Raw genomic sequence first — 68,749 nt, 5'->3', positions numbered from 1 at the left:
CCCCCAGAACGTAGCAGACAGGGTGTGTCTGGAAAGTCCCGCCTAGCTTGGTTTGGCTATTGTTTGCAAGCTAGCTAGCTACTGTACCACTATTAGGTGGACAATAGAACGCACCAATGCTGGGTAAAGCTGAGCAACGGCAAAATAACTGTATATCAGGCTTGGGCGAGGTAATAGTTCGGTGTTTGTATCAGGACAGACGCACTTATTTTGGGCAAAGCTGCAGCTGCTTGCAGCTGATGAGCAGGCAGCTGGAGTGGGGTTCTATTCGGAGCAGTATTTCTATTGGGTCAGTATTTTAAGTTAAAATTAAAAATCCGGCCATGTCATGGTCTGCCCGGGACTCCTGCGGACACCCGTGCCAAATATGAATGTTGTCAGGCCGACGGTGTGTGGGAAAAATCCGGATAGAGGAGGGGACGGTCAGCAGATAGGCCGGCCGAGGGGAGCTGTTTTATGTTAGACACAATATCATCGATATATAATAGAAATTATTTAAAAAGTGTATCAGTGTACAATAGGGCCCTTCGATATTTTCTTGGTGTACATAAATATGCCCCAATTCTATCTGTTGTAGGAGACACAGGGTGGGAGCCCTGTGAGGTTCGATGGAAAGTTAGTACAGTCATGTTATGGAATAGATTATTAGATATGAATACCAGTAGATTAACTAAAAAAATATTTAATTGGGACATACAACAAAAAGGACCTTGGGCAGCAGAAATGTGTGACTTGTTGTGTAGTAATGGTTTTGAAGAAGTACTCTATAACTTTGAAAAAATTGATATTGGAACAGTAAAGAGGGTTTTGCTTGAAAATGCCAAACACAAATGGGCAACGGAGATATGGAGTAAACCAAAGCTACGCACCTATCGTGAGATAAAGTATGATTACTTTTCAGAAAATTATGTTTTATTCAATCTGACAAAGAAAAAGAGATCACTCTGTGCCCAGATCAGAGGAGGTATACTGCCACTCCACATTGAAACTGGAAGGTATGTAGGGCTGGGAGAGGAAGATCGAACTTGCCCAATGTGTGACCTTGAGGTGGTTGAAAATGAATATCATTTTGTTTTTTATTGTCCTTTCTATGGGGAGATACGTGATGGGTTGTTTAATAGCATAAAAACAGAGGTTGATCTGCTGAATATGGATGACTCCAAGAGACTGAACTGGCTGTTTGAGAATGAAACATTTAAGTTAGCAAAATATCTAGATAAGGCTTGGAACGCAAGGAAGAGAGCATTGTACCAATAGAGATTCAGGGTTAACTGTCTGTATGTATGTATCTATATATCATATAATTTATTTATTAATCTCTTTTTTTGTTCATTTGAGCTTGACCAGCGACACTGGAAACATATTTTGCATGTAAATAGATGACGTATGTATAGAAGTAAGTCGTAAAGGTGTCTTATAATCCCATATGGGATGGGCCGACAGTAGGCATGACACTTAAATAAAAAATTAATTAATTAATTCATTAATTCATTCATTCATTCATTCATCATCAAACTCTTGACCCTAAACATGTGTGTATCGTGCATCTAGGATGACTCAGCCTATTAAATAAGAATAGAATAGATGGATTTACAGTCCAGTCCTACGTAGTCTGAGCACAACTCCTCAATCTCTGATCCAAGATGGCCTCCTGTCCACCCTGTCTCCTTCTCGCTGTCCTGCCAGTCCAGACGGGAGCTATGACGACGCTCTCCCTGCCCAGGACAAACCTCCAATCACAAGACGCGCTGGCTGACCTCTGCTGGTCTCCCTCTCTCTCTCTCTCTCTCGCCCTCCCTCTCGGAGACAGGCAGACGGACGGGCGGGCGGATGGATGGGCTCAGTGCCTATATATAACCTGTCTATATTTACCCTGCTAGTCTCAGCCAGCAAGTTCGCAGGACCAACAGGGTGGGTGTGTCTCCATGGCTGAAAGTATTGGGGGGGGGGGCTAAATCAAGGCCAGAGCTGGAGCCATACTCCAAATCTCTTTGGCCATTCTGGCTCCAACGGTACCATGACAAATTCAGGATGTACTCTTCATGGAAAGTGAACGCCTTTTACCGGTCGCCTTTGGTGTCAAAATGTGAACCATTGAAATCATAAGTCACTGCCAAAATTCAAGTAGGTCAGTCTGGGGAAGGGTGATCTGGACATGCCCTGGTTCTCCCGGCTCTGATGGAGACTTCATCAGCCACCAAAAGGCCACCTTCCTGGTTTCTCAATGCTGATTAACACTGCTAAGTTCTAACCTCGCCGTTCTTTATGCAGCTGTAGATTGGGCCATCTTTTTATCCAGACTACACTAACACCTCTCCCCAATATGATCCTCACGAACCTGAATGAAAGCGTGATGCTGAGTCACTGTACATTAAGGCTTTCCTTTTCCCTCAGACAGACTCATTACCATACCAAAGGCCTGTTTCTAGTGTCCACTGTCCAGATACCTTCTCCCCTTTCTTTACAGCATCACCCACATATGCAAGATTACTCAGTCATTGGCATACTGCAGTACTAGCCAGAGCTGAGCCAGAACTGAGCCAGAACTGAGCCAGAACTGAGCCCCGAAATACAATATCATAACAGCTGGAACTCCACGAAGTATTGCAACGTTCCTCTCGCCTACTCCTTAGCGGAGAAACAGGAGTAGGTCTAATAATATAACAAAACACCCTGCCCTCTGTCAGAGTGACCAGAGAGACGTCGGCGAGCTCCACAAACAACCGACAACTCTGCCCATGTCGCAGGCTCTCCAGTCAGGACTAGGGAAACACTTAAAGAGGCTACTATACTTGACACTCGTTTAATCAAGCTCTCTGTCTTTTACAGAGAAGGAGAGAGAGAATAATTACTTCCAAGTTAAAACAACACGAAGCCCGCCGGCGATCACGGTGGGTCGATCGTTAACGTAGGGTTACGTAACAGAGACAACGTGTTTTTTAGGTTTCAGGAAACTCTCGATTGGAACTACAAAGGAAGCAGCTCTTTGAAGAGCACAGAGGGTGTGTTTTGATTAGCTAATAAAAGCCCTGGTTGTTGCTCTGAAGGATGAGACAGTTTTGGTTAGTGAAATATAGTCTTGGTTTGGATGCAGACCTTTCACTGAGGGAGTGGTTCTTGACTTTCCAAAACTTCAACAGTGTCATTGATTGTAATGGCGAATTAACTACAACTTCACAACAACCACGGCCTGGGTCTTATCCCTTTATCCAAATCTAGTGGTCTGCTGGGCCCAAAGACATGGCAGACACACAACACACACACACAACACAACACACACACACACACAACACACAGATACACAGACACATACACAGCCCAATCACTCTTCTACCTTCCGTAGAGGAAATAGTCTAGAGTGTGGAATGATGGTGCGTCGTCTGAGAAGTGGAGGAAGAGGAGGAGAAAGAGGTCAGGGAAACCAGGGAAACCACAGAAACCCAAAGTGAGGAGAACAAAGCGTCGGTGGGATCCAGCCTGAACCCACAGGCATTCTGGGACATCTGACCCATATTTTATGTTTTACTGACCTGGCTGCTCCAGCCAATCAGAGTGCTCTGCCATCATTCCATAATATTACAGTAGGAACACAAACATTGAGAGGGAGAGAGAGAAGAGGAGGGGGGTGAGCAGAAGTTATTAGTTATCATCGGTTTCCAGCACCACTTAAGTGCCAGGACAGCTGATTTGGTTCTGTAACTGACTATCTATCTGTTCATAGGGGCAACATCAGTCAGTCCTCTGATGTCAACCAAATTGCAACCCAAAACTGAGCCTGCCTCATGTGTCCATGTCAGGGTTATAATCATAAGCATATTTCTTCAGATGGCAATTTTTCATTTGTTTTGTGGCTTGGAGATGGACTGTGAAAGTGCTACTGGCCCAGAGGTACTCTGTACTTTACACTGTTTGGGAGATCCTTGTGCCTGCCTGGTAAACTGGGCTTGGCAATGCTGGTTGTTGTACACGTCAGTGCATCACAATTTAGCCAAATCAATATTAGTCAATGTTGATGAAACAAGGGGACTTATTACACAAACACGCGCACGCACGCACGCGCGACCTCACTCTCTCCTGAGCTGTCAGTTGTAAATGAATGGGGCCGTGCACGCATCCGCTCCAGATATATCGGGCAGAGCTAAGCCTGGCCAGCCGCCCACCTGTCACCGGGACACGAAAAGCGAGCCTGCGACATGTCATACAGCTTGACAGGCCACTTCTGTAGCTAAGTATGACTCAGATACAAAGAGGGGAAAAACTGACACAAAACACAACCAGAGCGTCCAAATCTACCTGCAGTTAAAGTTGTCAGTGGCCTAGATAGATGTAATTGCAGCGTGCGCAATTGGTCTTGACAGATTGATGTTTGGCTTTCAAAGGCCCGAATCACACTTTTTTTTACAGAGAAAGTTTTTAAATATAGCCTATTGTATCTAGGGATATTTAGCCTTTAGGCTTCAATGAAGATCTGTCTCTAATTCATACCTTGTGTGGGGCTTTAAGAAGCCGGTGGACGCCTGCGATCTGATTAATAAGTGGGATATCTTCTCGGAAGGTGAACACCGGGGGTCGCGTCGGCTCCGGGAAATTGGTGCTGTTAAAAGGATCGGTGTCATCTAAAAACTGAACCTTGCAAACAAACGTGGCCATGATGTATCCATGCAAATGCCTCCGTTGAGGGGGGAACCCGGTTTAATAATTAGACCCGCGTCGCTTAGTGCTCCCCTCCTTGCTCCGGTAACAACAACAAAACCTGGAGGTTGTCAAGTGTGCGCAGACGCTCGCCAACGCTATCCTCTTCTCCCTCGGACGTCTTATGAAGTATTTTTGGAATGGCAAAAATCAATTGTTAGCCTATGCGTTGTCAGTGAGAATCTCCTGTTATTCGGCTTGGTTATTCGGGACTGTCCCGCTCTCGTCGCTGCGTTGATGTCTCTTTGCAAGGCAGGTGGCCTATGACACACAGGAGCCAGGCAAGGTGCTTGGAGGCCGAGTGACCGATCAGCCTGAGACAGCCGGTTTACGTTCTGAGAGAGACCAATCTATTCCCCTGTCTCTCCCTCCCGGCTTTAGTCCAGACTCTGACACCGCTCAACAGTGGAGTACCAACTCAGTCTGATGGCAATCACAGGGCGACCCCGTGTGGCGCAACTTTTCAATGCACCTGATAGTGAGCCTGCATGGGCATGTGTTTATACGCGCCAATACAGAGGATGTGTAGCATTCTTGTCAACAGGGTATCAAGTGATTCGGATTTTAATTCCACACATCGTTTGGATGACACAAGCTGTTATCGGAATATGGTGCACCAACATTTACTATAGGCTAGTTTCATTGAAACCTGTATCATTGATTGCTCATCTGAAACACTTCTGAACACAGTGGGGCAGTAGATTCCCAAATACCACTTTTAGACCAGATTAAATGTCCAATGGAATAATTTGATAGGTAGGCCTTTAGCTGTAGGCCTAGCTGCAACACAAAAAAAGTGTAATATTCATGAGATATTTTAGTAAAGCACACCTTTATCAGGATCTACACCTTTTGATCTTTTTCAGAAAGCAGGCACATTTTCATCAGAAATCTTCAGAAAATGTATCTATTTGCCTTCATTACTCATCGTTATTACACCTCTTGAATGAAAATATCCGGAGCCAGTCAAAGGTCAGAATACACAATTTAAAAATGTATTCCTGGGCCGCCAGACCCCTATCCCTACTTTTGGATTCCCACAGGGTGACCCAAAAGAAAACTTGCCAAGGGCAACTTTAAAGCTGCAATCATTGATTTTATTTACCGCTAGATGGCAGTAAGAGTCTTGTTTACAAACAAAAGGCTAAAGCAGGCGACTGTGGCTCAGGAGGTAGAGCGGGTCGTCCAATGATCGCAGGGTCGGCGGTTCAAATCCCGGCTCCTCCTATCCACATGTCAAAGTATCCTTGGGCAAGACACTGAACCTGGAATTGCTCCCAATGAGCAGGCTAGCACCTCGCATGGCAGCTGCCGCCATTGGTGTGTGAATGTATGGATGAATGAGAGGCCACTGTAAAGTGCTTTGGAAAAAAGTGCTATTTAAGTGCAATCTATTTACATTTATCATTTTCCATATAATATGTTTAAGGTACGTGGGCGGAGCAAAGGCATCCAATCCCAAAATTCCTCTTTACTACTCCAGCCCCCACCTCCAACTCCTCCCTGATGATTTTGTCAACTTCTTTGGCAAGAAAGTTAACAATAATAGATCCTCTTTCCCCCAACTCCCGGTCAATGCGCCATGCACCAACCTCACCTCCCCACCCTCTCTTCACTCTCTGCTACCCCCCTCCACCCCACGTCCTACCTTACCCTACTTTTCTCCCCTCTCCGCCAATGAGGTCCTCAACCCTGTAACATCTAACCGCCCCACCACGTGCTCCCTAGACCCTGTTCCCTCCACTCTCCTTCAGTCTGTTGCACCTGAACTCCTTCCCTTCCTGACCCACCTCATCAAACGCATCACTTGTCACTCATCACTTTCAAGACTGCCAGAGTCATCCCCCTCCTGAAGGAACCATCTCTCGACCCCTCTGACGTCAAAAACAAACCAGTTTCCCTTCTATCCTTTCTATTGAAAACACTTGAGTGTGCTATCAGCCTCCTGGACCCCCATCAGTCTGGGTTCAAGGCTGGCCACTTGGCAGACTGCCCTCCTTGGTGTGATGGAGTCACTCCATGCCGCGAGGGCAAAGTCTCTCTCTTCTGTCCTGATACTCCTAGACCTGTCAGCAGCATTTGGCACGGTAGACCACCAGATCCCTCTCTCCACAGTCGAGGAGAAAGGCATCACTGGCTCTGCACTTTCACTGTTAGCATCCTACACCTGACGGGCTGCTCCTACCAGATGACATGGAGAGGGTTGATGTCGGAACCACGTAGTCTGACTACAGGGGTTCCACAAGTGTCTGTCCTGGGTCCTCTCCTTTTTCCCTGCTTCACTACATCTCTGGGTTCTGTCATTCACTCACATGGCTTATCCTATCATTGCTATGCCGATGACACCCAACTGGTCCTGCCATTTCCCCCTTTTGACACACAAGTGGAGTGTAGCTGGGTGGTTGGCATCTCGGAGTGGAAGGCGACACACCACCTCAAGCTCAACCTGGACAAGACTGAGCTGCTGTTTCTCCCAGGGAAGGGCTGCCCACATCAGGACCTGGCCATCACCATTGAAGACACAGTGGTGACGCCGACTCAGACTGCGAGGAATCTGGGAATGACCCTGGATGACCGACTGTCGTTCTCCACACATATAATATCCATCACACGCTCTTGTTGATTCCTGCACTACATCAGGAGGATTTTCCCCTTCCTCACTGATGAAACCGCACAGGTGCTCATCCAGGCTCTTGTCATCTCTCGCCTGGACTACTGCAACTCCCTCCTCGCTGGGGCCCTGGCATCGTCTATTAAACCCCTGGAACTTGTCCAGAAAGCTGCAGCTCACACAGTGTCCCCCCCCCTATACACCCACACCCCCTTCAGACCACTACGCTCTGCTACCTCAGGGCGACTGGTAGCCCCAACACTCCGAGGCCCCTGCAGTCGATCGACACAGTCACAGCTCGTCTCTGTCCTGGCCCCGCAGTGGTGGAATGAACTGCCCACCAGTGTGAGGACAACAGAGTCGCTGCCCATCTTTCACCGCAGGCTCAAAACTCATCACTTCAAAAAGTACTACCACGATCCTCCCGAGCATCGAGCAACGAGCATCTATTGTATTTTTAGATTGCTATTCTTCATCACTAGATTATGCTTCTAGTCACTTGTTTTAGAAAGGAAATGCACTTGTGAGTTCTGACAAGTAGCAGTACAGGGCTTTTCCTACGTTAAATGCAATTATTGTAAGTCACTTTGGATAAAAGTGTCAGCTAAATGACTGTAATGTTATGTAATGTAATGCATAATCTTGGGGCCAGCAGCAACATTTGACTGTGACTGTACACCATATGTTTACATGTGACAAATAAAAGGAATCTTGAATCGGATATCAGGTGGTTTTAATTAGTTTTGACAATATGAATAAAATAAATGATTGCAGATTTAATTATTCTATTAGTTATTGTACAGCAGTACAAATTTGTACACTCATATATCCAAGTTAAAGCTGCAATTATTGATTTTATTTACTGATAGATGGCAGTAAGAGACGCGTTGAAAAGCTATGTTCAAGGCATGGGGGCGGAGCAAAGGCACGGACCAGCTATTGACAACACAGGCAGAAATGCTGGAATAACAGATGTGGCGACCGGGAGGGATGAGTCATTGAAATAGGATGCTATTAGGACACTATGGCTCAATGACACAATCTGATATCAGGTGGTTTTAATTAGTTTTGACAATGTGAATAAAATCAATGGTTGCAGCTGTGAATGTTGTGGCATAGCCCTGGATCATGAGGTTGTCTATTTTTGTATCATTGGCCACCATGTTGCTCTTCTTTCTGACTGATGCATAATGTGAAGCAGGGACAAAAGTTCTCATTTCACTTCCACAGCGAGAAGCCATTGTTAAGGTTGTCAGCTTGGATTTTAAGGACACCCATTATCTTTAAGCATCTTCCTTCTTATATTACAGTATCTACTTCAATCCTATTCATTCTTTTTGTACCTACTGGGTCAGATAAGAGTCTGACAATGAACAGTACAGTAAGAAGGAGATTTGCACAGCTACTGTAAGGACAAAGCTGCTGTAGTGTGGTGTACCTTGGTGTATTTGTGCAAACATAGTCTATCTAAATTGTCTTGTAAAGAGATCTCAACTCATCTCTCTATAATGACAGAATTGGACCGACTGGTGACCGATGTCCACAATTATCTTGACAACCGACCAATGAATCAACTTCATGTTTATGCTCTTCAGCACCCCTCCAGCCAATCAGAATCGAGTATTCACCCAGACCATGGTATAACTCCAGTTCCGAGTTCCATTCCGAGTGTGCAGTGTTGCCTGTGAAGTTGTTTGGATCAGTGGTTCTCGACCGGCATTGTAAGTCTATGTGTATAGGTCACAGATTTAATCACTGATATTTAGATAGATAGATAGATAGATAGATAGATGGATAGACAGACAGACAGACAGACAGACACTGTCCTCTAGTTAATTATCTGGATACGTCTTATACTTAATACATATCAAGTCTTTAATCCCAGTACAGTGAAAAGGCTTGTTCTATTTTAAATTACTGCATGAAACATTGCATTTTGATTATTATATTTATATTTATAATTTCACTTTCAAATAAGTTGCTTCACAACATCAACATGTAGACAGTCTCTCCAATGTTACATTTTTAACTTCAGGAAAGTTGAGTTAGGATCAGTGATGCATGCCTGTCATGAATGATTCACAAGTACAGTTCCAATTTGTGGAGCTGCATAAATGAGTCTGGTTGTGAAAATGTTGTGTATGAAATTGTATTTACTTTACAGATTGATAAAGCTTAGAGGGGGCTAGGGTAATAGGTCAAGTATGTTTTATGTTGCTCCCCCTCCCATTTCTTACCTACAGGGTCCTGATACTCTGGCTGTAAAAAGCTTGTAAAACGTGAACTACTGATCTCTAGATTAGACTGTGGCAGCTCCACAGGCACGTTCAAGAAAAACACCAGATCTTGTGAACAGAAGACTGAGACACACAGCCAGCCACCATGAGACTGGTACTACCCAACCCAGGTCTGGATGAGCGGATCCCCTCCCATGAGGAGCTTGAGAGGATGGAGAAGGAGGAGGCCGGGGACAGGCCCAAATGGGGCAACAAAGCTCAGTACATACTCACCTGCGTCGGCTTCTGTGTGGGGTTTGGTAACGTCTGGCGCTTCCCCTACCTGTGCCAAAACCATGGAGGAGGTAGGCTCAATTGTGCATAATATGATATGTGACAGCCACTGTTGTTTTGGTCCTTATGTAGGCAGTCCTCAATTCTTTTTTTCTTTTTTTTTCTGTTTTCCTTTTTTTCATATTGCGAAAATTGAAGTTGCGAGGAATCCACTCCATATAACAAACAACTGTTCTAGGATCACTATATGGTTATATATTGTCATCAGTTAATGTCCTGTGAGATGTGAACAGCTCTGAATCTTTGAGGCACTTTTTCTATGCTTAGTGATTTCAGCTGTACCAACATTCACAGAAGCATATCTTCTTCAAATATTTCAGATTTCAATACATTAGACATCATTTGAAAGGTTAAAATTTACACTTTCATAATCTGTAAAAAACGGAATGAACTTGCCCTACTTAAGGACCAAACCACCAGTGGTTGTCACATCTGCTAGGTAAGGATTAAATAAATCAAGCCTGAATGGTTACTGCACAACAGTGTAATGATTCAACACATTCAAATCTATATACTTGCAATTATTAGGTATTAAGGACGTACTCTAGAAATTGTGCTTTTGATTTAATTGAGGAAGAGATGCACTTAAGCAAGGAGTGGTTTTAGAAATAGTGTTTTTCCTTCACTGTGCCTCCACTGTGCCTATAATAATTCAAATCTGTCTTTAAAACTGTGTCTGTAGCCAAATTAGTTGAACATATAAATCCTCATCGGCATTAACAGGTAACCAGTCTTTGTCTCTAAGTGACATTTTATATGATGTACACATTGTAAGTACATCATCAGAGCAAGAGGAGGCAGGGAGAGTGCACTGTAACACCACACTACAAACCACCCTAATGATTTTATCTTACCACTTAAGGTATAGGATAAACATTTACAGCTTATTAAATCCCCCCTGTAGAACATAAAGGTACTTTCTGATTACATGTAAGTATATTTACAAGGCTTAAAGGTATACTTCACTGCAGTACCTGAGGAAAATAGGTTTTGTTCCGTTTGTTATTTAAGGGATATTGAAAATGAATTTCACTTTATGTTTTATTGTACTTTATATGATGACCTGAGGGTCCCATTATTTGCTTATCCGTTATTTTATTGGCTATGCAAAAACAAAAAACAAAGCTATTCAGGGTAGATGATGGCAAGAAGTTAGAATGGCTATTTAGAGTTGAAGTATTTAAGACAGCTAAGTTAATCTCTAAGGAATGGAATAGGAGGCAATCCATTCTTTTTAATTTTTATTTAATTGCATAATTGAGTGCATGGGGGCATGTATATGTTTGGATGTATGTATTGTAGTTCTATGTATTGTATTTGTATTGTATGTATACTGTATGTCCTTGTCTGTGTGTGTATGTGTGTATCCGCATATGTATAACATATACATACACATGTGGATACACACATACACACACAAACCGACACATATACATACAGTACAAAATACATACACATAAACAGGCACATATACATACAGTACAAGTACAAATATTATTTGTACTTGTACTGTATGTATATGTGCCTGTTTATGTGTATGTATTTTGTACTGTATGTATATGTGTCGGTTTGTGTGTGTATGTGTGTATCCACATGTGTATACAGTAGTAGGCCTATGTATATCTGTATTTGTACTGTATATATATATATATATATATATATATATATGTGTGTGTGTTTGTTTGTGTAAGTGTGTATTTGTACTGTATGTTCCTGTTTGTGTGTGTGCACATACTGTATGTTATTCATGTTGTCTTTGGAGGAATGTAGAGCTGTACCTGTATTTGTTTGTCTTTCTCTTGCTTCTGTTCTCTTCTGTTGCTTACTTTGGTTGTTATGTGTCTTTTGAATAGTGTCTTGTAAGCCCATATGGGCTGGGTTTTTTGAAGCATGACACTTTAATAAAATATATCAATCAATCAATCAATCAATCAATCATATACTTAGTGGGATTTTCCTAAAAAACTAAAGTATTAAGAAATACAAAAATAATCCCTCTCAGTGATCACTTAGGCCTCACTAGATTGTGTGATGGTGTGTTTATCTGCAGAGGCCCCTCCGTCTGGCTGTATGTTGTTGTTGTTGTTCTTTCGATCGGGACGTTTCTGGGCGTCAACCTTTGGGCTGTGGGGGTGGGGTGGGGGTACCCCTCAACCAATAACAGCGTGGGTGGTTGGCTCTTTGCACAAGCTCCACTACTTCCTGAAATTCTGCAGGCATCTTTATTTCCTGTCCTATACTATTGGGTGGAAGTGATTAATCAGGTGTGCGGCACACCTGATCACACCTGATTAATCACTTCCATCCAATAGTATAGGACAGGAAATAAATATGCCTGTAGAGTTTCAGGAAGTAGTGGAGCTTGTGCAAAGAGCTCATCCAACTGAATCCAAGTGATAAGCCAAGCATGGTGGAGGCAGAACCTAAAATTAAAAAAATACACAGAGGAAAAACGCCAAGCTGACAAAGCTCGCTCAAAAACGAGAGTGAATCTGGGGTTGGTATTCACCCGCTGGCGAACACTGAAGCAGTGGATGGGGATGAAGAGTGACGCAGAGTTGGCTTGTTTTCTGTTAGACAGGTAAGTAGCTTAGCCTAGGCTACTAGCTAAATGCAGAAGGTACGGGTGCGTGTCCACCGGCAAGCTGTATTTTAGAACTGGCGCTGTTTTCTCATTGGTTACAATGAGTAATGAGCTCTAGGGCGCTAAAGAGACGAGAGTTGTGCTCCAAGGAGTAGGGTGTATCTGCAGAGCCACAGAGCGGGGTCTACAGCTTGATGTGGGGTCTATAGCTCCATGTGGCTAGTGCGTAGGACCGAATTTGGGTTGCCAGGTTCTGTTAAAGAAGAACCACATATGTGGTGCCGACCCAACAAACTGGAAAGATGAAGTGAATCACAGGTACTCTCACTTGTTCAGTCCTTGGCGAGGAACAGGAGGACACGTTCAGCTCTAAGGATGAGCCACAAGGTGTCTGTCTGGATACATGACATCAGTGGTGGTCCACCCGTCACCTCTGACATGTCACTTTACCATGACTGCACAGCAACCTGGCACACAACATACTTTTGCACATTCCACAGGGTGTTCACACATAATTTTGCCTTCACTCTAAAGGAAATACGTCTCACTTAAAGTACCAGTACCAGTCTTATATACAGAGTGCAGTGATGCTCTGCTACAGTACAGTATATCATTGTAAAGCCATTGACCCCTCATGATCATGGGGTACAAATTACCTTAGTACATACCATATAGTATGCCAGATGTAGCATGCTACATCAAAATTGTGCCTGCTACATCTGGCGTAGGCCTACTATATAGTAGTACTACATATTCACGAAATTACCCCAAAAATGTAGCAGGCATCGAGAGGACTATTCTGGAAACAAGATGGCAATTTGAGTTAAACGTCACAGCACGTCACCGTACAGTTTCCGGTTTGTCAAAATTGGTGGAAGTTGAGGCCACAGTAATTCGCCAAACTAGCTTAAAGGTTCGTGGACATTGTAGCTAAATCTGTCGGAGGAAAAAGTATTTTTTAGCAGATGTCTTAGCTATATCAAGATTAAGCTAACCATTGCCATCTGTGTGCTTATCGGTGTCATATTTATTCAGTTGAGTAATTTACGATCGAGCTAGCTAACTACCTTTAGCTCAATTGGCTCAATTGCTGGTTAGCGATGAGAGGCGGAGTCCCAGCCCAGTTGATAGCCCTCCTGGTCAGTGGACTGTACCAGACACCTACGTTAATTCTGAATCAAATAACGTTATCAAACAAGCTTGGGAACTAGCTGGCTAGCATCATTTAAGCATAACAATCCAACGGCTAACTCCCCAAAAAGAACCCCTCCACTGCACAAGCTTCTCACCAGCCCCGATAGTAATAAGATGCACAAGCTACTGACTGCAACGTTAGCCCTGCTGAGTGTTGCAGCTGGTGCTAAACGAGGCAAAGGAAGAACATTTTGTGTATTATTATCACAGCCATTCCACACTTTGGATTATACAGAAAGGAGAAGATCGAGCCTATTGGATGACCTCCAATGCCTGGCTAGCTTGTTGTAAGTTTAACATGAGCCAGAGCCCGTCACTTTCACTGGATGACTCCAGTAGTATGCTACATTTATCTTGCATACTAAACATGTTTCTGTGGAGTAGTATATACTAAATAGCATGTAGTATGCGAGTTGCAGTATGTACTATATAGTATGTAGCATGTAGTATGGACATTCAGACACGGCCTCTGTCCACGCTCTCGTAACGTCATTACTACTATTCTGATACGACAGCGCACTAGCCACATCGAGCTGTAGACACAACATCGAGCTGTAGACGCCACATCGAGCTGTAGACGCCACATCGAGCTGTAGACGCCACATCGAGCTGTAGACCCCACATCGAGCTGTAGACCCCACTCTGCAGCTCTGCAGATATCCCCTGTTGGGAGGATTCCAAGCGCTTTTTAGTATTATTGCCCCATCAGCTCTAGGCTTTTTTGCAGTTGAAAAAAGTGGAACTTTTTGGGCTAGAGCACAGGCTGTAAAGGGCTGTTCTGATGACTAGGACGGTTGGTTTTGCGCAAAACCAACCGTTAGCACTAGCTATCATTAGCTAGCTATCTTAACTTGGCTGCAGTCTGCAGTCTGCAAAAACATGACACTCGTTGCTAACATAGCTGTAAAACATTGGTAGCCTAGCCAGCTCTGAACTCCAGCTCTAGTGTGCTCTAAGCAGCTGTAAGCTGGCGCTTTCAGCTAAAAAGATAGCTAAATGTAGCTTTCGTTAGCTGGCTGGTTAACACAGAAAACTGTCTCACTTGGCAACCGCGGTCAGGGGGAGGAGCGGGGAAGGAGCGGGGAGGTGGGGCAAAGTTTGAATGTTGTGTTTACAAAACGCAACTGACGAATCCCACTAAGTATACCTTTAATAGAATAATTTTGAACTTCTTCCTTCTAGTTAGGCTACTGTTCCACTTGAGTTACCTGAAGTTTGGCCTATAAAAGGCCAGAAGGGAGCAGCATAGCTATAAATGTTCTGTTTCCTTACTGAAACTGATATCCCTCATTGCTTCCTTCCTTCCATTAAAGGGAATGTGTTTATTCAGTGCCCGATAGTGCTGAACTAGCTTGTGATATTAGGTGGCTAAGAAGTGAATAGTCTTATACAAAAATAGTGGTTCAAAGGATGGTCAGCAGGTAGTAAGTTAGTATCATCCACACTAACATACAGTCTGAGAATTACAGTTTTTACCCATAAAGGTGTCCTATTATGCTAATTTCCAACAATTTAATGTCTTTGGGCTACCCAAAACATACCTTTGAGTATTTTTGCTGAAAATACCACTCAGAATAAACGTTTTAGCATGCCTCTATACCCCTCCGTTGACCACGAGATCAGATTGAGCGGGTTTTTTTTCATATGAAAATTAGTTTAGCTAAGAGTAAGTCGGCAGGCAAGAGAATGAGGGCTGTTGACGGCACTATGCTACCTCAAATATATCTGGCTAGCCTGGACCATCCACACTCGATGCCACTGTGACAAATTTCATTGTCCTCTCTCCCTGAATAAACATGATAGCGTTGGTACCCATGTTATTATCTCCACGGTTGCATGTTGTTACCTCTAGCTACTGTCGTGTAAAATAATTTACTATGTCTTAGGTCAAATTCCAAGAAATAAATCTAAGTTCAGACTAGTTTCAGAGTCCAAAATAAATTCAGAGTCCGAGAAGAAAAACAAGTTTGAGGCACCAGGAATCCAATGCGATGACTTTATTGCTACTTCAGAAACAAAATAGCAGTAAAGCCGGTGCTTCCCTCGAGAGAGAACACACCGTCCTTTGTGTTATGGCTTATATAGTCTTGTCACCAACCCCCCCCCCTTTCTTGACCACATCCCACTTTCCAAACATCACTGCTTTGCCACCAATCAAATGGTGTCTAATTTGCTGGCTTAGAATTGCTGGCAATCTTAGAATTGCTAGCCTCAGCAACCTTTAAAACTGCTGACCTAAGTAGGGGAACTCCATTTTCTACAGATCCGTTCCCTGTGGCTACACCTGGTGGTGACTTTTTATATTACTGTTGGGCAGTTTATTGTTGGTCTCATCTAATATCACTCATGAGCAGATTAGCATTTAAAGTTCTGGTTATGTAAAACAAGTTATACCATAGGATGATTATGATTACAATATTATGACATGATTAAAATGCAGGGGAGCTAAATCAAATTAAATCACTTCACTACATTCGCTAGCTAGACACCACAAGGCTATATAGGCCGAGGGGATTGCAATAATGTCCACTTCTTAACATTTTATCATTTGTAATGACCGCTCGATGACTAGAAGTCTACCAATTTCATTCCAGTAAAGTTACTCTAACATATGATGAGATGAGCTTCTGGGTTGAGGCAAAAGGGGAGTTTGTTATTGTTAGCTAGCGTTAGTACTATATGCAAACAATTTTAGCGGGAACGTTGCCATCAAAAATAACATTTTTCCACCCCGCTCTGCTGTCCTTTGAGCTTGGGAGACGATCTGTGCTGCTTAGTACATCCAAGAACTGAGCATTTTCCATGCGAAGACATTATGCTAGCTAGTGGGGTCCCCGAACATGACGTGACACGAGAGATTTGAATGGCTTGCAGGGACTGACTATTTTTCAAATGTTTTCATTTCGGTTGACCACAACAAAATGACTGTTGTTTTACTTCATACTTTGTATGTTAGTAGGCCCATCAGAGACCCAAATGTACATGTAAAAGCAATGAAAAAGTTTGTTTTGCAAACGGACCCATTTAAATTGTCTTCCTTTGAACAAAATTGTGAAGCACGAGGCAAATCCTCTATCGACAAGCAAGTAAGGGCACTTCTTTAATCGACAACATAAACCTACAATGTTCAGCAATTACTTAATTGACACTCCCCCTCTCACTAGTGTGGATAAAAAAAGGCTCTGCTGTCTGTTTTATCAGCTGTTAAGATCTCCTGTAGTAGAACAGAGTGGACTTTCAGCTTGAGCTGTTCCCAAAATCCCCACATGTGGGAGGATAGATAAGGAGTCTATAGATGGAGAAGAGCTCTCGGTACTTAAAATTAGATAAGAAGCTATTTCCAGGACCATATTAAATGCTTATCTATGTGTATATGAAACATTATGTCTTCTTGGGTGATAAGAAATATTTATCCCTTGGGTCGTGGGTCTTTTCGCAGGTCTATGACAAGAATGGTACAGTATGATGATGACTCCTTCAATTATATGGCACATGTAGGCTAATATCATTTTACATAAATATTTGCCATGAAGAATTATCCCACTGTGATTCATCACTCCCTGGTTATAAAAACGATAGGCTACTGACCTTGAGGTAGATTGACACACCCAATACAGTCACGTGGCAATGATAACATACTTAAAAAGTAGATTAAATCTGGACAATAAATTCAAAACAAATTATTAGCAGTATTATGATTCTGGAACATGTCCATAAAAGTGCAGTATACTGTAGCAGCTGAGGCAATGCAGCAAGTTTCCAAACTGTACTGTACATCAAAAAAGAGAAAGAAGATGAGATATCTCATGAGGGACAGTACTGTTTGCGCTAGAACTTTGCACCATTTGCTGTCTCGCATGGGCATCTTCATTTGTGTATACCCAGGAGCGTTCATGATCCCATTCCTGATCCTGGTGGTTCTGGAGGGATTACCACTGCTGTACCTGGAGTTTGCCATCGGCCAGCGCCTCAGGAAGGGCAGCGTGAACGTCTGGAGGTCCATCAACCCCTACCTGGGTGGTGTTGGTGAGGACATGGCAACTCATCTCTAACTGACTGACAATTTACAGATGTGCCAATGAAGGAATGAATGTGTGTACTGTACATGAAATCTTGTGCCCTCAGGTATTGCTTCATTGCTGGTCTCCTTCTTGGTGGGCATGTACTACAACACCATCCTCGCCTGGGTGATGTGGTATTTATTCAACTCATTCCAGAGCCCCTTGCCCTGGAGCCAGTGCCCCCTCGAAGCCAACCTAACAGGCATGTATTCAGTTAGCTTTGATTTCTCCTGGTAGACACTGTTAAACGCTCTGATTTGACAGTATATGTTCACAATGGGAAATATCAAACAGAGTAATGCATCCTTGATTTGAGCCTTTGAATGTTTGATTGTCTCCCCCTGCAGATCTGGTGTCAGAATGCAAGATGAGCTCCCCAGTGGACTACTTCTGGTACAGGGAGACTCTGAACACGTCCACAGCCATAGACGAGTCTGGAGGACTACAGTGGTGGATGGTTCTGTGTCTCTTCTGTGCCTGGACGCTGCTGTACATCTGCTGCATCAGGGGGATCGAGACCACCGGCAAGGTGGGATACTTGATGATTACAAAGGCTTCCAATGAGTAGTCTGCTCATTGTTACAAAAAATTAATCAAACGTATTCTCAATTTTATCAACAATTTGGAGGGTGTTCTGCTTTCTTTTTTCAGGCTGTGTACATCACTTCCACCTTGCCTTACGTTGTACTCTTCATCTTCCTGATTAGAGGGCTGACTCTCAAAGGCTCTTTAAAAGGAATAAAGTTCCTCTTTACACCAAAGGTGAGCGTTTGTGTTTCCGTCCAGGTCTGAAGTCAGGCTCCAAAGTTCAGAATACTACAATTCATTATTGATGATTAAATGGTGGAACCCACGTTTTACACTGGCTAGCTGCCAACTAGATTTAAGCATTGGTGATGGTCTCCTCTCTAGCTGGATGAGTTGATGAACCCTGCCACATGGCTGGATGCAGGCGCACAGGTGTTCTACTCCTTTGGGTTAGCCTTTGGAAGTCACATCTCCTTCTCGAGCTACAACCCTATCCAGTAAGTAGCCATCTGATTGGAGATCTAATTGCAGGATACGCAATGTCATAGACAGAGCATCCAGTCTGGTGGATATGCTGTTTAATAAACTTGAGATGAGGCACTGAATCTTTTCATCGATCATTCCACTAAGAGTATGCACCAATATTTGGTTCTCCAGCAACAACTGTGAGCAGGATGCTATCATCATCACCATCATCAACGGTTGCACCTCTGTCTACGCCTCTACCGTTGTCTACTCCATCATTGGCTTCAGGGCCACCAAGAGATATGATGATTGCATGGAGGGGTATGTGTCTTCAGTCTGGAAATGTGTGTCGCTTCATCCTGCGTACATTAGAGATTGTGTGCACTGAGTATCCATTCGTATGTTTTTTTTTTCTTTCCCCAGAAACATACTGGCACTGATCAATGCTTTTAATCTACCTGAGGGACACATCACAGATGTTAACTATAATGAGAGGCTAGATAGTCTGAACAGTACTTTCCCAGCGATGATTCAGGGTCTGGACCTCAAGACCTGTGACCTGGACAGCTTCCTCAATGATGTATCTACACATACATGCCACCAGACATCCAAACCTATCTCCATTTTAACGGCCACCATTGTTGTTCCAGAACAATTAGACCATTGGAATGAAACATTTAGGTCCAAAATGGAGGATAGTTCCTTGAAGTCTGTACTGTATGTCGTATCCTCAATTCTATTGCCTCTGACAATGATGATGATGTTCCTGCAGGGTGTGGAGGGGACAGGTCTGGCCTTCATCGTGTTTACAGAGGCCATCACCCAGATGCCCGTCTCTCCTCTCTGGGCCATCCTCTTCTTCATCATGCTCTTCTGTCTGGGGCTGTCCACCATGTTTGGAAGTATAGAAGGGACAGTGGTTCCACTGCAAGATCTCAATGTCTTCCCTAAGCGTTGGCCCAAAGAAGCTATTACTGGTAATTAAACACAGCTTACTGTGATTACAAAATACATTGGTGGGAAAACATATGAAACTTCTTGTGTTGTGTTTCAGGTATTGTTTGTCTGGTTTCTTTCATCATGGCGTTCATGTTTGCCCAGCGGTCTGGTAACTACTGGCTAGCTCTGTTTGACAGCTTTGCAGGCTCTATCCCTCTCCTGGTCATCGCCTTCTGTGAGATGATGGCCATAGCTTACCTATACGGCATGGACAGGTTAGTGACATAATGTTGTTTGTCCAATCCCTAACCAGGGATTGCTTGTCAAGGACATTCATAATCTGAGGTAAAACTTTTCCCATCACAGGTTTAACAAGGATATTGAGTTCATGATTGGACACAAGCCCAACATCTTCTGGCAGATCACCTGGAGGGTGGTCAGTCCCCTGATCATCTTTGTCATCTTCATCTTTTACTTTATAACTCAAGTGAGCTCGACGCTTACCTACATTGCCTGGGATCCTAGCTCAGTACGTATGATGGAAGCATAGTTACATGTGTCACCTAACTGATTAAGTTCCATTGATACCACAACATTAAGTCATTGTACTGAGTTACATTTATGGAAGCACTCATTGTTGTTTCTGGTCTGGTCTTTCATGATTGTAGGAGAACTTCCCTCAGCTGGTGGCATTGCAGTATCCAGATTGGGTCTACGCCATCATCTTCATCTTGGCTGGGATTCCGAGCCTGCTGCTCCCTGGTGTGGCCATGTACAGGCTATTCCAAAGATGCTTCTGGAAGAAAGACATCTATAGGCCTACAACTGTGGTCAACACTGTGTCTGCTACAGTAGACATGCACAACTTGAAAAAGTTATAGAATACTGTTACTTTACAGCTATCAAGGGGATCTTTAAGAATAAATAATTGTTTGTGATATGACTACAACACTTTGACGGACATCCACTATTTTTCTAAAGTGGGACACAATGTGTTGTTGCAAAAAAACTAGTGCAATGAAATGTGTTTGTATTAGTACTAGTAGTATACTGTATATATGACTTGAAATTTGAAGATAAGATCATTTCTGATACTGCATCACTGAGCAATAGTGTAACCTGTCTAATGAGGTGCAGAATGGACAGATTAACATGTTCTTGAACTTTTATTCTTGTTTTAACTTAACCTTTGTGATAAAGTGAGATCCTTTGTGATAACCAATGTTTATGCATGTTGCTCTATAGGCTTAGGACCTCTGGACCATTGACACAGGTTTACTTCGGTAAATTTCACATACAAATAAAAACATTATCAACTGAGAAAGGAATAGAATCTTTGAAATGTGTACAGGATGGACATCTACTGTACAGTGCAAAAATAAACAAATACAATTAATATCAACAACTGTGTGTGTATCATATGTATCTCCTGTGCCTGGAGATTATAAGTCAATAAAGAAGTACATATAAGTTAGTTAGTAAGTCAGTATTTGGTTAATTATTGTCTGATGTGTAGTCTGTGTGAGGCTGTAACACCAAGGCAGTGCAGGTAAGGCTCCCCACTTTTTGGTTTTGTTTGTTTATCTGGATCTCTTTTAGCTCTATTGGGCTATTGAGTCCATAGCATAAAAACATTTAATACAGATAATAGAAACATAATGCAGTCTATGATTATACAATTATAAGCATAGATTCAACACATTCACACACATTGATGACATAAACACACAACACAACCTGATCTATGTATACATGCTATACCACGCAACCATTGATTACAATACATCCACACCAATATACCATATATAAGAAATAAGTAATAATCATATTCATCTTCAATTCAATTCAGGCTGCTTAAAATAGCATAGCAGTACAGTACATGGTCAATACAAATACAAATATACTGTATACAGTAGGCTACATAGAACACAGTTTCCTATGTCAAATGTATCATGACCAATACCAGAACCTTACAGAATTACCTAATTACCTATACTCACAGTTACAATTACACCTTACATGATCATAGTGAGCACAGATTTACTTCCAATGTGCTTTATATTTTGTTTGAATTGGTACTTTGGTAAGCTCCTTAAGGATCTGTCAAACCATTCCACAACTTGACAGCACAATAAGAATACATTATTTTACCAGTTACAAGCCTAGTCCTAGGTAATACATAATCAATTGTGTTAGCTGCCCTTGTGTTAACAGAATGTCTGTCTTTCATTTGCTGAACCTGATTTTCAACAATGTTGACCTCTTTTTAGCCTCAGTGGGCGACCATGCCAGGATTGTATGTCATTCTTCAACAGGGGTATCTCTTGGACAACTGAGAATAATTCTTGCAGCCTTATTTTGTGCAATTTGGAGCCTACAGATTTCTCTGACTCCAGCATACCCCAAAAGGCAGCACAGTAATTCACAAGACTCCCAATTAGAGCATGTGTCACTTGTCTTAGTATTTCATGGGTAATATTTAGCTACTCTACTAACCATGCCAGCAATCCTAACCAGTTTCGTACCCCCACTATCACTGCTCTTCAAATTCAAACCAGTGGTAAATTGATCAGCATCTTTTCTCTCACTTTTTAAGGTTTTACAAGTTTCCTAAAGATAAACTGCAATGACAAACTACAATAGCTGCAATTAAGTGTACCAGTACAGTAGTACAGTATATGTTCTCAAGGACAGAAGAAGGTATGTGTACACATACAGATAAGAGATGACAGGAAGTAATGTGTCACCACATGTCAGTGTTTCCATGTATTCACGATTTAATAATAATCATAATAATCATAATTCAATTTATTTATAGCACTTTTCATTGTGAGGCAATCTTACATTCTTTGAATGTTTGTTTAGGAACTGGTGAATGAATAGCCTTGTACAACCAAAAACAGAATGTGAGCTTACGACATCAAGGATCTTTGTTCAAGGATCTTTTATTTGTCATACTGTATGTACAAGTTACGGGTATCATTGACAACACGTGCAGGAATACTGACAGGAGTCTAAGCAGCATTGCTTTAGTATTACTCCTGTAGCTGTTCACAACATCTACTGTCATGGATCTAGAGGGGATATCAACTCATGAAGCCCTGAGTGGGCTCTCTAGTCACATGACCTGGGCCAAGGGGCCTTATTGACCTTCTTAGAAACAATGTGTCTAGAAACTTATATATAACTATTATCAAGATGGTTGCACCTTTTGTCACCTAAAGCTGCTGACAACACATAATACCTCACAGGTTTAGATGGATACACAGATAACTCCAAGTCAATGTGCCAAAGGTCATAAGTATCCTTTTGGCCCCACTTGAAGGCACACACCCTGGGGCTAAAGGACAGAGTGGGCTGAGCACACTCAGATGTGAATCAGTAATAAGTAATAGCAGAGGTTATTGTTCTATGAGAGGATTTCCATTTACCTACTGTAGATAGGCCACCTTATAATGCACTGTTGGTGAGGACTGTTATTTCTACAAAACCAGGTTAAAGACTGACACAGAGAGTCAGCCACTATGAAACTGAAGCTGCCCAACCCAGGTCTGGATGAGCGGATCCCCTCCCATGAGGAGCTGGAGAGGATGGAGAAGGAGGATGCCGGGGACAGGCCCAAATGGGACAACAAAGCCCAGTACATGCTCACCTGTGTGGGCTTCTGTGTGGGGCTGGGTAACGTCTGGCGCTTCCCCTACCTGTGCCAAAGCCATGGAGGAGGTAAGCTGGGGAAGGAGGATGTCAGTTCACTTTTAGAAAGTTCCACTGATGGTTAAATCTATCAAAAAGGAGCAAATCACTGTAATGGTCAATCTGAGGACAGACAGTTACTGTATCAAGATCATTTATCTGTAGGAGCTGGGCTAAACCAGATTGCAGAGGACAGTCTTTTAGCTACAGTCTTATCTGTACAGAAGATTATTCACAATTATCAAGTAGGTAATCTACAAACCTCATTTACGCTGTGTCAGCGTTGTCTTATCAACTGGATTGGACGCTATCTTTGTAAAATCAGTTCGCTAAATAGTATTTGAAAGTCCTTTTCTGCGATTATAGCTTCTTGCTTTATCTTAGACCATGGCAATCACATGAGGAAAGAAATATGGCAAAAAAACATATATTTTAGGAAGAATGGATGTTCCGCACACTGTAGCTCCATTTAACATGCTTTAATCTGTGACGTTTCGAGCCACTGCTCTTATCTGTGACGTTTCGAGCCAGATTAAAGCATGTTAAATGGAGCTACAGTATGCGGATCATCCATTCTTCCTATAGTGTACTTGTTTTTGATCCAGCACCTGCCTAAAAAGGTTTCAGTTGATGTGCATGCCATATTTATATTCTAAAAAAAAACATATATTTGCCTCTTTTGTTTGTGACACTTTTTTTTGTACTTAAAAAGTGCTTAAAATGTTAATATAATCAGAACTGCTAGCAGCAGTGAGCGGGCCCTCGCACCCCTCACGTGTCGGGTGTGGCGCCGTTAAAGGGTGTACTATTTCAGTGTCCAGTAATGAGAGAAACGTCTTGTCATCAGTAGGTGGCACTCTAAGTGTGACTCAATACCGATGCATAGATGTGTTCAGGACGGTACCTTGATGAAGCGTGAGAAATGTTGTGTAAATCGGACAATGTACAGTATGTAGGAGTTATGATGACTTCCTGCTTGACCAGTAGGCGGCGCTATAAGTATGACTCAATATTGACCTACAGATGTGTTCAGGACGCGACCTTCATCAACCCTGAGCAATTTGGTCTAAATCGGATAATGTATGTAGAAGTTATGAGGACTTCCTGTTTTATGGCGAAACGTCAAAATTCGCTGCGGCAAGGGTGTTTAGTAAACGTAATTTTTTGGGGATAACTTTTAATCAGAAAGGTCTTCAGATGAAGCAGACCGAGTGTGAAGTCGATCGGATGAAATCTGTAGGAGGAGTTCGTTAAAGTACCAGGGATGGAAATATCAAAAACGAGCAAAATGGCAGACTTCCTGTTGGACTTAGGGTATGGCTCCAAGAGACTTTTTTGTGTGTGTTAATAAATTAGCTATCTCTATCAACTTTCGTTTGCCTACGAAAAACTGGAAGGTGGGGCTCGCCATTTGAAACTTTCCAGGGGGCGCTCTGGAGCCGTTTTGCCACGCCCATTTCCGGCACCCATGAAATATCTTCTTTTTTTTTTTACCAGGACTGACGTATCTGCCAAGTCTCAAGCATTTTCATGGATGTTTAGGCCGCCAAAAAGGCATTTGTGGTTTCACCAGTAGGTGGCGCTATAAGTTGGACTCAATACCGATGCATAGATGTGTTCAGGATGCGATCTTCATGAAGCGTGAGCAATTAGGTGCAAATTGGATAATGTATGTAGGAGTTATGAGGACTTCCTGTTTTATGGCGAAATGTCAGAATTTGGTGGGGTGCCACGGCAAGGGTGTTTGGTGAAAACTCAATTTATTTTGATAACTTTTGATCACAAAGGTCTTAAGATGAAGCTGACCGAATATGAAGTTGATTGGATGAAATCTGTAGGAGGAGTTCGTTAAAGTATGAGGCATGGAAATGGTAAAAACAAGGGAAAAATGGCACATTAAGAGCAAAATGGCTGACTTCCTGTTGGATGTTGGGTATAGCTCCCAGAGACATTTAAGTGTGTCTCGATGAACTACATATGCCCACTGAAATTCGTTTGCCTACATCAAACTGAAAGGTAGGGCTCGCCATTTTAAATTTTCCAGGGGGGCGCTCTGGAGCCGTTTTGCCACACCCATTTCCGGCACCCATGAAATATCTTCTTTTTTTTTTTACCAGGACTGACTTATCTGCCAAGTTTCAAGCGTTTTCATGGATGTTTAGGCCGCCAAACAGGCATTTGTGGTTTCACCAGTAGGTGGCACTATAAGTTGGACTCAATACTGATGCATAGATGTGTTCAGGATGTGATCTTCATGAAGCGTGAGCAATTAGGTGCAAATTGGATAATGTATGTAGGAGTTATGAGGACTTCCTGTTTTATGGCGAAATGTCAGAATTTGGTGGGGCGCCACGGCAAGGGTGTTTGGTGAAAACTCAATTTATTTTGATAACTTTTGATCACAAGGGTCTTAAGATGAAGCTGACCGAATATGAAGTTGATTGGATGAAATCTGTAGGAGGAGTTCGTTAAAGTATGAGGCATGGAAATGGTAAAAACAAGGAAAAAATGGCACATTAAGAGCAAAATGGCTGACTTCCTGTTGGATGTTGGGTATAGCTCCCAGAGACATTTAAGTGTGTCTCGATGAACTACATATGCCCACCGAATTTTGTTCTCCTACATCAAACTGAAAGGTGGGGCTCGCCATTTAAAATTTTCCAGGGGGGCGCTCTTGAGCCGTTTTGCCACGCCCATTTCCGTCACCCATGAAATATCAAATTTTTCACTGGGACTGACGTATCCGCAAAGTTCATCGATGTTTAGGCTGCCAAAAAGGCATTTGTTTGGGGAGAAGAATAAGAAGGCTGAGAAGGAGAAGGAGAATAATCCTTACAATTTCACTAGGGCCTCGCACCACCAGTGCTCGGGCCCTAACTAACAGAAATACTTTGGAAGGAACACAGTCTATCTAAGCCTGTTGCTGCCCTCCCGTGGCCGAAAATGGTAAAAAATCTGCAGTCATAGTGTGTTTGTTTTGATGTTCTGGATCTGCAAAACACACTGTATTTCCTTAAAGATAAACAAAACATTTTGTTCCCATGGGATCTCTCCCATCTGAAAAAACGTAACATTTACCTGCTAAATACATGCAAAATATAGCCTAATATATAATGGGTAATTACTGAGACACCTATACTGTAGATATAATTTAAAAACAGGAGTATTTCAAATGTTCACTTACTGCACATAAATTCAATAACTGACATAGCACCACCAGGTAACCACATTTTTACATAGCTTCTAGAACATCCAGTGAAAAATCTTCCCCACTGGGGCTTCAACCCCTGACTTTGGGCATGGGAGGCAAACCCCCTATCCACTAAACTACTAAGGATCTCAAAAGTGTGTGGTCTCATGGTGTATTTATTTTGGTGTTCTGGAACTACTGCCTCTTATGGTGGCAACATAGAACTGCAGGTCAACAACACGATGGAGGGAAAGAACGAGGGAGGGAGAGGCAACCGGACAAATGCTATCTATGGTGCGCTGGCTTCCAGCCACGCACAAAAATAGATGAAAACTGTGTGGTGTACTCAGAGTTTCAACTCTGAAATAGCTGCTGAAACAGTGTATTATGTCTATGTCATCAAACCAGCAGGTTCAGAAATGTCCCCTTTAAATCTGTATTAGTTGTACTGTAGCTAGTTAGAGTTTATTCATCATACGACCTCTCTTGTGTTCCCAGGAGCGTTCATGATCCCATTCCTGATCCTGCTGGTTCTGGAGGGAATTCCTCTGCTGCACCTGGAGTTTGCCATCGGCCAGCGCCTCAGGAAGGGCAGTGTGGGAGTCTGGAGGTCCATCAACCCCCACCTCACTGGTATAGGTGGGTCTGGATTTTTAAATTAGAAATGAATCTCCACTAATGTGCATTGAGTATGTATCTCTTGAAAATAAAATAATCTTTATGTTTGTGAGACAGGTATCGCTTCAACGATGGTCTCATTCTTGGTGGGAATGTACTACAACACCATCATGGCTTGGATCATGTGGTACCTCTTCAACTCCTTCCAGAGCCCCTTGCCATGGAGCCAGTGTCCCCTAAATGCCAATAAAACAGGTATTTACTTTCACTTTAACTTGAGCATAGAAATGTGAAGGGCTTACAGTATAGTTCATGCTAAATTGTAATGCTAATCTCTGTCACCCTCTGCAGGTCTGGTGTCAGAGTGTGAGCGCAGCAGCACAGTGGACTACTTCTGGTACAGGGACACTCTGAACACGTCCACCGCCATAGATGAGTCCGGAGGACTACAGTGGTGGATGGTTCTAGCTCTGGTCTCTGCCTGGACTGTCCTCTATGTTTGCTGCATCAGGGGGATTGAGACCTCCGGCAAGGTAAAAGCTTCAAACTCTTCCTCTACAGGTCAAATCCCAGAAGAAAGAGGTCAGGTTTTTGCATTTGTTGTGTGTAAAGAGTCTATTCCAGGGCATATATTTATTTAACTCTAATTTATGTTCTGTACGAGCATACCAACTCTCTCCCTCTCTCTCTCTCATACAGGCTGTGTACATCACCTCCACTCTTCCCTACCTGGTCCTCACCATCTTCCTGATCAGAGGGCTCACCCTCAAAGGATCTACAAGTGGAATCGTGTATCTCTTCACGCCAGATGTATGCACTGACTAAACTCTAAACTACTGTGTCAATCAAAAGCGTTTTCATTTTTATATTAATGTACTGTACAATTCAATTGTTCTGTCAATTTCCTGTTCCTGCAGGTGAATGAGTTGATGAACCCCACCACATGGCTGGACGCAGGCGCACAGGTGTTCTACTCCTTCTCGTTAGCCTTTGGAGGTCTCATCTCCTTCTCCAGCTACAACTCTATCCAGTAAGTGACTGGCTCAGCACCAGGGTCGCCGAAATTATGCTACTCTATCATGTTCTAATTTTGTTCCATGCTCTCCACAAATGTCTGGATTGACAACTTCAGTCATTTTCTGTTTTTTCAGCAACAACTGTGAGCAAGATGCGGTCATTATCTCTATAATCAACGGGGCGACGTCAGTCTACTCTGCTACAGTCATCTACTCCATCATTGGCTTCAGGGCAACACAGAAATATGACGACTGTATGGCAGGGTGGGTACTTTGGACCTTTCTCTTTATCAGTCCTGGGTCATGCAGGCATGGCAGATTTTCAGCCAAGATGTGGATAAGACAAGGCCAAGGCAATTTATTTCCTCCAAAGTGTAATTTTGCAATATTCATATTGATGGAATATGAATCACTTTTTGTATTTTTTTGTGATACATTTGCATTACAAAGTCAAAAGTGCAATACTGGAGCTCATTTGGGTCATTCATCTTCGCTCATTTTCCCCCACAGTCAGGTTGGTCACATTTCCATAATGTTTTCTTTGCAGTAACATCATGTCCCTGACGGATGCATTCGATCTGCCTGAGAACAGCATCACAAATAGCAACTACAACGAATCATACACCCACCTCAACAGCATCTATCCTGCCATCATCCAAGGCCTGGATCTGAGCTCCTGTGACTTGCAAGCGTTCCTCAGCCAGGTATTACGGCCACAGTGTCATTACCTAACATGTCTCTGTCTTATCAGCTGATGTTGAGTCTGTGTACCTGCAGGGTGTGGAGGGGACGGGTCTGGCCTTCATCGTGTTCACAGAGGCCATCATCAAGATGCCCGGCTCGCCTGTCTGGGCCATCCTCTTCTTCATCATGCTCTTCTGTCTGGGGCTGTCCACCATGTTCGGGAACATCGAAGGAGTGGTGGTACCCCTTCAAGATCTCAATCTTCTGCCCAAGAGATGGCCCAAAGAGGTCTTCACAGGTGAGAGGAACTTCTTCTCTAATGGTGAGAGGAACATGATCTCTAATGAATGTAAGCAAGCTGTTCCAGCAATCTCCATGAGATTGAGATGTGCTCTACGTCCCATTTAATAATCATCAGGGCAGCTGTACTCTGTCTTGATTAGGTTGAGCCATATAGAGAATATTAACCATTTTGTTTTTTTCATTTCAGGTCTAACTTGTGCAATCTCCTTTGCCTTTGGCCTCATATTCGCCCAGCGGTCTGGTAACTACTGGTTAGCTCTTTTTGACAATTTCGCAGGATCCATCCCTCTCCTGATCATTGCCTTCTGCGAGATGGTGTCCGTCATTTACATCTATGGAGTGGACAGGTGAGTTCACAAGTAATGACGATGGTAACAACGTCAACAGAGCCAGGGCCCTTTATCAGAACAATAAAAGTGAGACACGTTTTGAGTCTATCTCATTAATGTTATCTCTAAGTAAGTAAGATACAGTCTTCTGACACCAGCACGCGCCACTCTGCTCATTCATTCCCATAGGTTTAACAAGGACATCGAGTTCATGATTGGACACAAACCCAACCTCTTCTGGCAGGTCACCTGGAGGGTGGTCAGTCCTCTGATCATGCTGGTCATCTTTGTGTTTTACTTAGTCACCCAGATCAACAAGACTCTCACCTACCTGGTGTGGGATCAAGAGGCGGTAAGTTCTTTCCATAATACTGTACGCTTTGTCTGAAATCAAATATGGAAGTGAAATACAGGTATACCGCAAATTCAAGGTGGGAGAGGAGGAGTCATAGTCCTTTTCAGTATTTTTTGCCTCACTTTGAATTTTCACTTTTGTTCCTCAATCCTTGCTCTACCCATAGGAGGAATTCCCCACGCTAGCACCACGTCCATATCCTGACTGGATCTATGTCATCATCTTCATCCTGGCCGGGGTACCCAGCCTGGCCATCCCTGCAGTGGCCATCTTTAAACTAATCCAGAACCGCTGCTGTAAGAAGAGCAAAAGCGACAGGGCTGACACAGTCAACTCCATCTCATCCAAAATACAGTTGGACTATAAAAACTAAGGAACCTTTACCTCAGTTCTCTTCTTAAAGTCTAGTAAAGGGACATAGTTATTTAAGATATGGACAAATTTTTGGTTTGGTTTGTACTGTCCCTCGAAGATGAAAACCTCTGGACATGAAAGTATATTTCATTCTAGACAAGTCTTTTGGCAACAAAATACTTCAAGTCAAAAAACCTTAACCCTCACCCCCTGCCCCACTGCCAAAACAGAACTGCTTTGACCTCTGAAGCTCTCAAAAAATGTTGATGCAAAATAAGTCTGATGTAAAAAGTAGGCTAGATGAAATGTTAATTTCAGTATACAGAAAGTGATAATGTAAGAGAGTGAATTAAAAGTTATTTTATGTTGTGCACTAATATGTTTGGTTTTGTATGCAGCACTTTGCAAAATACTATGCAAAATGTTCAACTTAGCATGGAAAGAACAGCATTCTGTATTTCAAAATTATAACATAATTGTCACATTAGAGATTCTAAGTATGTGAACAGGTAGGACACCTGGAGCCTATTAGCCAGAACTACCCCTATACTGTGTAGCAAACCTTGTATGAACTTGAGAGTAGCCAGTGTGAACTGTCCCCTTTACAAGACCCCCCCCCCCCCCACCACCACACACGCACAGGAAACATCAGTGCAGGTCATTCCAGGTACCCTTGCCCCTGACAGTAACTCAATGCTGTCATTCCCTCAGACCATGCTCTCTTGTCAGTGTGTTAAATTAATTATTATCAAGTGTACTGTCCTGTCTTGCTTTACGGAATGCACTTGAAGCTCCGCCAGCTAACGTCTTTCAGTGGGGAGAAACAAGACAGGGGAGGAGCGGGCGTGTATTAGCGGGGAGATATAGGGGGTTGTTAGTGTGTAAAAGATAAAAAGAATGATAAATACATTGGCCTTCACCATGTGCACCTACAGTATATATACACACACAGTGCACAGAAGCACAACACACACATGCCTATATATACTCAGTTGCTTACTAACTGGATCCTCTCAGTCACGCTGCAGTGACCGCCACGGTGAGTTTGAGCTGTGGTGAGAGAGACTGACACCCGTCTAGCGCGTATCCTTTCCAGGTGAAGAGGACCCAAGCCCGCCACCATGAGACTGGTGTTGCCAAACCCGGGTCTGGATGATCGGATCCCCTCACATCAGGACCTGGACAATCTAGAGCTAAAAGAGGCCGGGCTCAGGCCCAAATGGGACAACAAAACCCAGTACATGCTCACCTGTGTGGGCTTCTGTGTGGGGCTGGGTAACGTCTGGCGCTTCCCCTACCTGTGCCAAAGCCATGGAGGAGGTAGGCTGGGGCTGGGAGAGCGATGGGAGGTGGAGATGAGGGGGCGGGGGGTACCATTTACTTTGTGATTCTTCCCTTGGCCATTAAAACAGGATGTAGTTGCCTTCTGTAGTGTCGTACAAGGTTCTTGGGGGTGTTCTCAACCATTCCTTCATATTGTTTTAGTTCCTTCAGATTCTGAGGTTCACATTTGTGGATTTTTAAGTTCAAACAACAAACTGGATTCAGGTCTGGGTACTGAGATGTCCACTTCAGGACATTGATACTGTGCTCTGTCAACCATTTCTTAGTTGCTTTGGATGTATGTTTGGGATTGTTGTCCTTTTGGAAGGTCCATCTGGCCAAAGGATAGCTTCCTGGCAGAGGGAACAAGATTTTTGGACAAAAATGTCTGGAGTTCCTGGTTCCATATGTATTTTAAGGGCCCCATGGCCTGTGATTCAAAACAATCCAAAAGTAGTACAGATACATAAATCCATAAATATATGGTTTCATCTGACCACAAGACACGGCTATGATAGTTCAGTTGTAGTTTGACGAATTCAAGGTGCCTTTTTTGGTTAATGGTATTCAAAAGAGGATTCCTTCTTGCAACTCTGCCATGAAGGCCATTGTCATATACTGTAGGTGCAGTTGAATGGTAGCTTTGGACATTAACCCCAATATGCCAGGTTGTTTTGAAGATCTTGCATTGTTCCCTTTGGATTTCTTCCGCTTTCTCTTTAACTACTTGTCTCAGTAGGCCTACTTTATACGTGGGGCCAAGATAGAGTTGCGTCTTCTACTCTACCTGGCAGTATAGCAATTGTTTCAGTGGCCTTACATTTCTTAATAATTGACACAACACAGTGGAAAGCGGTATCGGAAAGCAGATGTTTTCAGGGAGCTTTTCATCATGATGGCTGAACACAATATTTCAAATGTGTGCTTCCTCATTTTTATACCCTAGGCAAACAGGAAACCATTTTAGGGCACTATATAATTCACTAAGCCTTCCAATGATCTTCAAATAAGTTGTATATTTATAAATATTTGTTTTTGTTGGATTGTATTGAAAAAAATGGCTATGGATGTGAATATTGTGATCTGGGTGTTTTCTGGAAGAAAATATAATTAATAAAACAATAGTATGATAAGTTTGGAATTTTCAGCATTTTGTTTTCACAAGAAATATACTTCAATACTTGTATATATATATTTATTTTCCATCTTCATCAAGGGTGTGAATAAAAAGTATTAGGTTAATACTTATAGTGTATAAGTACAATGTATAATTTCAACAATCAATCCTGTCTATACATTGCTCACAAACTGCCCAGTCTGTCTGAGTACATGAGTGAGACAATAAAACTCTGAACTTTGTACTCTGAACTTGAACATTACTCACTCATTCTGGATAGACTGGGCAGTTCGTCTCAAGCTATAGGAGAGGAGACGTGGAAATGAATGACGCCCACACAAACACCCATATTTAACAACAGTGATAACTTAGATATAACCTAGCTCATATAACCTCATTCAAATAATCAAACCCTGTGGTGAGTTTAGCCCCGAGAAAACATTTCAAAACTTTTAATGAAACGGGAACACCATGTGTTACGCAAACGTTGCACCTACAGTATGGCGGCTGAGAAGATACGGCGTGGCGTGGTTCATATATCAGTCTGTTGATTGGGTAACACCTCTGACACACCCACCACACAAGACAAAACTTACCTCAAAGCCCGTTCTACACCGTTTCACACTGTTTCTAGGAAACATGTCATTCAACCCGGAAGCCGTAGCAAAGCAGAGCACACCGTTTTCAGATTGAACTCACCCCTACTCTCATGATTGGGATGAGGTGGTATGTATTTTTAAAGGGAACTGAGTGTCATCTACTGGATAAACTAGGCATTGCAATAAGTGTTTGGTTGGCCCACATTCATCATAGTGTGTTGGTTGTATTCCCAGGAGCCTTTATGATCCCGTACCTGATCCTGATAGTTCTGGAGGGAACCCCACTCCTACTGCTGGAGTTTGCTATTGGCCAGCGCCTCAGGAAGGGCAGTGTGGGGGTCTGGAGGGCTATCAACCCTTACCTAACTGGCATCGGTAAGTTCATGAACCACTTCAAACTGAAAGGAAATCATACATATGGCAATTCATATGTTTATTTTATTTACGGTAGAATAGTTGAGGGCTGTGTTAGAATCACTGTTTTCAAGGTCTAGTCTAATAGAATCAAAAGGATGCTGCTCAGGACTGTCTAATGCCTGAGAAACGGACTATTGCGATGTGCTCAGAAGTTTATATGCCCTATGCACAGGTATTGCATCAATGATAGTGTCCTTACTAGTGGCGCTGTACTACAATACTATCATGGCCTGGACCTTGTGGTACCTGTTCAACTCCTTCCAAGACCCCCTGCCTTGGAGTCAATGCCCACTCAGTGAGAACCTGACAGGTAAGAGGACCGATGCACAGATAAAAACACACAGTAAATGCACGCATGCACGGACGCACACACACACACTTGCAAATGTGCTTGTGGCCCACTGTAGGTCAAGTGGCAGAGTGTGCTCAGAGTTCTCCGGTAGACTACTACTGGTACAGAGTGACATTGAACTCATCAGCAGCCATAGAGGAGTCTGGAGGACTACAGTTTTGGATAGTGCTGTCTCTCCTTGCTGCCTGGACAGTGCTCTGCTTGTGCTGCATTAAGGGGATTGAGTCCACAGGAAAGGTTAGTTGTGGCTCCCGGTAACCTATAGATGAACAACATGTATGAGCTAAAATATACATTGTATTGCCAAAGGTCAGCTCAAACTGCTCAAAATCTAGACAAGCAGTTGTGATCAATGGAGGCTTGCGAGAAGTGTTGAGGAGTGAGCTAGACTTGAAGACTTGAATTGTTAAGAAGTGTCAAAGTTCCCATAATCTTTATCAGCCTTTCTCTCTTTAACTTTTGTCTACTAGGCTGTGTATGTCACCTCCACCTTGCCTTATGTGGTCCTCACCATCTTCCTAATCAGAGGGCTCACGCTCAAAGGAGCCTTGAGCGGCATCAAGTTTCTCTTTACACCAGATGTGAGAGGTTGACTCTACAGCGTTCACAAACCATTCACATACCTGATCCATGATGAAATATCACACTTTCTTTCCATTTTATTTGGGTATCACAGGGCACTGATGTGTATTGATGTTCATCCCTTCAGACGAAAGACTTGTTGAATCCTACCACATGGCTGGACGCAGGAGCCCAGGTGTTCTATTCCTTCGGCCTGGCCTGGGGTGGTCTCATCTCCTTCTCCAGCTACAACCCTGTTCAGTAAGTAGTCTATGCTCAGGTCTGGCACAGACCTCTCGGATGATCTAGATTCATCCCAGCCCAACTGGTGTTGACGGACAGTATCTGTCAGTGTTCACAAAGATACAGGACTAGAACTTCTCGGATCTGAAAATTAAACGTGTTCTGACTAGTTATGGATTTGACATCAACAGTTGGAATGATATAGTTTGATATGTTGTTTCATATGTTTTGTCAACTCTTTCTACACAGCAACAACTGTGAACAAGATGCCGTGATCCTTGCAACGGTCACTGGCTGCACCTCTGTCTATGCTGCTACAGTTATCTATTCTATCATTGGCTTCAGGGCCACAGAGAGGTTTGATGACTGCATAAATGGGTAAGTTGGTACTCCAGGCTTACCCACTTCACAACAGCCGAAGGGGGGGGATGTTAGGTTGGCCGGTGTCATGTCGTGAGTGAGTCTGTCAGTCCCCCCGTAGTACCAGAACCCACAACAAAAGGGGCGCCTTTCCAATGCATAAATCCATTGACAAGTACATTTCTACATCCGCAGAGAGTAGAGCTTGAGGTGTTTAGTAGAGCTAGATATGTCTGTATTTCAAGATTAATTGTAGGACTTTAGACCATACAGGTGCATGGACTTGTTTGACCACTAGATGGAGACGTTATTGTACTTATTCACTCTACCACTCTACCATGGTTTGTAGAGAGCTTACTTTGGTAAATCAAAGGCATATTCTAGTGTTAGTGAACATTTTGGTGAGGTTATTTCTCACAGACACAGATTAAGTAGCTACAGTACATAGTTTAGGACCATGAAGCACTTTCAATTGAGAATCTCCATCAACCTGTCTGTCTCGTTTTGTCTGATTTTTTCCTCAGAAATATACTAGCACTGCTGAATACATTTGATTTGCCCGACGGCTCCGTCACAGCGGCCAACTACGTAGATACTCTCACCAGTCTGAACTACACTCAGCCAGATATTCTACAATCATTGGACCTCAAGACATGTAACATGCAGAATTTGCTCAGTGAGGTAGGCTAGCCAGAGTTTGTTCAATCATGCACTACACCCATAAATCTCTACACCCATAAACCCTACATTCCATCATGATTCAGCTTCCAAATATCCAGTACAATCAAACAAATGGTTGTATTAGTTTTTTCTTACTCCTAGTGGAAAGGTCGGAGAGCTTTGTGAGGCCCCCAAATTCCAAGCAATACACAGTATATGCAGTATAATCAGCTGATTTGAGTCTCCATGCATGTGCAGTGCAGCCTGTGAGTATCAGCTGTATGTGTATCTGCAGGGTGTGGAGGGGACGGGTCTGGCCTTCATCGTGTTCACAGAGGCCATCACCAAGATGCCCGTCTCTCCTCTCTGGTCCATCCTGTTCTTCATCATGCTCTTCTGTCTGGGGCTGTCCACCATGTTCGGGAACATCGAAGGAGTGGTTGTACCCCTTCAAGATCTTGGCATCTTCCCCAAACACTGGCGCAAAGAGGTCCTCACAAGTAAGGCTGGGAAAATAAAGGAACTATTGTGGGGCACATTTTTGAAGGGGGGCATTTGCTTTCAGACATACTGCAATTACAAACATAAAATTTGTACCCACACGTGATACATGTGCCATCCACATGAGAGACAGGGACACAGCGATCATGTTTCCTGTTCCTGTGTCATACTGTTTAGAGTTCTGAGTGTGGGAAAACGCAGATGTGTTGGAATAAAGGATGTTTCTTGCTTGTACTGTGGACCCTTGTGTCTCCTCTGCGTTTCAGCTATTGTTTGCTTGGTGGGCTTCGTTCTCTCGCTGCTGTTCGCCCAGAGCACAGGGAACTACTGGCTCACCCTCTTCGACAACTTTGCGGGCTCCATGCCCCTTCTGATCATCTCCTTCTTTGAGATGATCGCTGTGGTTTACATCTACGGATTAGACAGGTACAGTAGCAGAAGACAGCAGGGTTTCAAACTAAAAGTAAGAATGGCTTGCTTGTCAATTTCTAATCTGACCACGCCCATCCAGTCAGTCGTAGTCTCGCAGCTACTGTGGAAGTAAACTCATGCCACGTTCCATTTGTATGAAACGCAGCCGAATTCATCAACGTCAGCTACTGACGCCAATTAAGATGGCTACTCTGCCCATCAACAATAAGTGAAAGCTGTAATAAGACTTTATTAGCAATTCTGTATCATTTGTCTCATTAAATCAGTCGTACACACAATACTGTCCAACGTCTATCAGTGAACAATGTTGCTAGGGGCTAAAGTGGGGGGGTACTTGTGGCTCCGTGAATGAAACTGTTTCATTACCTCAGCCCCAGTGATGGAGGGGTGTAGCATGACCCAACTTAGAACCCATTACATTTTGGAGCGGATCCATATCTCTAGGCTAGCTGTCCATCCATCCATCCATCTTCATCCGCTTATCCGGGGTCGGGTCGCGAAGGCAGCAGTTCCAGCAGGGGGCCCCAGACATCCCTTTCCCTGGCAGCTTCAACCAGTTCTGCCTGGGGAATCTTTAGCCGCTCCCAGGCCAGTGCGGAGATGTAATCCCGCCACCTAGTCCTGGGTCTACCCCGCAGCCTCCTCCCAGCTGGACACGCCTGGAACACCTCCCTAGGGAGGCGCCCAGGAGGCATCCTCACTAGATGCCCAAACCACCTCAACTGGCTCCTTTCGACGCAAAGAAGCAGCGGCTCTACTCCGAGTCTCTCCCGGATGACTGAACTTCACACCCGATCTCTCAGGGAGACCCCAGCCACCCTCCGGAGAAAACTCATTTCGGCCGCTTGTATCCATGATCTCGTTCTTTCGGTCATGACCCATCCTTCATGACCATAGGTGAGGGTGGGGACAAAGATAGACCGGTAGATCGAGAGCTTTGCCTTTTGGCTCAGCTCTCTTTTCATCACAACAGTGCGGTAAAGCGACTGCAGAACCGCACCAGCTGCTCCGATTCTCCGGCTAAGCTCCCTCTCCATGGTTCCCTCGCTTGTGAACAAGACCCCCAGATACTTGAACTCCTTCACTTGGGGTAAGGACTCATTTCCTACTCGGAGCAGACAGACCACTGGTTTCCTGCTGAGAACCATGGCCTCAGACTTAGAAGTGCTGATTTTCATCCCAGACGCTTTACACTCAGTTGCAAACCTATCAAGAGAGTGCTGGAGGTCGCAGGCAGATGATGCCATTAGGACCACATCATCTGCAAATAGCAGCGACTTGATCCCCAGCTCACCGAACTGCAACCCCACCTCCGTGCGGCTAGGCCTCGTTATCCTGTCCATGAAAATCACAAACAGGATTGGTGACAAAGCGCAGCCCTGACGGAGGCCAACCCCGACCGGAAAGGAAGACGAGTTACTGCCGAGGACACGGACACAGCTCTCGCTCTGGGTGTACAGGGATTGGATGGCCCTAAGTAGGGATCCCCTCACCCCATACTCCCGTATAACCCTCCACAAGACCTCTCGAGGGACCCGGTCGTAAGCCTGCCTTCTCCAAGTCCACAAAACACATGTTGACAGGTTGGGCAAACTCCCAAGCCTCCTCCAAGATCCTTGCAAGAGTGAAGAGCTGGTCGGTGGTTCCACGACCAGGACGAAATCCGCATTGTTCCTCTTCGATCTGAGGTTCGACTATCGGCCGGACCCTCCTTTCCAGCACCTTGGAGTACACTTTCCCTGGGAGGCTGAGTAATGTGATGCCTCTATAATTGGCACCCTCTGGTCCCCTTTTTTAAATATTGGGACCACCACCCCAGTCTGCCACTCCTTTGGCACTGACCCAGACTTCCACGCAATGTTAAAGAGGCGTGTCAACCAAGACAGCCCCTCAACACCCAGCGCCTTCAGCATTTCTGGACGGATATCATCAGTCCCTGGGGCTTTGCCACTGTGGAGTTGTTTGACTACCTCAGTGACCTCCTCCAGGGAAATTGACGATGACCCCCCATCATCTTCCGGCTCTGCCTCGATCGTAGAGGGTGGATTAGTCGGGTTCAGGAGTTCCTCAAAGTGCTCCTTCCAACGCTCAACAACCTCCTCAGTTGAGGTCAGCAGTGTCCCTTCCTTGCTGTATACAGCTTGGATGGTTCCCCGATTTCACTTGCTGAGGTGTCTGATGGTCTTCCAGAAACACTTTGGTGCCGACCGAAAGTCCTTCTCCATGGTTTCTCCAAACTCCTCCCACACCCGCTGCTTTGCCTTGGTCACGGCCGAAGCCGCAGCCCTCCGGGCCAGCCGATACCCTGCAACGGCTTCTGGAGTCCCCCGGGCTAACATATCCCGGAAAGCCTCCTTCTTCAGTCGGACGGCTTCCCTGACCACCGCTGTCCACCACGGTGTCCTACGGTTACCGCCCCTTGAGGCACCTATGGCCCTCACGCCGCAGCTCCCAGCCGCAGCTTCAGCAATGGAGGCTTTGAACCCCGACCACTCATGCTCGATGTCCCCAACCTCCACAGGGATGCCAGAGAAGCTCCACCGGAGGTGGCAATTGAAATCTCTCCGGACAGGCTCTTCCTCCAGACGTTTCCAGTTCACCCTCACTACACGCTTGGGTTTTACAGGTCTGTCCAGAGGTTTCCCCCGCCATTGAAACCAGCTCACCACCAGATGGTGATCAGTGGACAGCTCTGCCCCTCTCTTTACCCAAGTGTCCAAAACACATGGCCTCAGATCGGCTGATACGATAACAAAATCTATCATCGATCTTCGGCCTAGGTGTTCTAGGTGTTCTGATGCCAGGTGTACTTGTGGGCATCCTTGTGTTCGAACATGGTGTTTGTTATGGACAAACTGTGACTAGCACAGAAGTCTAACAACAAAACACCACTCGGGTTCAGATCGTGGTGGCCATGCCTCCCAATCACGCCCCTCCAAGTTTCTCCATCATTGCCCACATGTGCATTGAAGTCCCCCAATAGGACAGTGGAGTCCCCTGCAGGAGCCCCAAATAGGACTCCACTCAGGGTCTGCAGGAAGGCTGAGTACTCTGAACTGCTGTGCGGTGCATAAGCACAAACCACAGTGCGGTGCATAAGCACAAACCACAGTCAGAGTCCCCCCCCCCTCCACAGTCCTAAGGCGCAGGGAGGCAACCCTCTCATCCACCGGGGTGAACTCCAGCACAGAGGCGATCAGCTGGGGGCTAGCTAGTATAGCCCCACCTGCCTTACGCCTCATACCGAGAAGAACAGGGTCCAACCCCTATCCAGGAGTTTGGTTCCGGTGCCTGTGCTGTGCATGGAGGTTAGCCCCACCAGGTGTAATTGGTATCGCTCCACCTCCCTCACAAGCTCCGGCTCCTTCCCCCCCAGCGAGGTCACATTCCATGTCCCCAGAGCCAGCCTCTGCTGCTCGGATCCGGTCCGTCGGTGCCCACCGCTTTCACTGCCACCTAGTTGGCAGCGCACCCGACCCTGGCAGTTCCTCCCGCGGGTGGTGGGTCCACAGGAGGAGATGGTGTTTCCACGTAGCTCTTTCTGGCTGGGCCCGGCCGGGCTCCGTGGTAAGCCCGGCCACCAGGCACTCGCAGGCGGGCCCTCCTTCTGGGCCTGGCTCCAGACAAGGGCCCCTGGCTTCCTCCAGGCCAGGTCTCTCTTCCTCTTAGGTCTTGGTTCACCAGGGTTTTTACCTGTAACCCCAGGTAGGGGGGCTAGGGGTACTACCACTTGCCCAAGGTAGACCCCCAGACTAGTGGAGGGAAGGAGGCATCTTACTTCTCCATTCTAGTTTGCACTGGAACTAGCCACTGCCTAGGCTGGCTTTGCCAGACCCAATTCGCAAAAATGCGAATGGTCTGGACAAGCTGAGTTTATTTTCCGGTTCCGGGGCATTATCAACGGTCGCAGACAAAAATGCCTCTGAACGCAATTGGACAGATCTATAACCAATCAGAGCAACAAGACGTGGGTTAGTCCTCCCTCCTAAGCACTGATTGTATTTTATTGTATTGTATTGTATTGCACTGTACTTTAGATTGCTATTCCTGCACTTTGCCTTCAGCACTAGATTATGCTCTTAGTCACTTGTTTTAGAAAGAAGATGCACGTGTGATTTCTGGCAAGTGGTAGTACATTGGCTTTTCCTACGTTAAATGCAATTATTGTTAGTCGCTTTGGATAAAAGCGTCTGCTAAATGACTGTAATATAATGTTGTTGTATCTTTGTATCAAATAGGTACAGTTGTTACTGGGTGTATCCACAAATGAAAACAAAATTAAAGCATAGTCTGCTCCCCGTGTGGGGGTGCTAGAGACACACGGTTTGGACTGGGGTGTGAGGGGGAGAGCCGGCTGTGACCTGAGGGGGGCGCCACAGAGCTGCCCAAACACAGCCACCCATTTACCTCAATTCATTTTTTGGACTTGGGCTCAGGAGCAAAAAATCTCCCCCCCATTCATTGTCAATGGGGGCGATTGAAACGGCCATATCTCGATGTGAGAAGGTCATATAGTCAAAGGGTTTGGACTGGACTAAAGCTCTCGGTCTAATGCAGCAATCCCAAACATGTCTTGCTAGCACAGAGCCACGACATTCATTCATGGGTGGAGTTCTCCGAGCACCATTTCTAGTTATAGTTAAGAATTAAACATGACAGACCAACTTGATTTCAGCAAGCATAATGCATTTTCAATCTACAGTATAAACATCTACACTACTTAGTGGCATTTTGATCATTCTGAGAAATAACATTAATCATCAGTTTTACTACATTATTTATAGACAAGCCCTGCTCTGCTTGATTGCTCACCAACAGTGATCCAATGATGTGCTACATCCTCAGGTTTAATAAGGATTTGGAGTTCATGATTGGACACAGGCCAAACATCTTCTGGCAGATCACCTGGTCTTTCATCAGTCCTCTCATCATCCTGGTCATCTTCCTCTTCTACCTGGCAGCCCTGGTCAGCGCGGAGCTCACCTACCGGTCCTGGGATCCCCAATCGGTACGGACGATCAGTCACTAAACCCTCTGAACATTCACCTGTACTTATAATAGACGGCTAGCTAGTTGGGTTTTGATGTGTGAGAGACAACTGCTACTCTATTCTAAAAACAAAAGGTTTCTTCAGTATAAATAATATTTTCTAACAATAGACCAACCCTCTGAAAAACAACCTAATTTGCTTTAGTGTAGAAGTAGCTCACGAATTGACAATGGATGTTTTTAGATTATGGTTGTTAGCCGTGTCAGTTCCAAACATTACTGGGAACACTTTTCCCCAATAAATCTATTTTTTTCTACATTCGGATAAACAAGAGTGTATGTTCTATCTTGTTAACTTTCCAGGAGAGCTTCCCGCAATTAGACAGCAAGACATTTCCTGACTGGGTCAAGTTCATCATCTTCCTCTTAGCTGGTGTACCAAGTCTCACCATCCCCATCTATGCAGTCTGTAAGATCATCTACGATCGATGCTACAAGAGGAAGAAAAATCAACTCGCAGCAGCAAGATTTTAAGAAGCCCCCTATCCCTAATAGTCCAGGGGCCAATCCAAATGTTGGTACCGGCTTAGGTGACCAAAGAATTCATTTTTTGTCTAACATGTCTCTAGTTTATATTTTGGTATGATAACCCTTCCTAACTACTGTAGCAGCCTAATGATAGTAATTTATAAATATAAACAAACCTGCCCCCATATACAACAACAAAACCCTCATTCTTGTATATATCATTTATTTTGACTTCTGGACAATGTTTCTCTAAACCAATGGTCTTACAGTGATTATGTCTCCAATGTGTTTTATCTTTCACATGTCCTCAAGCATTGGTATAAAGTTACACAGTTAACCCTTTGATGCACAAGCTATGCAAACCCCTAATGTACAGCATGGGTCACAGATTACCACAAATCTTTATTTACATTTTGCCTTTCTTCCTTTATGAACAGGAAACGTTGAAAAGATACACACATCACTTATCGGGGTGCTGGGTTAGGTAATCATAATGAAGAGAGTATGCTCCAGTGTTGACCTTTACTAGAATATACTTTAACACACAACCTGTGGTCATCTATTTTCATGGGTGTGACACACACTGTTTGTTAGATGACCTGACGAAAAGCAGGGGCTCAAAGCGCTGTCCAGTAAAAGTCAACATTGGAGCATAAGAATAGTGCAAACTATTATTTTCATTACTTTATGAATAAATGCAGTTTGTGTTACTACATACATAGGTCAAATTATTTTGTTAAAGGTCCCCTATTCCTTTCTCTGGGGTTCCCAAAACATGTATCTCAATATTTTTTCTAAAAATACTACTTGAAATAAGCAATCTAGCATACCCGTTTAAGTCGTTTCAGTTTCTTAAATGCAGATGAGCTGCTGCTCCCCTGATTTAATATTATGTTTATACATATTTATATTTCTATGTTAAATTGATGACCTCGAGACAGCAAAAACCTTTTATGTGAAACTGATGACCTGATGTGCAATTTGTGACACGCACCTGAACTTGATTGTGTAATTATATAATTTCCATTGTGTGGGGTTCTGAAGTTGACTGCCATGACACGATCAACAAGAGAATTTGATTGAAAAGAAAAGAAAAAGCATTCACAAATATGATGCCTGCTGAGGTGCCTCCAACTGGGCAGATTTTGAAGGCAGCACAGATGTATCCTTCATTGGTCAAAATATCCCACAATCCCATGTGCCCGCTCCACTACTCCGACCAAAAGAGCAATTTTGGAGAGTAATTTTGTCTCCATGACTGTTAATATGTCACTTTATGAAGTTTGAATATGTTTTCAGGCGAGAATGTCACCATGTAGATTCCCAAAATGTATCCAGTTAATCAAAATAACCCATTAATATTTCTGATCTGACATTTGTTTTCCTCTTCTGTAGGCTAAGCTAAACAAGTTGTAAAACGATTTGGGGACCAATATCTTTAGCTAAAGTAACTATCTTACTATATTGTTGTCTTAGCAGTTGTTAAAAGACCAGCGAACTTGTTCCTTCATCTCGATTCATGATGGCTACAGGCAGTCAAACGTAGGCTATTATACAAGCATTTATTTGGGAACAGTTAGCTGACCAGCATAACAACCAGTTTGTCGGCTTTTCGTTTTGCCAACTGATAAGTTCTGTTACACAGGAAACACTTTTTCCAGAATGTGATGATTGACTGCCAGGTATGTAGCAACATGACATCATAACGTCATTACGCATTGCTTCCTTGGAAGTCCTATGGATGAAAATCTAACTGGGTTAAGTTAGAGAATCAAAAGAACACGCGAGTGGTCAATTCAAGCTGGTTTCAAACAGAGACGATAGGTTTATTCTGATGTTACGTTTTGCAAAGCGGACTCTGAAAATAGGAAGTGTTCCGCATCTCGGATAACCCGCTGAGTTCGTGGCTGCTATTTCACACTCGCCCTTGATCAATCCCAATACCGATCTATGGTAATAATGAATCCGAGATGCGGTAGCAGCGGCCAAAGCTCCTGCTGGCGGAGAGTGAAGCTTTTCAACTCGCCTGTTACTGGCTCCCTGGAGGAATTTAGCCTGGCTGCAATAACGTTATCGCGAACGGAATGAATACCATCTACTAGCAAACAAAACATGTTCAGCTATAATTAACCTGTTAAAACTAAGATGCCTGGATAAAAAAAATAATGTCTCCAATGGATATATTTGACAAAAACAGGTTAATATGCAAGCCGGTTTTCATTTCATTGCATTTCACATAAACATGAACTTGTTCGTGGACGCGCGTAGGTCAGAAAAGCACAACTGCGCAAGTACAAAAGTCACCGGAAATAGCCAAAGGACTACAAATTTAGCCAAGATGGCGCGGTTCAATAGGGCTTCACTTTAGATTTCGAATCCTGGGGGCTTGGTAGAGCCCTAGCATTTGGAATACAGCCTGAAACTGCTGCCTGCAGCACTACCAATAATATCCACTGGGTGGCGCTGTTGCGGGCCCTATTTCTGCAGCCCTATTTCTGCAAGCCTGCAGCTGGATACTATTGCCTCTGGCTCGCATGTTGAAGCCTACTCGCGCGTGTGGTGCGGGCCGTTTCCTTGACGAGGGACTTTAAGCAGCGACGGTTTGGAGGACGCGTCTACCTTTGAACTACCTGCGCGTCCCCAACTGTCTACTACGGGAGAATAGCTGACTTGCCGTGCCAGCAGGTAACTATCCGTACTGATCGTATACACAGTCGTTCACATTACATTCTACCGTTAGTAGTTTCATAGATTTTGAGTAGGCTATATTTGTTTAAAAAATAATCGCTAATTTGACTGATTTTCTCGTTTGTAGCCTAGAGACATGTCATCTAATCTGGCAAATATAAATTCAATTGCTGGACCTGTTCATGTCACAAACTCCTGATATGAAATCGTGCTCTAAAGCATATATCAAATGTTCTCTGGCCATTTTAATAGACATTGTAGGCAGCCAATGTTCAGCTTAGTCGTTTTCCGCAACAAGTAGCCGTTGCAGAATTACTTTGTTGCTTTAGCCTAATAGTGATGGATTTCCACCACTCAGGCAACGCATTGGAATGTTCTCGGATGCCGTAGCCGCCCAACCCGTCGCTGCTTATGGTGCATTCGTTTATAACTGGGAGGTGGCAAATTGCGACTTGCTACTAGGAAGGATTAAATAAAACACCTCATGAACTCGCACTTCCTCGTCGCAAATTCGGATATGTTTCTCAGCCCCCAGTTGCTCGAATGCACTAGATATAACTAGGTAACTGTTATATAATGGTATATAGATATAACTAGGTAACTGTTATATAATGGTATATAGATATAACTAGGTAACTGTGATATAATGGTATATAGATATAACTAGGTAACTGTGATATAATGGTATATAGATATAACTAGGTAACTGTGATATAATGGTATATAGATATAACTAGGTAACTGTGATATAATGGTATATAGATATAACTAGGTAACTGTGATATAATGGTATATAGATATAACTAGGTAACTGTGATATAATGGTATATAGCTCGAATGCACACAGGTCGGAGGTAGGTATTTTGCCACTTGCGACTTGCCACCTCCGACCACAAACGAACGCACCATTAAAGTCCCTAATAATGCTTGCTGACAGACAGCAGCTACGTAGATGGAGCCTCCGCTTCGGCTCAAACATAGGCTAGGCTACTGGGTGCATGTGTAGCTCCACGTCATGTTTCTTCACTGTATTTTTAGATAACGTTACATAGTCTGATCAGACAACTGCATGAGGCACTTGCCTGAACTGAGTATAGGCTACTGGTCTAGGGGAAGCAATAGGCTAGCCTACCTGACTGCTCTCAACATCATTCTACTTTCTGTTCCTCTTCAAATATTGTCGGATGTCCATCTGGAAAATCTAAGGTGAAACAGGGTAAAGTGGGACATTGACTAAAGTGGGACACCTAAGCTCCTGCGTGTTTATCTCTTCCGCTAACAAAAGCTAATGAATAAGATTGGTGTTGAATCCAAGCAGGGGTGTCATGTGATCCGAATCACATTATTTAATACATGTGTTGTCATAGATGTGGGCGGGGCAATCCTCAAACGGGACACACCCCTCTTGAAGTATACATTAGATCAGTGACATAGAATTTAGATAAACTGAATGCTAAGGTTATAAATCTGTCATAACTAAAACAATGTTCCTAAGTGTTATTAGATGATACTTGTTATATATTCATGCATCACAATATGCATTAAAGTGGTGAAAATATGTTACTGTCCCCTACCCCCCCCCCCCCCAACCAATTTCTAGTTGTCCCACTTTAGGAAATGTGGCTCAAAAAGTGGGACAGCATGCTTTGACTAATGTGGGACAGTCATATACAGTTCTTTAATTGAGGAAATATGCATTTATTAATGAAATTTGCAATACCATATAGGCAAGTTATTCGAGGTTGGGGGGTCTTGAAATGCAGCATTACTTACAAAAGCTTTTTCATGTTTGGCCAGTTAACTAGCTAGCTCAAAGCAACGGTTCTCAGTCACACAGAAATCAAATATTCATAGCATTTTCCAGACTGATCTCTCAGAAATCTGTGAAATGACCATTACTTCTTTATTCCATTAGCTAGCTAGCCACAGTACCACTGAGCATTAAAGGTATAATATGTAGTATGTGGATTATTTCCCCCATCTAGTGTCTAAAGATAAGAACTGCAACAACACATTGTATTGGTTGCCAAAATGCCAGATAATGCATTGTTTCAGTCATACTGTGATAAGATCTTCACTCCGAGAAAATAACATTACACTAATCAGTAATCACAATCAAGTATTTCAGAGTTCCATGTAATAAGTTACGTTAGATGCTGTAGTGTGGAGATAACATTAGGTCTGGCTATGCAGATTCCAAGAAAGATAACGATAGCTAGTTAGCTAGCTTACCGGTCTAGTAGAAAAGTAGCCATGTCACCATGCGACTTTATCCCATGAAACTCCATAAACTCCGTCCAACGAGCAAAGGCTGGCCCGATATTTATCCGACTTTTGCTCCTTCTTCGGTCACTGAAGATTCACTTGAGATTCGTATCGCACGGTTCGCCGGGGTTCAGGCGGAGAAGCAGGACGACAAAACTCGACCATTTTACCAAATGTTTAGCTGAAAAGAGTGAGCGGAAGTGGACGGAAACGCTGCCGTTTTATAGTCGCACACACACTTGATGCTAACCAACATCTATAATGCTGCTAATTTATGGAAGGATAACGTTAGCTGGCTACTGCTAATCTCACACTGGTGAAGCTAGAATAGTAGGCTACCTGGCAACCCAGCGCGCAGTACCAACACTGTAATACTATTGGCTGGTATGATATCAACAGAGTGTCATTGTTGGGCTGTCAAAATTTCATAATGTAATAATTTCAGACAAAATATCATTTTTTATGGAAAAGCAATACTTTTACTCTGCAGCCTTCGCAAAGCCCTATGGATGTATTCTTTTTGATTTTTTTAAATTTTAATCCACATATAACATATTATACCTTTAATAATAATAATAATGGATTTCATTTATAAAGCACACTTTAAATTAAAATTAAAATATTGTCCTAATTTAAATTACATTAGCCTACCTTACATACTGTAGGTTTGCACATTATGGCATAAGGTTTTTCTAAGACTAATAATGAGTGTCCCAGATTACAGAGTGAGCTGTCCCAGATTATCAATTGGACATAGAATTTTTGGTTTTGGCAAAAGAAACACTAATATATGTGTCATGTCTACTCTGAGGTTTTTTTTCTTCTGATTTGATGAGAAAACATCTTGTGGTATCAGGTTAGGATCTAATGGTATCAGGTTAGGATCTAATGTATTGGGTTCATATCGAAATATGTTGCAGAAGTCAAATTTGCAAAAATTATCCCACTTTACCCTGTTTCACCCTAGGCTTTATGCTTTAGGATCCGCCTGTTGTCATCAGCGAATGATAAGACCAAATAGGCCAGAGATGGGCAGGAGCTGTCGGCACTTCTTACCGGATAGTGGGGTGCTTGGGCATATTTTGGTTCAGATTCTTCCAAAAGCACCAAATTTGGCACAGATGTTGTCCATACCATTCTTAATCCAATTTTGCCAGGAGCCAAGATGGGCACCCCACGGGGCCCCCATTGGCGAAATCCAATATGGCCATCTCCCCAAAAAAACGAAAAGGGTTAGAATCATAAATAATACCACTTTTTAGGGGCTTTCTGGGTCGTAGAATCTGATTCTGATGTTATTTCAATTATTTGAGGTCAGGTTTACCCCTCAAAGTTAGCATAAAGGTCGTTTTAGGGTAAAATCCAGTGTTTGGCATCCCAGATTCTACCTCCAAAAGAGTTTCTCATTATAAGCTGTACATGTGTTACAAACACATTAGTTTGAGATCTCATTATTTGATGTTTACCCCTCAAGGTCACTAAAGAAACCAGTAAGGCAAGGCAAGTTTATTTATATAGCACATTTCAGCCACAGGGCAATTCAAGGTGCTTTACATGAGACATTAAAAGCATTAAAACAGTAAGGATTATCAGGAACAACTTTTATTGAAATAAGAGATCTGAACAGAGAAATCCGTTTTCCCAACATTTTCTTGGCAGGTTATTACTGGCAGGTAGGCGGTCTACCAAGCAGTCTGACAGGCAGACAGGGTGGCTGACAAGCAGACAGCAAGCAGGCAGGCAAGCAGGCACACTGCAAGGGAATCCAAGAGGCTAAGGGCAAAAATAAATGTAGATCAGAGACAACAGATCCAGCAAGGCAAGTTTTTGTTGATCTTCGCCCAACTCTTTAGATTGTCATCTAGGACATTGGTTAGTACCTTGTGGAGGTTAGCCTGGTCCACGCCCTCACAGATTATACAACACTTGACATTGCCCCGATGTGGAAAATCCCCATATGACCTGAGTTTTTGGGGACTAGGGCCAGCTTCTTCTGCACTAGGGCCAGCTTCTTCTGCACTAGGGCCAGCTTCTTTGTTTCGCTTCTATCTCGCCTGTTTAACCCGAGAACTATTACAATAACTCCTGCACATTTTGTGATACACAGCCTTATGCGATTTAAGAGTTGCTGCAATGCCTGAACCATCATTCAACTGACTGATCGTGACATTACAAGGAAGATCATTACCGTAACCGACAACTGGTTTTGTTTCAAACCTTTCAAGTCGGAAATAAGTGAGAAGTAATGGGGGAAGATTATTTGGTTGTCAGTTAATGCCTCATGTGAGAGTAACTTTAGCAAAGCATAACATTAGCTGTAGACAAAAACTGACATGTCTTCATACCCAAGCAACCTTAGTCATTGCCTATAGATCAATCAGGTCCTTTTTTTGTTGGCAATAGGCTAATACATTGAATCCACAAAGTATTATGGTTTTAGATTGCTTTATTTTCACTGAGTCTCAACTCTGCACACAAGCTGAGGCTTCATGTGCAGGAACTAGCTAAAGTCACACTAGGCTAACGTTTATGTTAATGGATAATGTACAATAATGTTCAGTTTGTTTACTTTGATTCCACAAAAGTTAATTGTTTTATTATTCTTAAAAAGTACCACCACTGCCAAGCCCACATCAGTGTTGTTAGACAGTATCAGTCAGTGGCGTGACCTGGCTGTCTAATTCAGGGCTTCAACAGAGAATAGCCCCGAATGTATTTTTTTGCTGTGAGCGGTGGCATTAAAACAACCATAACTTTGTGTAGGAAGGTCGTATCGAGTCCAGGTTTTTTCTACATAGCGTATGGTACAACCGGAGGAAAATGGGCAATGTATGTTGGTTTGATTCGGTCTTTGAAATGAGTCTATTAGCCTAACGTTAAGTTATACGTTAGCTAGGTAACGTTATGAAAATCTGTGGTTCACTTTCTAATTTCCCCAAACATTGGTGGAACTGGTGATTTTGTCAATGTCTATCTTATAATTTGACATAGCTAGCTAGCTAACGTTAGCTAACCTAACAGTAGCTAAGAGTAACGTTAGCTTGGCTTAGCTCCTGATGTTTCATACCAAGAAACACCCCTGGTGTCAGTGTTTACCACAGGTTCTGATTTGATTTTTTAACCAGGCTTCATCCATTGTTCGTATTTCTATCCCCGAAGTTAAATATAACTAGTATAAATTATACTTTATATTATATATATTATAAATTACTATAAATAATATACATTTGCACACTTTAGCTACACAATGCCTCATTTGCATATTTAAACAAGTTTTCAGAAAAAGTGTAATGCAAAGAAATATGGCTCTAATGTATGTAAATCATAGTTAAAGTTTAATAGTGATATCTATAAGTTAAAAATTTTACCCTATTTTTACCCTTTCACCTGCAGTGAGTTATGCCCCAATAGAAGGCTTGATCTCTGGTCACACGTTTTCACAATATATAATTTATGGATAATCTTTCCTTGTGTCTTCTCGTTTTTGTAGCAATTATCTATACATGACATTTAAAATATCACTCAGAAAAGGTTTTATTTGGAACGTCCTCTCATTTTGATTTGTTGCCTATATTTAGTGTTTTAAGCTGTAGAAATGTATTTAAGACATGTTTCATGGGTTACTTTGGGTGAATATGTTAATATTAGTCTATTTACTATACATGTGAAAGTTCGAATCAGCACAATTCAAACTGTCAGGATTATATAACCTTTTAGCAATCCTAGGTCTTTTCTGGCGGCCATTTAGGATTTTCCACTAAAAACAGCCTTTAGTGGGTCAAATTTTTGGACACCCCATCTGGAATTGTTAGATACATCTTAAAGAGGGTGTATATCAAATTTGGTGCTTTTATCCGCCACGTAACGATTAGGTCATTTTTCTGGAATAATCCCCCCTACTAAATGTCACTACATGCTGACCACATGCATTCATGGGCGGAGGCCTGCGCTCTTTGAGTGTCAATCTAGAGTCTAAATGTTTTGTTACACATGACACTCACATACATACTATGAATGCCAAGGAAAGCACCATTTTGGATTTTCCGCTACAAAAGTCATTAAGCTGGAGAGGTTATCATGTATTGATGTTTTCATATTGACCCTATGAACTTTCCAGGTGAAGAGGACCCAAGCCCGCCACCATGAGACTGGTGTTGCCAAACCCGGGTCTGGATGATCGGATCCCCTCACATCAGGACCTGGACAATCTAGAGCTAAAAGAGGCCGGGCACAGGCCCAAATGGGACAACAAAGCCCAGTACATGCTCACCTGTGTGGGCTTCTGTGTGGGGCTGGGTAACGTCTGGCGCTTCCCCTACCTGTGCCAAAGCCATGGAGGAGGTAGGCTGGGGCTGGGGGAACAATGGGAGGTGGAGATGAGGGGGGGAGGGTGGGGGGGGTACTGTTTACTTTGTGATTCTTCCCTTGGCCATTATCACAGGATGTAGTTGCCAGAGGTGGGACAAAGTCATTGATTTGCAAGTCCCAAGTAAGTCTCAAGTCGTTGTCCTCAAGTCCCAAGTCAAGTGCCAAGTCAAGACAGGCAAATCCCGAGTCAAGTCACAAGTCAACACTGGGAAGTCAAGTCAAGTCCCAAGTCCTAACCTTTCAAGTCCTTTCGAGGCCATTTAAAGAGATGATCCAGGTTATAATTATAGCCGCTAAGCACATGTATCATGTCTACTGTTTACGATAATGAGCCTCGGTTCGAAATGCTGGATCCTTCTCGACAATTCGCCTGCCGCTTCTAAATAGCATGCTTTTTATTTGGGTTTGGCGGAAAGTATCAAGTAATTTCAAGTCAAAAGGCCCAAGTCCAAGTGAAGTCATGAGTCATTGGTGTTAAAGTCCAAGTCGAGTTACAAGTCTTTTGACATGTTGTCAAGTCAAGTCTAAAGTCATCAAATTCATGACTCGAGTCTGACTCGAGTCGAGTCCAAGTCATGTGACTTGAGTCCACACCTCTGGTAGTTGCCTTCTGTAGTGTCGTACAAGGTTATGGAACTTCTTGGGTGTGTCGTCAACCATTCCTCCATATTGTTCTAGTTCCTTCAGATTCTGAGGTTCACATTTGTGGATTTTTGTGCGAGGCGTAAGCCGTCGCACCAAGAACAGCGAATGCCGATTTGTGCCTCTGTCGGGATGTTGACCTGCAGCTCTATGAAAAGCGAATGCCGATTTGTCTGTCGGGATGTTGACCTGCAGTTCTATGTTGCTACCACAAGAGGCAGTGGTCCCAGAATATCAAAACAAAAAGACTCCACAGATTTCCCAGGTCAGCGGTGGCCAAGTGGATAGTGCATCTGACTAACACCCCGAAGGTTGCATGTTCAAGCGTTGGTGAGGACAGTATTTTGTCACTGGATGTTATAGAAGCTATGTAAAAATGCGGTTACCTGGTGGTTCTATGTCAGTTATTGAATTTATGTGGTAGAGCCACCGCCCCTAAATAAACGAGCGTGGGTCATATTCGATTAGACCCTTTTACAGCCTACGTTAGCCCAAATATGTGCGCGCATTCTTGAAACAGTAGCAGGGGGAGACAGACGAATTCAGAGCAAGGAGCACTAAAGAGCCGTATTTTATTGCAAAGACTAGTATTTTATATACCGTCAAGATGTCTGTCTGTTGCGTCTACGGGTGTACAAATCGGCGCTCTAGTGGATTCAAACTTTATTTGTTTCAAGAGGAAACCGGCCTTTTCAGAGGAACCAAAGTCGCCTGTGGCTACAAGCCATTAAGCGTACGGACTGGACTGAGGACATCATCAGAAATGCCCGCGTTTGCGGTGCCCATTTTATATCAGGTAAGTATTTTGACTACCTGGTTTCACTGGGATGTCTGGTTGAAATGTAGTAATGAGTAATATCTGAAGTAAACAGAGAAGTAAACCATAACCTGCACGCTAAGCTAAGTTCAGGAATTAATGCCTAATTATAGCTAGCTAACGTTAGCTAGTGCTAGCTAGCACGCTAGTGTTTGCTAGCTAACTCAAGGCCCGGGGAGTTGGAGATACACTGCACTTTTCTAAGGTTAGCTACTACAAGCTGGCTAGTCCTTGTCCTCAACCCTTGCCTCCCAACTAATTATAGCAAGCAAACTCATTATCTAAAGCTATGCTACGTCAGCTGACTGGGACGTCTCGTGACTAGCTAACGTTAGCTAGCTAATGTAGCTAACCATATTGTGCCAGACCGTCAAAACAAGTGTCACAAGTGTATATTTGACATTGCTGGCTACATAACCAGTGTTGTGAAATAAGTTTTAACAACTGGTCAGTTGATATGTTGCACAGCAATCGAACAGGACAATATCATTAGGGCTAGGTTAGGTAAAGTCATCTTGCCCAGCTGGTTCTGTTATAGGCTCATTCCTATGGGATAGCTTAGTAGTTGTTTTTTATTAACAATGGGTTGACTAATCACTAGATCAATATTTTCAGTGGGGGATAGGACTACAACACCACCTGTGCTGTGGCACCAGGAATCTGCTCTGACCACTGTTTTTATTCACCACCATATCATGTTATTATGCAGATGAAATGTACTGTATGTCTATGCGACACAAAAAAGACTTTATATAAATGTTATTTTAGTGCTTGTTGAAAGCTACAACTGGCACCAGCATCTGAGTAGCTATTTCAAAAAGCTCCCAAACATTAAGAGTTACCTGCACTTCAGGTAATTATCATTGTCATGTATTAGCTATTCCATTTTATGGACATGGTATGGTTGTATTTTATTTGTGGGTAATATTTTAATGCACTCTCCCCCTGCTGTTCTATTGCAGCTTTGATGCTGGGATGCCTGGTGTGGTTGAGGCCAGAGAACACTGTGATGCAACACCAGTCAGGTGTCAGCTGCTGCGTAACGCTGATGTCCAGGCCCTCACTCTCATAACAATGGCACACATGCCAACCCCTGGACCAACAAGTGAACACTTGACACCTTGCTCCTTGTCTATACAATAGCTGACTCTGCACTAGGGCTGGGACTTTTGCCCAAAAATCATATTCGAAGTTCGTTTATTTATTAATAATAATATTCGAATATATTCGAATTATTATTAATAATATTTTTTACCATTAAATTCTTACAGAAAGACCTACCTAGGTTTTAAAATAAAGTTGTGCACATTCTGTCCACTAGTGGGCATTGTATCATAGGCAATATCGATAAGCAATGATGTTTTCAGAATGATTTTTTTATCAGATGTCTTAGTTATATCAAGATTAACTGCGAGGGGAGTCCCAGCCCAGCTGATAACCCTCCGTTGCGGGTTGGGGGGAAGCAACGGTCGGCTGGGATCCTGCCTCTCATAGTTAACCAGCAACTGGTCAGTGGACGGTACCAGGCAGCCTACGCTATGTCTGAATCAAAGAAGGTTATCAAACTAGCTGGCTAGGATCATTTAAGCATAACAATCCAACGGCTCCAACTCCCCCAAAAGAACCCCTCCACTGCACAAGCACCAACCCCAATAATAATAATAATAATAATAATAAGCACAAGCTACCGAGTGCAACGTTAGCCTTGCTAACGGAGATAATGCATTTGGAGGAGAGTTGCAGCTGGTGCTAAACGAGGCAAAGGAAGAATATTTTGTGGACTATTATCACATCCATTTCACAGTTGGGATTATACAGAAAGGTGAGGATCGAGCGTGTTGGATGACCAACTCAAATGCCTGGCTAGCTCAATATTGTTGTGAGCCGGAGCCCGTCGCTTTCACTGGATGACTCGTGAAGCATGCTTCATTTATCTCGCATACTAAACATGTTTTCGTGGAGTAGTACAGGTATGTACTAAATCGCATGTAGTAGGCGAGTTGCAGTATGTACTATATAGTATGTAATATGGACATTCGGACACGGCCCAAGCTCCTTGGTAAGGGCTGGGTAAGGGCGATCAACCTCCTTGTTTACATTTTTACTTGCTTACCGATTGGCTATTTGGATCCTGCCGTCACAGTCATACAACGACTATTTTTTAGTAACTAGTTAGTAGTTACTAGTTAAGACAACGCCTAAATTGCCGTGGTGCAACCGAAATTAGACACCAAACTAATATGCGACTAACTAGTAGCAACTAAGAGTTTAGTCAGTGCTTAGGCATGACTACATGCTTGGGTTTATGGTGCGTTCCAGGCAACCCGTAACTCGTGTTTTTCCGACGTCCTACACGTGAAAATGCTCTGGAATGGCAGTAGCCTACATCGATCTGTACGAGTTCACGGGTGGGAAGTTACGGGTTTGACTGCCATTCCAGAGCATTTTCACGTGTAGGAGGTCGGAAAAATACGAGTTACGGGTTGCCTGGAACGCGTGCTAACTAACGTCACCTCCTACAGGAGCCCAGGTGTCCAATAGCCTTGCTAATGAGCTCGCGATTGCAACTTCACCAGGCGTGAAAAACCCTCTGAATCTGAATCAAAAGCAACGTTTGCTAGCCAACACATTTACAAAAAATTATGCCTATAACAGGTTCGAATATTAAGGGCTGCCTAATATTCGTTCGAATACCAGTATTTCTGTCAATATTCGAATTATATTCGAATCCCGAAGTTCGGACTCCCAGCCCTACTCTGCACCACTGTACACTCGAACCAACACCTGACAACACTTGAGCAATTGAACACCTTGTCTATACAATAGACAACTGACTCTACACTACTGTACACTATCACTTGAATCAACACCTGACAACACTTGAGCAATTGAACACCTTGTCTACAGTATACAGTAGACAACTCACTCTGCAGTACTGTATACTACTGTACAGTATACTTGCCATCCATGATCAGATGGGATAAGTAGATGAGCGTGATACTGATAGAATGCTAGTTTGACAGTAAATTGCCTTTAAATGTCTAACTGCGTACCTAGGACTGGAATGAGGAACTGATCAGCACTGATACTGAGGACAAGCGAAGACAAGAATTCCAATGTTTGCTATGCATATTGCTATTGTATGTACCTTTACAACTTATGTTTGCATCACTGGATGTTATAGAAGATACGTAAAAATGTGGTTACCTGGTGGTGCCATGTCAGTTACTGAATTTATGCACAGTAATTAAACATTTGAAATACTCCTGTTGTGAAATTATATCTACAGTATAGGTGTCTCAGTAATTACCCATTATATATAGGCTATACTTTACATGTATTTAGCAGGTAAATGTTATGTTTTTCCAGATGGACGGGAGAGATCCCATGAGAACAAAATGTTTTGTTTATCTTTAAGGAAATACAGTGTGTTTTGCAGATCCAGAACATCAAAACAAACACACTATGACACCGCAGATTTTCCAGATCCTTGGTGGTATAGTGGATAGCCACAATGTGGACGAAATTTTGTCACTGGATTTTTTAAAAGCTATTTAAAAATATGTCCTGTTAGTATGATTCCACGTTCTTTGCCTGCAAAGTGTACCGGCAATGGACTGCATTTACCGTTTCGTTTTTGCCACGGGAGGGCAGCAACAGGCTTAGATAGACTGTGTTCCTTCCAAAGTATTTCTGTTAGTTGTCATTATATTTCTTTATTATTTCAGAGACGACACACTCACTGTCTTTATGTAAGTGAAGAGCATTGAAAGGTCAAATTATGCTTATTAAGGGTTTAAAAAGTATTAATACTGTCTAAAATACTGAGGAAAGCGTGTGAGCTCCTCTCACCTAAGAAACTGGGCTCAGCATCATGATCATTACCTTTTTATCCCTAACATAAATTCCACAAGTAGAGTACTGGTCAGAGCATTGGACTCCCACATGGGTCATTCTCAGAGATTACGGTCTAGAGTATATGTAGCAACCACTTACATTTTGTACATCCGGTGGATTCATTACCCCCTTAATGATACAGACTACTACCACCTGGTGGTGTGAAGTTTGTGTGTGAATCTTACACAAGCCCAGATTGGAGGTTCCACTTGGCTACTGGCACAAATGAACCCTACTAAGCCAAACTAAGCCCTAATGGTGTCTTCCTTTCCTACTAAATTCTAAATACATACAGAATATAACATTACAAAAAACATACACAGAGTTTACAAATACAAAGCAGTTTAATTATTGCTTTATTATAAGTTTCTTATGAAAATGTAAGTACAATTATGGTCTTTCATATCTTCATATCAAGATCCTATATACATATATATATATACATAGTAAACTAGAAAAACCGCGTAGCAGCTAAATGCCTCCGCCCAACAATGCAAGTTGCAGTTAACCTAACTAACCCTAACTAACTGCTAACCTAACCCTAATGCTAATGCTAGCTAGTGCTAATTCTAACTATAATGCTAATGGTAACACTAATGCTAGTTATCTAAAGCTAGCATTAGTGTTAGAATTAGCATTAGCTAGATAGCGTTAGCATTATCGTTAGCTAGCTGGCATTATCGTTAGCTAGCTAGCATTAGCGTTTAAAAGTGCCTTTTGTGATGTCATGGTGACCTTGACCTTTGACATTTGAATACCAAAATCTAATCCAAGTCCAACTGGACATTTTGGCCAAATATGTACAAATTCTTTCAAGCCGTTCTTGAGATATAGTGTTCAGCAGGCCAAAAGCACCTTTTGTGAGGTCAGTGACCCTTGACCTTTGACCCCCACAATGTAATCAGTTAATCCTTGAGTCCAACTGGACATTTTACCCAAATATGAACAAATTCCATTAAGCTTTCTTCAGATATTGTGTTCATCAAGCCAAAAACATATTTTGTGAGGTCACAGTGACCTTGAACTTTGACCTTTGACCCCCACGATCTAAGCAGTTCATCATTCAGTGCCAATGAACATATCTATCAAAGGGGAAGAAATTCCGTCAATGCGTTCCCGAGATATTGCATTAACAAACATTGGGTATCGCCTGGCGGAGGCATAAAAAGGCCTATTAACACTTAACTAAACAACATTACTACCTGCTGACGCAATCAAGTAGATGTCCAAATAACCCACTGTGTCTTGGTCTACTTATTCACCACCTAAAGGGAAGTGTAAAACAGCAAGTCATGACTTTTATCCAGAAACAGAAGTTGAACCAATTGCAGCAAAATAGCTAACATTACAGGAATCATCAGTGTAATTGCTTTAGTCACTGACCGCTACCATTAATGTTATGGAAGCTGCTGCTAGTTGTTGTGAGCTCATGAGCTAACTGGCTATCCCGCTCTCATTGTGCTGGATTAGCATTGGAAGCATTGGAACTGATATGTCCAGGTGACAAGACCCATCTTTATTTATCATGTCATTTCAATTCACAGCTCACAATTCAGTTGTGGTTTGACGAATTCAAGGTGCCTTTTTCGGTTAATGGTATTCAAAAGAGGATTCCTGGCGGGACTTCCGGTGATGCGGACCGAGTAGTCACGTTCGGTGAATTTCGTTGTTTAATATCCTGACTTGAATAGTTAATGCAGGCCAACTGCTACAAAACACGATTGAAAGTGTATGTTATGTCCTTGGAACAATTTTGGGGCAAAGGTAACGTTAAAATGTCCTCTAAATCCAAGAAAAAATACAAGAAGAGCACGGTAGCTAGCAGCGCTGGCAAGGGGGTGCAAGATGGCAACGCAGAACATGTGTCAGAGGATCAACCGCTAACAAGCCAAATGATGGACCAGGCCATGACCACTCTCACAACAAACATATCAGACATGATAGAAGCCAAATTCGACTACTTTTTACGTAAAGTGGGAGACATCACGAAAGAACTGCAAGACACGGTCAGGCGAGTTGATGAGGCTGAGCGCCGCGTCTTGGCAGTGGAAGATATAGGAGCGGGGACAGAGAAACTGGTTGCCTACCTGGAGAGAGCCCTGGCCTCCATGCAGGAGCGTCTGGATGACCAGGAGGACCGGGGCAGGCGAAAGAATCTCAGAATAGTCGGTTTGCCAGAATCCTCAGAGGGCATGTGGTCGTGATCTTTTTGGCGATCTGCTGTAGCCATCAAAGACCACAATGATCTTCTGAAAGCGACGGCCAAGACACTGCACGTAGCAGTTGGCAATCTTAACAGTTGGCAATCTCCTGCCAAATCTGACCTTGTTCCCACTTGAGAAGCCATCCGCCATCAACTACCAAAGTGGAGCAGGGTTGGTTAGTGAGGTCAAACGGATCAGTTAACTCCTTCAGGCTAGTCTTGGAAAAGCCGGCCTTGTTTGCCTTGTTCATTTTCTGATCTTTGTTGCTGAACAGGGACAATGGGAAGGGAGTCAGCTCATACTCCAAACTTTTCTCAACTGTCATATCCCGTTGGGCAACAATGATCAGTCGGTTGAACAACTTGTGTGAGTCAAGATTAATCTTCTTCTCGTTGACCTTGGGAATCTTTCTGAGTGATGACAGGGCTTGTACCTTTGACTTCACTTCCATGGTTAATGTCACTGACTGTCCATCCAGCTTGATCTGCATCTCCCTCCCTACTTCAGCTGCTCTCTCAGCATTGACTGGGTCATCTCCTTTGCTTGTGAATCCTGTAGAGATAGACACAGGCATCACCTTGTCTCAATCGTAGTCGAATGGGTTGTTCTCCTTGAACAATTTGAGGGCAAGTTCAATCGCTTCAGCATCTCTCTTAATCTGTGTTTTGGCAAGGTCTCTGTGGAGTGGAGCATGTTTCTTGACACCTTCCTCCATGCACTGGTTTACACTAGAGAAGTGGTTGAGGGTGAGCACACAGCACTTGTGGCCAGAATCACTGTTTCTCATCATCCCTCTGCTCAGTCCACCTTCTGACTTGGCTGCCTTCACTAATGTCTGCTCGATACAGATGTCACACCAGGTGCCAGACCAATCATGGCTAGAGTAACGGACAACGTGGTTTCCATGGGCAGTGAAACTTTCTAAGCTCTTCTTGTAAGCAGGCAAAGTTTCCAGTTGCTTCATGAGTTGACAGTACAGCCGTGCACCTTTGGCGTATTGATGATGCCCTGCACCTGCAAAGATGTCCAGCATCCTGGTAACAATGCAGGATTGAGTGTGGCTGTTTCTCCACAAAGGAGTGGTTTTGGTGAAAAATAAATGCTTGCAATAAACTCAGAATCATGGAAATCCCTAGTGTGACCCCTCACTGGTTACTCAAGGCCAAATTAAACATTTTAGATTTTTTGAAAATCGGTTACGGATACCCCAACTTTGAGCAGTTTTTTTAAGAGGTTTCCTGCAGGAGTTGAATTTCAACATTTTAATACATGTTACTACACACCTTTACAAATTCACACATTGGTGAAGAAATGTATTTGTAACGATTTAGTTCCCAGATTGTCAAATATCTGATAAAATGCCCTTACTATATGGATGTGAATATTGTGATCCGGGTGTTTTCTGGAAGAAAATATTATTAATAAAACAATAGTATGATGAGTTTGGAATTTTCAGCATTTTGTTTTTGCAAGAAATATATTTCAATACTTGTATATTTTATTTCGTTTTTTTCCCCATCTTCATCAAGGGTGTGAATAAAAAGGAGTCCACTGTATAATTTCAACAATGAATGCTGTCTATACATTGCTCACAAACTGCCCAGTCTGTCTGGGTGTGTGAGTGAGACAATAAAACTCTGTACTCTGAACGTCTCAATCTATAGGAGAGGAGACGTGGAAATGAATGACGCCCACACAAACACCCATATTTAACAACAGTGATAACTTAGATATAACCTAGCTCATATAACCTCATTCAAATAATCAAACCCTATGGTGAATTTATCCCTGAGAAAACATTTTGAGAAACGGGAAAGGTGGTGCGTTGAACACCATGTGTTACGCAAGCGTTGCACCTACAGTATGGCGGCTGAGAAGATACGGCGTGGCGTGGTTCATATACAGTATCAGTCTGCTGATTGGGTAACACCTCTGACACACCCACCACACAAGAGAAAACCTACCTCAAAGCCCATTCTACACCGTTTCACACTGTTTCGAGGAAACATGTCATTCAACCCGGAAGCCATAGCAAAGTGGTGCACACCGTTTTCAGATTGAACTCACCCCTACTCTCATGATTGCATGGGAACCGAGTGTCATCTACTGGATAAACTAGGCATTGCAATAAGAGTTTGGTTGTCCCACATTCATCATATCATAGTGTGTTGGTTGTATTCCCAGGAGCCTTTATGATCCCGTACCTGATCCTGATAGTTCTGGAGGGAACCCCACTCCTACTGCTGGAGTTTGCTATTGGCCAGCGCCTCAGGACGGGCAGTGTGGGGGTCTGGAGGGCTATCAACCCTTACCTCACTGGCATCGGTAAGTTCATGAACCACTTCAAACTGAAAGGAAATCATACACATGCCAATTCATATGTTTATTTTATTTACGGTACAATAGTTAAGGGCTGTGTTAGAATCACAGTTTTCAAGGTCTAGTCTAATAGAATCAAAAGGATGCTGCTCAGGACTGTCTAATGCCTGAGAAACGGACTATTGCGATGTGCTCAGAAGTTTCTATGCCCTATGCACAGGTATTGCATCAATGATAGCGTCCTTACTAGTGGCGCTGTACTACAATACTATCATGGCCTGGACCTTGTGGTACCTGTTCAACTCCTTCCAAGACCCCCTGCCTTGGAGTCAATGCCCACTCAGTGAGAATAGGACAGGTAATAGAGGACCAATGCACAGATAAAAACACATAAATGCACGCACGCACGGACGCACACACACACATTTGCAAATGTGCTTGTGGCCCACTGTAGGTCAAGTGGCAGAGTGTGCTCAGAGTTCTCCGGTAGACTACTACTGGTACAGAGTGACATTGAACTCATCAGCAGCCATAGAGGAGTCTGGAGGACTACAGTTTTGGATAGTGCTGTCTCTCCTTGCTGCCTGGACAGTGCTCTGCTTGTGCTGCATTAAGGGGATTGAGTCTACAGGAAAGGTTAGTTGTGGCCCCCGGTAATCTATAGATGAACAACATGTTATGTAAATACATTGTATTGCCATAGGTCAGCTCAAACTGCTCAAAATCTAGACAAGCAGTTGTGATCAATGGAGGCTTACGAGAAGTGTTGAGGGAGCTAGACTTGAATTGTTAAGAAGTGTCTAAGTTCCCATAATCTTTATCAGCCTTTCTCTCTTTAACTTTTGTCTACTAGGCTGTGTATGTCACCTCCACCTTGCCTTATGTGGTCCTCACCATCTTCCTAATCAGAGGGCTCACCCTCAAAGGAGCCTTGAGCGGCATCAAGTTTCTCTTTACACCAGATGTGAGAGGTTGACTCTACAGCGTTCACAAACCATTCACATACCTGAACCATGATGAAATATCACACTTTCTTTCCATTTTATTTGGGTATCACAGGGCACTGATGTGTATTAATGTTCATCCCTTCAGGTGAAACACTTGTTGAATCCTACCACATGGCTGGACGCAGGAGCCCAGGTATTGTTCTCCTTCAGCCTGGCCTGGGGTGGTCTCATCTCCTTCTCCAGCTACAACCCTGTTCAGTAAGTAGTCTATGCTCAGGTCTGGCACAGACTTCTCGGATGATCTAGATTCATCCCAGCCCAACTGGTCTTGACGGACAGTATCTGACAGTGTTCACAAAGATATAGGACAAGAACTTCTTGGATCTGAAAATTAAACATGTTCTGACTACTTATGGATTTGACATCAACAGTTGGAATGATATAGTTTGATATGTTGTGTCATACTGGTTTTGTCAACTCTTTCTACACAGCAACAACTGTGAACAAGATGCCGTGATCCTTGCAACGATCACTGGCTGCACCTCTGTCTATGCTGCTACAGTTATCTATTCTATCATTGGCTTCAAGGCCACAGAGAGGTTTGATGACTGCATAAATGGGTAAGTTGGTACTCCAGGCTTATTGTCCCCCACCCGGCAACAGCCGAAGGGGGGGGACTTTAGTGAGTGAGTGAGTGAGTGAGTTAGTGAGTGAGTGAGTGAGTGAGTGAGTGAGTGAGTGAGTGAGTCTGTCAGTCCCCCCGTAGTACCAGAACCCACCACAAAAGGCGCCTTTCCAATGCACTTTTCCATTGACAAGTACATTTTACATCAACAACTATGCTTGGTGTCTCAGTATAGTCTCAGACAAGTTTACTCTGGAAAACATGTACTTTCTACATCCGCAGAGAGTAGAGCTTGAGGTGTTTAGTAGAGCTAGATATGTCTGTATTTCAACATTCATTATATGACTTTAGACCATACAGGTGCATGGACTCGTTTGCCCACTAGATGGAGACGTTATTGTACTCTTATTCACTCTACCATGGTTTGTAGAGAGCTTACTTTGGTCAATCATTGATACACATGATGTGACATTAGTAGCGCTAGATATGTCTGTATTTCAACATTAATTATAGGACTTTTGACCATACAGGTGTATGTACTTGTTTCACAACTAGTGAATGTTGCATCCAAGGGTCATGCCTCTCGATTCCACATTCCCGGCATGGTATATAAATCACACATTATGCTGTCTTTCTTTGGTTCATTATAAACAAACAAAGACAGAAAATTGAGGGGTCTTCTATAGGGCAATATAGTGGGATCTCTGTATAAAAACGCCTAATGAGAAGCAGGGTCTTGATACCACAAGGGAACATGCATAATGGGTGGGGGACAACATGTTTACATGTGTACAGTACTTGTTCTGAGAGGGCTAACTCTGGCATATTTGGAGGAAATCAGGTATAACTTAAGGTCAAATGAGTATGGTTTCCTAGGAATATTTTAGGAATACTTTTAGAGCTTTTGCTTGAGTCTGGAAGCCAAGTGTAGTTCTGTTCATTTTTGGAACTACAGTATTCCTTTTCCATAGTGTCTGTCAAACATGTCTAAGTCACAAAATACTCTATGCTGTCAGAGGACTTCTAGTGTTAGTGAACATTTTGGTGAGGTTATTTCTCACAGACACAGATTAAGTAGCTACAGTACATAGTTTAGGACCATGAAGCACTTTCAATTGAGAATCTCCATCAACCTGTTTGTCTCGTTTTGTCTGATTTTTTCCTCAGAAATATACTAGCACTGCTGAATACATTTGATTTGCCCGACGGCTCCGTCACAGCGGCCAACTACGTAGATACTCTCACCAGTCTGAACTACACTCAGCCAGATATTCTACAATCATTGGACATTAAGACATGTAACATGCAGAAGTTGCTCAGTGAGGTAGGCTAGCCAGAGTTTGTTCAATCATGCACTACACCCATAAATCTCTACACCCATAGACCCTACATTCCATCATGATTCAGCTTCCAAATATCCAGTACAATCAAACAAATGGTTGTTTTAGTTTTTTCTTACTCCTAGTGGAAAGGTCGGAGAGCTTTGTGAGGCCCCAAAATTCCAAGCAATACACAGTAGATGCAGTATAATCAGCTGATTTGAGTCTCCATGCATGTGCAGTGCAGCCTGTGAGTATCAGCTGTATGTGTACTTGCAGGGTGTGGAGGGGACGGGTCTGGCCTTCATCGTGTTCACAGAGGCCATCACCAAGATGCCCGTCTCTCCTCTCTGGTCCATCCTGTTCTTCATCATGCTCTTCTGTCTGGGGCTGTCCACCATGTTCGGGAACATCGAAGGAGTGGTTGTACCCCTTCAAGATCTGGGCATCTTCCCCAAACACTGGCGCAAAGAGGTCCTCACAAGTAAGGCTGGGAAAATAAAGGAACTATTGTGGGGCACATTTTTAAAGGTGCATTTGCTTTCAGACATACTGCAATTACAAACATTCAATTTGTACCCACACGTGATACCTGTGCCATCCACATGAGAGACAGGGACACAGCGATCATGTTTCCTGTTCCTGTGTCATACTGTATAGAGTTCTGAGTGTAGAGTTCACAGATGTGTTGGAATAAAGGATGTTTCTTGCTTGTACTGTGGACCCTTGTGTCTCCTCTGCGTTTCAGCTATTGTTTGCTTGGTGGGCTTCGTTCTCTCGCTGCTGTTCGCCCAGAGCTCAGGGAGCTACTGGCTCACCCTCTTCGACAACTTTGCCGGCTCCATCCCCCTTCTGATCATCTCCTTCTTTGAGATGATCGCTGTGGTTTACATCTACGGATTAGACAGGTACAGTAGCAGAAGACAGCAGGGTTTCAAACTAAAAGTAAGAATGGCTTGCTTGTCAATTTCTAATCTGAGCACGCCCATCCAGTCAGTCGTAGTCTCGCAGCTACTGTGGAAGTAAACTCATGCCACGTTCCATTTGTATGAAACGCAGCTGAATTCATCAACGTCAGCTACTGACGCCAATTAAGATGGCTACTCTGCCCATCAACAATAAGTGAAAGCTGTAATAAGACTGTTTATTAGCAATTCTGTATCATTTGTCTCATTAAATCAGTCGTACACACAATACTGTCCAACGTCTATCAGTGAACAATGTTGCTACAAAGTTCATATGTGCAAAATATCAGAGTTGTTATCAACTTGCCTAGAACTACAAAGATAGGGCTAAAGTGGGGGGGTACTTGTGGCTCTGTGAATGAAACTGTTTCATTACCTCAGCCCCAGCGATGGAGGGGTGTAGCATGGCCCAACTTAGAACCCATTACATTTTGGAGCGGATCCATATCTCTAGGCTGGCTTTGCCAGACCCAATTCGCAAAAATGCAAAGGGTCTGGACATGCTGAGTTTTTTTGTTTTTTTTTCCGGGGCGTTATCAACGGTTGAAGACCAAAATGCCTCTGAACGTAATTGGAAGGATCTATAACCAATCAGAGCAACAAGACGTTGGTTAGTTGTTGTATCTTTGTATCAAATAGGTACAGTTGTTACTGGGTGTATCCACAAATTAAAACAAAACTTAAAACATAGCCTGCTCTCGGTGTTGGGGTGCTAGAGACACACGGTTTGGACTGGGGTGTGAGGGGGACAGCCCGGATTGCACCGACCGCCCCCCGCCAGCTGTGACCCGAGGGAGGCGCCACAGAGCTGCCCAAACACAGCCGCCCATTTACCTCAATTCATTTTTTGGACTTGGGCTCAGAAGCAAAAAATCTCCACCCATTAATTGTCAATGGGGGCGATTGAAACGGCCATATCTCGACGTGAGAAGGTCATATAGTCACAGGGTCTGGACTGGCATAAAGCTCTCGGTCTAATGCAGCAATCCCAAACATGTCTTGCTAGCACAAAGCCACGACATTCATTCATGGGTGGAGCACGATTTCTAGTTATAGTTAAGAATTAAACATGACAGACCAACTTGATTTCAGCAAGCATAATGCATTTTCAATCTAAAGTATAAACGTCTAGACTACTCAGTGGCATTTTGATCATTCTGAGAAATAACATTAATCATCAGTTTTACTACATTATTTATAGACAAGCCCTGCTCTGCTTGATTGCTCACCAACAGTGATCCAATGATGTGCTACATCCTCAGGTTTAATAAGGATTTGGAGTTCATGATTGGACACAGGCCAAACATCTTCTGGCAGATCACCTGGTCTTTCATCAGTCCTCTCATCATCCTGGTCATCTTCCTCTTCTACCTGGCAGCCCTGGTCAGCGCGGAGCTCACCTACCGGTCCTGGGATCCCCAATCGGTACGGACGATCAGTCACTAAACCCTCTGAACATTCACCTGTACTTATAATAGACGGCTAGCTAGTTGGGTTTTGATGTGTGAGAGACAACTGCTACTCTATTCTAAAAACAAAAGGTAGCTACAGTATAAATAATATTTTCTAACAATAGACCAACCCTCTGAAAAACAACCTAATTTGCTTTAGTGTAGAAGTAGCTCACGAATTGACAATGGATGTTTTTAGATTATGGTTGTTAGCCGTGTCAGTTCCAAACATTACTGGGAACACTTTTCCCCAATAAATCTTTTTTTTTCTACATTCGGATAAACAAGAGTGTATGTTCTATCTTGTTAACTTTCCAGGAGAGCTTCCCGCAATTAGACAGCAAGACATTTCCTGACTGGGTCAAGTTCATCATCTTCCTCTTAGCTGGTGTACCAAGTCTCACCATCCCCATCTATGCAGTCTGTAAGATCATCTACGATCGATGCTACAAGAGGAAGAAAAATCAACTCGCAGCAGCAAGATTTTAAGAAGCCCCCTATCCCTAATAGTCCAGGGGCCAATCCAAATGTTGGTACCGGCTTAGGTGACCAAAGAATTCATTTTTTGTCTAACATGTCTCTAGTTTATATTTTGGTATGATAACCCTTCCTAACTACTACTGTAGCAGCCTAATGATAGTAATTTATAAATATAAACAAACCTCCCCCCATATACAACAACAAAACCCTCATTCTTGTATATATCATTTATTTTGACTTCTGGACAATGTTTCTCTAAACCAATGGTCTTACAGTGATTATGTCTCCAATGTGTTTTATCTTTCACATGTCCTCAAGCATTGGTATAAAGTTACACTGTTAACCCTTTGATGCACAAGCTATGCAAACCCCTAATGTACAGCATGGGTCACAGATGACCAGAAATCTTTATTTACATTTTGCCTTTCTTCCTTTATGAACAGGAAACGTTGAAAAGATACACATATCACTTATCGGGGTGCTGGGTTAGGTAATCATAATGAAGAGAGTATGCTCCAGTGTTGACCTTTACTAGAATATACTTTAACACACAACCTGTGGTCATCTATGTTCATGGGTGTGACACACACTGTTTGTTAGATGACCTGACGAAAAGCAGGGGCTCAAAGCGCTGTCCAGTAAAAGTCAACATTGGAGCATAAGAATAGTGCTAAAACTATTATTTTCATTACTTTATGAATAAATGCAGTTTGTGTTACTACATACATAGGTCAAATTATTTTGTTAAAGGTCCCCTATTCCTTTCTCTGGGGTTCCCAAAACATGTACTGTATCTCAATATTTTTTCTCAAAATACTACTTGGAATAAGCAATCTAGCATACCCCTGTTTAAGTCGTTTCAGTTTCTTAAATGCAGATGAGCTGCTGCTCCCCTGATTTAATATTATGTTTATACATATTTATCTTTCTATGTTAAATTGATGACCTCGAGACAGCAAAAACTTTTTATGTGAAACTGATGACCTAATGTGCAATTTGTGACACGCACCTGAACTTGATTGTGTAATTATATAATTTCCATTGTGTGGGGTTCTGAAGTTGACTGCCATGACACGATCAACAAGAGAATTTGATTGAAAAGAAAAGAAAAGAAAAGGCAGTAAAATTGAGGCAGGGTCTCCTGAAACTTTATTCTAGCACTAACAGGCCTACTTAAATTAAACTGATATGAAAAAAAGTGGCTAATGTTATACTAAATACTATATAAAGGCTAAGCCTAATCGATGTCCCCATGTCGGTCCGTGGACATATGGCTGCATCCCAAACGACTAAAATGCTGCCTACTTAGGCAGCATTCGGAGGCAGGGAGGCATCAAGTCATGTCCCAATCGAATATTCACAAATATGATGCCTGCTGAGGTGCCTCCAACTGGGCAGATTTTGAAGGCAGCACAGATGTATCCTTCATTGGTCAAAATTTCCCACAATCCCATGTGCCCGCTCCACTACTCCGACCAAAAGAGCAATTTTGGA

At 43.1% G+C, this 68,749-nt stretch overlaps 5 protein-coding genes across 5 annotated transcripts in view; 4 read left to right on the top strand and 1 right to left on the bottom strand.

Moving 5' to 3' along the window:
* The window catches only part of fhod3a (formin homology 2 domain containing 3a), a gene marked incomplete at both ends in the record, with an annotated part of 64,591 nt that extends 59,941 nt beyond the window's left edge, over window positions 1-4,650 (bottom strand). Inside the window, 1 exon segment of the mRNA XM_084455520.1 lies at window positions 4,486-4,650. Within this exon segment, the coding sequence (XP_084311646.1) occupies window positions 4,486-4,650 (165 nt within the window).
* Window positions 4,651-9,685: 5,035 nt separating this feature from the next.
* LOC311323318 (sodium-dependent neutral amino acid transporter B(0)AT1-like) lies at window positions 9,686-20,525 on the top strand (the record flags this gene model as incomplete). The annotated part of the gene is made up of 12 exons (XM_084455519.1): window positions 9,686-9,884; window positions 17,537-17,677; window positions 17,777-17,914; window positions 18,060-18,241; window positions 18,364-18,474; window positions 18,625-18,737; window positions 18,898-19,026; window positions 19,129-19,285; window positions 19,478-19,682; window positions 19,760-19,919; window positions 20,011-20,173; window positions 20,313-20,525. 12 exons carry the CDS (start codon window positions 9,686-9,688, stop codon window positions 20,523-20,525), a joined length of 1,911 nt encoding a protein of 636 aa, XP_084311645.1.
* A 2,643-nt stretch (window positions 20,526-23,168) lies between these two features.
* LOC311323317 (sodium-dependent neutral amino acid transporter B(0)AT1-like) lies at window positions 23,169-30,205 on the top strand (the record flags this gene model as incomplete). Its single annotated transcript, XM_084455518.1, has 12 exons — window positions 23,169-23,367; window positions 27,026-27,166; window positions 27,263-27,400; window positions 27,497-27,678; window positions 27,845-27,955; window positions 28,063-28,175; window positions 28,297-28,425; window positions 28,709-28,865; window positions 28,939-29,143; window positions 29,336-29,495; window positions 29,667-29,829; window positions 29,999-30,205. The coding sequence occupies 12 exons, from the start codon at window positions 23,169-23,171 to the stop codon at window positions 30,203-30,205; spliced, it is 1,905 nt and encodes a 634-aa protein (XP_084311644.1).
* A 1,102-nt stretch (window positions 30,206-31,307) lies between these two features.
* On the top strand, window positions 31,308-41,780 carry LOC311323315 (sodium-dependent neutral amino acid transporter B(0)AT1-like; the record flags this gene model as incomplete). Its single annotated transcript, XM_084455516.1, has 11 exons — window positions 31,308-31,506; window positions 33,460-33,600; window positions 33,815-33,952; window positions 34,050-34,231; window positions 34,465-34,575; window positions 34,704-34,816; window positions 35,048-35,176; window positions 35,683-35,839; window positions 36,114-36,318; window positions 36,586-36,745; window positions 41,597-41,780. 11 exons carry the CDS (start codon window positions 31,308-31,310, stop codon window positions 41,778-41,780), a joined length of 1,719 nt encoding a protein of 572 aa, XP_084311642.1.
* A 9,583-nt stretch (window positions 41,781-51,363) lies between these two features.
* Window positions 51,364-67,264, top strand: LOC311323314 (sodium-dependent neutral amino acid transporter B(0)AT1-like; the record flags this gene model as incomplete). Its single annotated transcript, XM_084455515.1, has 12 exons — window positions 51,364-51,562; window positions 61,334-61,474; window positions 61,689-61,826; window positions 61,923-62,104; window positions 62,322-62,432; window positions 62,561-62,673; window positions 62,907-63,035; window positions 64,208-64,364; window positions 64,639-64,843; window positions 65,108-65,267; window positions 66,587-66,749; window positions 67,094-67,264. The coding sequence occupies 12 exons, from the start codon at window positions 51,364-51,366 to the stop codon at window positions 67,262-67,264; spliced, it is 1,869 nt and encodes a 622-aa protein (XP_084311641.1).
* Window positions 67,265-68,749: the final 1,485 nt, after the last annotated feature.

Source organism: Borostomias antarcticus (genome assembly GCF_949987555.1).
Source record: "Borostomias antarcticus genome assembly, chromosome: 21".
Lineage (NCBI taxonomy): Eukaryota > Metazoa > Chordata > Actinopteri > Stomiiformes > Stomiidae > Borostomias > Borostomias antarcticus.
This window is presented reverse-complemented; position numbering and strand designations above follow the sequence as displayed.